Here is a 70,788-nt window from a genome sequence, read left to right on the forward strand (position 1 = left end):
ATTTTTAAAGAATTAGCAAAGCACTCGAGATTCTTTTATAATCAAGAAAACATATGCATGGAATGAAAAAAAAAACTATTAAAGAAATGAGTGCTTTCAGTAAAGGAAAAATAACTCAAAAATCATGATCATGTCTTATCATGATTTTTTTTAAAATTTTCATTCCCCTAATTTTCCGTTTGGTTAATGTTTTTTTCTAATTTTTTGGTTGTAGGTTTAGTAAGAACAAATAACATTGGATATTAAGTCGTTCATTTTACTTTGAAGTGTAACCATAGTGTTTCTAATTAAGATTTGCAGATTGTTTAGCACAGCTTTAAGGTACTCCGATCCTCAGGTTCTGAAAATCAAGCATTGACTAATTGAAAATGCTCACAAAAATGTCTCTGAATTTTCAAAGTAACGTGTTTTTACCCATAATAATTCTTCAATTATCTTTCAAGTTAATCATAATATATAGAGAAAATTAGTAAATCTCAAATATATTTTCAGGAATTGCGAATAAAAACACCTGCTATGCATTTTCCAATTCAAATTTGATCAATTAACACATTTCAAAAATAAAAATCATAGGTATCCAGTCTTTTGAAGAAATTTCACAATTTTTATACATATAATGCACTTTAATCTCTTTTATTTACTTCTATCATTTTACAATTCAAAGTGTATAAAGATTCCCCTGTAATTGCAAAGCTCCATAAATCATTTCTAATTTCATTGGTATCTATGGTAAGATTAAAATGAACATTAATTTCTTGATATATGTAATTCTAAAATGCTTTTACGGGGTAAAAATTTCAACTTTTAATTAGACCTTTCTGAGAACTTCAAAGAACCTTGAAACACATTGAGAGGTATATAATGAAAATTGCTGCATGAAAAGATTTAAATTTCAAGCTTCATTTTGAGACTTTTTGAATTAAATTATAAATTTAAGAGTTGTCCTTCCTAGTTGACTGAGGATCGGAGTCCCTTAAAACCGAATCGTTTTCCCACATAGGATGGTAAATCATAGTAAACGCGTCATTTTCATCCAATGTAAAAGCACGTGGTAGTACAAATAAAAAGCAAAAAAACTGCTATGAAACAAAGAATACTGTGAAATCACAAATTTTCGTGGAGGTTAATTTTGCTGTTTTCGAGGTATGAAGAGACCTACGAATTCATGTCCACTATGTATTTTTCCGCAAACCACGAAAATTTGAACCCAAGAAAAAAATGTGATTTTGCAGTATATTTTATTAGAAATGATAAATTAACGATTCTTTCCTCACTTGCAATATTAATTGATAAATATTCACAAACATAAACTGATAAATATTCACAAACATAAACTGATAAATATTCACAAACATTCACAATCATAAACTGATAAATATTCACAAACATAAACTGATATAAACATTTACAACATGAAATGCTAAAAATTCACAAACAAATAATTTATTTCTCAACGTTTTGAACAAAGACATGCCTTTAAATAACTTCTCAACTGGACTTCATCTTACTCACGACTCATACATATAGCAATAAAAAGCAAAGTACATGTACATACTAATGCTTAACAATTATAATAATTATATTATAATAAATTATGATAAAAAAAGGAAGGTAAAAGACATTTTACATGTATTCTTTTTTTCTTTCTCTGCCTTTTTCTTGGGAATATGAAGTGTACTGAAGATTATTGAATCACACCAATTACTTGAGAGCCTCTTCATCAAAAGACACGTCCACAGACTGAAAGAAAAGAAGATAAGTAAAAGAGATCAACGTCATCTTCAGTAAATGAACACATGTACAATATACCTTCAGAACCTCCGACTTCCACTATTTTTTAATGATTACATTATGATATTTTCCATGGATCAAGGAAAGGTAACATTTAAGCAAAGCGAGTACAGCTCAACGCACTTTTTAAACTCATATGGTTTTTCGCACAAATTAAGGTCACTTTGTTATAAATGCAAAATTGTGTAACGTGACAACAAAATATAATAAATGATTTATAACTTAATTTTGATCATATTCCATTACTTTAAACATAATTCACATATAATAATTGGTAGGACTTTTATATGCTCTTGGATGATATATTATGAGAGTTTCCAAATGGTTTTTTCATGGTTTCTCGTCAATTGCAACCGTCTTTGTATCTATTCATTTTAAAGCAAACTTTTGCCTTGTCTTAATACAGAAACAGTGCAGTTTATGTAACTTCTGTATTTTCTTTACATTAATATGACACTAAGGCACAAGAAGAAAGAAGTATTTCTCATCTGTTCGACTGCTTTCCATGTTAAAAAGATGGCATTTTTCAGGTTAACCTCCTGAAATATAGCATCACGAAAGATACCCACTAACGCAAAATTTCAAAGTTTCTGGCCATAAATGTAAAAAAAAATTCTTTTCAATATTTACAATTTACTACGTTGAAAGATAAACAATTCTTTATTATCCTATCCTTTCACATGATTTCTTTATGCAGTTTTGTCATTTTTCGGCGCTGCATTTCGACAAAACCAAGACAAGTATGGAAAATATGCAAAGTACCTAGAAAAATACTCATTTGTAAGAAGTCAGTTTGAACATTTCAACCAAATAGTATCAAAGACAGTTCGATTAATTAATTTGTAAATACCTACATGTATCACAATATAAAATCATACACATTTAACATCAAACAATTTAAAAACAAATTCCCTTTTAGAACATTGACTTTTAAAACTTTAGATAATGATTTTAGAGAATATGCACCCTAACATGACATATTTAATAATAGAAGAGTTATGTCTCCTACTGAAACTCGATGATTTTAAGTTTTATTGCAAGAAAATTGTTACTTTAATTTGTGCGAAAAACCAAGTGAGTTTAAAACGTGCGTTGAGCTGTATATGTCTGGTGACATATTCACGATTCAGTGGTGAGGATAAGCTTATTTATTTATTTATGGAGCATAGTACCAGGTATTTCATCATTTTTATAATATTATGAGGAAAGCATAGGGTACTGTTTCTTATCTTCATAGCACTATCATAATGATGGGTCGACATAGGATTTTTACTCCTCCATGACACCCGATCCTACCTCTGATGTTTCAAAGGTCCGAAGTATCTCTATTCCCTTTTAGTATTTTTTTCTTTGAACTTGATTGTTTGATTATTGTTTGTTAACTCCATATCATGATGAAAACTAGAGGTACTGTGAGCAATGAGCTCACTAAATGATACCCCCCGCCTCCCATATGAATATAACGGCAGCGTCCATGTTTTGCTCTGGAAAATCCAAAATATCTGTCAGATCAAAAAGTAAAATAGGAGGTGCACAATGGCAACATGTAATGAAGATTCTGTGAAAGTTTCATTAAATTTCCTTCAGTGGTATGAGAGGAGTTGCGGATAAGAGATGGGTACCCCAAAGCGTAACAGACGGACGGACGTACAGACGGACGGACGGACGGAAATACCGATTACTATATACCCTCCCACTTTTCAAGCGGGGGGTATAATAAACATTAATCACAGAAACTCGGAAATAACAGATTGAGTACTTGGATACTATATAACAACTATAAACATACGTCATATTGCAGTGTACTGTTCCTCTCCATTTTTCTCCGCCATTCATCCTCACCCCTCTGTCTCATCAAGGCGTGGTGCCTCCAAATTCTGTCGTACGTAGAGCCCTGAACAACCGCTTTTCTTCTCTGATTAAAATATAACACATACTCAATTTTATAATTGTTTTGAAACAAAAGAGGCCAGCGTTTTGAATGAATACTATACATATGCACTATACATATTTATAAATATTTCTCCTTTAAAGGGACATGGACACAGTTTCAACTGAATTTTTTAAACCAATTTTAATGCTTACAATTCCTAACTAAGGCATCATCTAATGATCAGCAAATATTTGAACATCATTTATTGATTAACAAACGAGATACAGAACTTAAAGTTCTTCATAATGTAAACTAGGCTCGTACCTTGTTTTTGTTTACATATAGAAAATATCATATTTATAACAAAATGAAATTCAGCAAATCTATAGAAACTGTCTAATTGTGTTTAGAATTAACTTCTTTATTGCAATTATCTGCTTTGAACAAACAAATATAAGTCTATCAATCTATGTAAACAAAACATGACATGGACCCTGTTTACAAAACATAGGTTTGGAGCTCTAAATCTGTCTAGAATCTCGACAAATGAAGTTCACATTTTTGATGATGATAAGAAAGATCTCAGTTTAAATATTTGTAAAAATGAAAAAATAAATTTGAAAATTTTAAGCTGAAACTGTGTCTATGCCCCTTTAAATTACTAAGAGATTTCTAACTTCTAGAATACATGTACTTAGCAGTTTTGCTTATTTTTCTTTAGAATAAGAGTACATTTTTTTCTATATTAAAATCTCTTTCCTAAATATGTCTGTAATTCTACCTTTTCCTCCTCCAGCCAGAGTTTGTTGTACAGTTGATGGGAGTTTCTATCGTTTTCTGCCCGTGTGGCTTCATTGTGTGACACTAGCTGTGTATAATAATGATCAAACTGTTCCATCTTTTCCCTTACAATATTTTCTACTTTCAACCATCTGGCCTTAAGGAACAATGAAAATAAAAATAGACAAACATTAAAGTATTAACGTATTAACAGGAAAGCCGAATACTAATACGTTTCCATTATCGTACCCAATGTACCAACCACAAAATTAGATAAAGTGGAAGTCCTATATGAATGCAGATGCTAATGATTTTATTTAATGAAGCTCAAACCACTAATAAAAAGTGCTTTTTGGACTTGGATAAAAAATATATCATGTAAGGGGTGCATATTGGGACTATTTGGTTAATTTTTAACATAGGGTACCTGCCTTATTGCTACAGGAAAAATGTTCAAAGACAATATCACTGTTGTTTACTTGCATAAGGAAAATAAACGGAAAAAAATGAATTTCTTTATTTATTTTTGGTCTAATAAAATGCGAAGAATAATTTAATTATTACAAATAGTGTAATTTAGTGTAAATAACCATTTTTTTTATCTTAATTGTAAGGGCAGATCACTCTAGACTGCATAAAACTACCCTATAAATAGAATTCTTTAGTGTTCAGTGCTTAAAGCCTCCTTAAAATCATTAGATGGTATTTTCTGGGGTTTATTTTAAACAAGTACCTCGTTTCTTCTCCATGGTTCCTCGGATGAGGGATCCCTCGTTCTGGCTTTTGATGAATCTCTCGGTGTCTTTTGTGACGTGGAACCCGAGATCTATTATAATGGAAAGGGTAAAGATAAAGGTGAACAATTTCCTTTTTTTATGTTTAACTGGCTCAGAAAACACAAGAGGAGGGGTCAGGTGTCTGAAATGGGTAAGCAATTTACATGATACCCCTGGAATTGGGATTTTTATTCAAGAGCAACATTTTAACTTATTTTTTCAACCTTAATTTTTTTTTACACAACAGTAATAATGTATGCTTGTATTTCTTTGTACACATCTTTGCGTTCAAAATTTTTGATTGTGTTAAAAAAGAAATGGATTCTTTGGATAAATTTAATCTTCTCGAAATTTTGGATTTGACCTTTGGGAAAAATCTATTCTGCATTGGGACTGGATCCTCTTAATGGACCTCCTGTACTAGATGCCCTTGAAATGGGTTATGAAAGACTTAGAGAGACCATTTGAACAATATTTTATGGTTGCAGCAGATAATACTTATACATGTAATAATATCTTCTTTGTGTGCAAGTCTCATTGTTATATCTGTATTTTGGAAGAACTTGATGATAATTCTTCGTCCGGAAATCCAGCATATACATGTACTCACAGTTCACTTTCCAAGAAACTCACGATACTCTTTTACAATTTATACAATCATTTCGCACAATAAATCTAAAACTATATTATTTTTGCATAGTAGACAACTGCTTCTCCATGGAAATGTTCACAACTTGTGATAGGTCATCAGCAAAATTAATTCGTTAAAAACCATTCTAATTAAGTAATTATACAAACAAATTCTCTGAAGGTAATAATATTATAAGGATGCTGGAGTTTCTTATTGACAACATTTACTAGTATGTTGTCTTTGGAGACCAAGTATTCCAACAAACTGTTGGAATTCCAATTCCAAGAATAAACTAAGGTCATCATTTAATGATATATACCGGTAATTAATATTTAAACACTTCTACGTGGAGTACCTCAAGGCATAACTCAAATTATGCATGACTTTGAGCCTCCATTGGGTCACTCCCAAATGCATGGTCAAAGTTTTGCGCTAGTAAAATAAGGAAAAATCTTTGGAAATCTCAAAAGCAAAATGACTCTCGGTGGATATAATATTTCATTTTTTTAATACAGTAGATTATAAATATCACTAAATAATAAATTAAACCTGTCTCTTCAATGGCGGCCGGATTCTTCTAACTTTCGGAAGTTTGGCCTCCACCCCAAGACTGCTGAGCAGACTCGGGAAATTAGAGTCCCAGTACTGAGAACCGGGCTGCTGACTCTGATGTGAAATAGTGCCGCTAGGTGTCACTGTTTGCTGTCCACTGCTGTCGTCATAAAATTCAAAATTGTCTGAGTATTCAGTTCCTAGTGACTGTAAGAAAAAGAAGAACTTCACAGAGGGAAATCGGAATGTTCTAAAAAAAAAAGCATTGCTTATCTGCATAGCGTGGTTTTATGTACACTTTGACTTTCTCAATAATTATTTTCATAGGTCTAGCGTGAATAAAAGCTTTAATGTTGAATTAAATAGATATTTTTTATTTCTCCTTATAAGTCTCCACTTAAACTTCATACATTACAAAGAGTTATTCCATTTAAAACAAATTAAAAAAACTCGGGTTTACATATAACCAATTGGAATGTGAATGATTTAATGTGTACTAAAATTTGCTCAATAAATGCATAAAATAAATAATTAATAAATAATAGCTAAATAATAACTAACTAAATCAATACAACTAGACAAAAAAATTATTTTTCTGCTTACCATGACCGATGATATTTATTTCAGTGACATTAGTGCCCACATACCATTATATTTGATTAGTACTGCGTCATTACGCTAGCTTTCATATTCACAATGAACTGAATGCCGCCAAAGTTAGATTACCCAAAATAAACACCACAGTGACTGCATAGATAAGTAAGTTTGCTTACCGTCAAAAAGTTTCATACTATGAGCACTTATCTAACTTTACAGTGATATTGATTTGAAAATGTACTTTCTAATTCTATTTTTTGTTTGTTTGCTGAGAGAGAGAGAGAGAGAGAGAGGGGGGGGTTTGATATCAGAATGAAGGTGATTTAAAACTTAAACAAAATACAAATACATGTATATACTAAATTATGGTTTCAAAATTAAATTGCCTGTGTATTTTCGGAAAAGTTAATTCTACAGTTGACGATTAGGACAAAATTACCCCCCCCCCCCAAAAAAAAACTATACAAAGTTTACCTTTTCCTTCAGTGTTTTGAAGGTAAGTTTTATAAATTCAGCTGCATATGAGTTCCTGGCCTCTTTTAACTTAAAGTCTATTTCTAGAGATTAATTATAACCAGTTAAATTTTATTTTCAAGCTTTTGATCATACCTATATGTTTAAGTTAGTCATTACAATAAAAGGATTTTTGTTTTCCAGTATGTTTGTTATCACTCTCAATAGCCAATGAACTCCAAAAATTAAACTTTATTTTTCTATTTAAAAAAATAAAAGTTTCCCTTAATGAAGTGACACTCTATTTTTTTTTTAATATTTCTGTGTCTTTTTCTTTTAAGAAAGTCAAAAATTAATACCACTGAAAAAGAAATTGAAAAAAATATATATGTAATTTTTTATTCGACTCTACAGACTCTCTAAAGAAAAAAATGAAATGAAACTTAATATATTTTAATGAAAAAGGCTTTACAGAATTTAGTGGATGGTCAAAAGCCATTGGAATGACTTAATTTCACTTGGGGTGGTGTAAGGGGGAGGGGGTCTCAATGTAGAATGGTAAATCAAAAGGGGACATCGGGTTGAATGTACTTTAAGCTTAAGTTCCTGTAGTTTACTGTATTTTCAACTGGAAGTGAAAAATTCAACTTTTTAGAGATCGGTAGAATTGATCAGCATCTAGACTAATTAAACAAAACATATTCTCAAGTGGAAATGATTAGTAGCAATTGCTTCTTTTCAGATTTTTCGAATAAGCTCGGAAAACTTCTCTGAAGTTACCAATGATTTCCGAGCTTGTTTGAAAGATCCTGGAAGGTACCTTAATAAGCTAGTGTTTTTTATCATAATTTTAGAAACTGGTTACTACAGTCTTGAAAATAAAGGACCTGAGTTACTGTTACTTTTTGTATTATGGAGGTTAGGCAACAAAACACGAAACTTAAGAATATACATGTGTACATTCATAAAACAAATACAAAGGTACAGTATATTTCTCGTAGTGTTCCCAGAATACCATACAATACAGCTATGAAATCAACATCCGCATTCCAGTAAGAGACACGTACTTTGCTAGTACTCGAGAGCACCAGAAGTCATGACAAAAAATTCAATAAACAATAGATTAGAAAATATGTTCACGACAAAATTTTAACATTTCTAACTAAAATGGAATTTCAAACGGAAGACGGACGCATTTTGATAATGACTCTTGACATGTCCAGATAATACAAAAATGTGTAGTTACATGTATTCATGCAAGAGACATAGATTACCTGCTCGTCTGTGCACCTGATAAATTTTTTTGTTTATCTTTATACCGGTATATTGCGTTATGTAAAATGATATGGAAAGAAAAGGTAGGTCTTCTATTATAATTGATTTTTATTTATGAAAATGAATTTTGTCCACGGAGAAGCATTTTTTTCTTCCAGGAAAAAGGAAATTGACACGATTTTGTAAACAAGAGGCGTTGTTCATTCTTCGCAGCCATTTAGTCAACGCTTCGAATTTTGAGAAAATTCTTGTGGACGTTAAAGCCAATCTGGAACTGTTTGATCCGGAAGTGAGAGAATTATACGAGATAGAGAGTAACGTCACTCTGCTAAACCGGATTCAATGGAAACTGGATAAGATGAAGGAAAATGTAGAACAGGAAAAAGACGCGGATATCAGGTAACCAAGTCATATAAGCTGAAAGTTATTTTGGGATATCTGGAGATGGGGATAGTAATTAAAATAAATACGGTAGCAATGGAAAACGCACCAGCTAAAATTAGGGGTTATGTATACCTCATCCGACATAGAGCGTGAGCGAATACAGCATGCAAGGGATGTCTGTCAGTGAGCAGCAAGATTATGAAAGGTGGATGAAAATCAAGTGTCCCTAAACCCCACCAAAAGGGATAAGGGAGTCCCTGTGGTTTGGTACTACGTACGTGCACTTCAAACCCAACCATTTCCTACTCAAACAAACTTAAATAATCTGTTCTCTCCGGAATAAAGTACATTAGAAATGTGATTTTTTTTATCTCATCTCAAATATATTACATATGCGACAACAAAAATATGCTAGTGATCTTCTTCGTGATCTTCTTAATGCACTAGTATTGAACACTTCATTTTTCCCTTTAAATGCAGAAGGTACGTGGAGGAAGCTATTGATCTCGACATGAGGCGAAACTTCCTTCGAAAAGGATCTTCTAAAGAACCGGAGACCGATCCTGGCACTTCCGGTTTCTGTCAGCCCGAGGTCAGGTTGTCAGACAATTCAGAAGATGACGAAGAAAAGGAAGATGAAAACAACAGTGGTGAATCTGGTTTCTTTTGGTCAAGGACAAATGCAGAGGGAAGCCATACGAGCCAGAAGAGAAAGAAAAATTCGAAAAAGACAGTGAAAAAATCAAGCAAAGATATGATGCGCAAGTGTGAGAAAGACCATAATAAATTCTGGAATTATCTATACAAGACCGGAAAACGGATTATTGGTGCAGATACTTCGAGCTCTTCTAGCAGTGACTGCAATTAAATTGAGCCAGTTCTAATCAAAATTTCTTTCCATCATAAGTCTAATACCAGTTAATTTCTTCAACATAGATTATACCACTCTCCTATGAAAATGTTCAATTACTTTATCAGACGTGAAAAATATGAGCGGAGTAACTGCGAGTAATCAAGAACTGAATTTCCATCTAAAGTATCAATTAAAAACTAAAAATTTATACAATACAACAAAATTTAGAGATTACGAAGAATATTCAACCTTAAAAGTCTTTAGAAACAATACAAATTGACAGGAGAGCAAACACAGATCTCTTATAAATCAGAGTTGGGAATAGGTGCTTTGGGGGAGTATAAACTTCTCTAGTAACATTCGTCATGTGCTCCTTGTCATGAGAGAACAAACATGAAATCTGTGGACAATGCAGTGTGTTCATAATGACATAACAATGTTTGAAAATTGTCAGTCAGCATTCAACTTTATGTAAGTTTATTATGATTACATATACTTTATAAAGAGACTGTTGATATCCCTGTTTCATCAACTTGTTTGTCAATAACTTGCCTTGGTCTAGAAATTGTTTGTACGTTGAGTATGTTCATAATCAACTAGGAAACATAAACCCAATTTGCAGATAATAACTAAAGGATATATTGCTACTTGTTCATTGTATTCGGCATTATAAATGAATTTGGATAAGGTTGCAATTTTTTTTTTTTTTTGCAGAATTATAAGATAGCGGAACATTAACTGGCAAAATTGGAAACATACAGCTTATGTCATTTCTATCTGTTACAATCAAAACCTTCATGGTAGACAATGAAATGGGCGGGTACAATTCGACGCGGACGTGGGGAAAACATCGGATTGAAATTTGCAGATCGAAATTCATTTTCAATCCTCTTCAGCTACGCTAGAAGGCACATTATTACTGATTGACCCAGAAGACAAATAATTTCAATTTTGGTACAGTTTGAATTTTTTGTGTCCAGTGTTTTAAATAAATTAACATTTACGGGACAAATATTTCATTTCTGTTTGGTAACTATAATACGTATATCTTTGTGTTGGGGGGCTGAACGATTTTTAAATAAAGTTGTCCAACAGTTTTCAGTGAGAATAAGTATAAAACTCATGCACTCTTATAATCCTAGAAATAAAATATATTGTCATGTTAAGCCATGACCTGACTCAACAATTTTACACCCCCCTCCTCTAGAATCAAATATCTCCTGAAAAATAATCTATATCTTCTATGATCTTTCGCGTTCTTAAAATTATAATCGAAAACTCATATTAATGTGAACTTCAAACAGTATGTATTTGGGAGTTGAAATTAGTTGATTTTTGGATCATACATTCCCTCTTTGCTTTGAAAACAGCTCAGGTGAATTGAAAATGAATTTCGATCTGCAGTTTCAATCCGATGTTTACCCCACGTCCACGTCGAATATCCCCGCCCATCTCATTGTCTATCACTGAAGGTTTTGATTGTAGCAGATAGAAATGACGTAAGCTGTATATTTCCAATTTTGCCAGTTAATGTTCCGCGGTCTTTTAAAGTTTACCTCAATAAATAAAATGCTGAATTTGCTTTGGAGCGTTTATAAGTACAATAAATGATTAATGGTAAGAAGAAGATAGATCTGATTTTCTTTACACAGTGACACTGTATAACTCTTATTTTACGTTTTTATCATACAAATATTATTTAGGGATTCACATAAAGCAAAACATTGGCATTGCCATTCTTTCTATTATTCCCCATTTTCAAAAGGTGAGTTTTTTCCCCTGAAGGGAACTCTTTTACTGTGTTTAATACGCATGCGCTATAAATAAAGTCACTTCCGCGGACGTTCTTGATGTAAACATGTTTATGGTGTAATGCATCTGTCATATGGAAAAATGTTATTGTGCTTGTGAATAAAAAGAAATCTTAACTGATTCGTATTTTTTTTAAATTGCCCACTCATAGTCTCTTTCTGGATTTGTATTAATCTGTGTAGTACTATAATAAGGTGCTGTGTGCCCCCCCCCCTTACAAAATAAAAGAAAGAAACAAATTACTGATAAAATGCTGATACGTATTCGAATAGGCCTATTAAAAAAAAAGCTAATAAGCTAATTTTCGGTAGTGGATATTCTGCAGACGGCTCATCATTATTTACAAAATGTGCGGAACAAATTTTTAGTTATAAAGTTTTTTTTTCTATTATACGTCTCTGTTTTTAAGAATTAATCTAGCCTGCTGCTGCCATATTTTCTTTGTATCTCTAGGAATTTTTTGGAGACTGATGATTACCTCTGAAATTGCTGCATATACAGCAGTACTTCGTCTTCCGCGACCGATACCAAGAAACTGCGTTTTTGCTCGATTGTATGTCATAACATAGAACTTTTACTTTTACAAGAACACATTTGGTGACAATTAAAGGCCTATTTCATTTGAATTAACAGTGTTTCTAGAATTTTTTATTTGTAAAATAATTGATTCACCATATGTAGTATTAAAACTTTGAATAGAATTCTAAATGAATAATTTAATCTCATGTCCTCATGTAACGAAGAAAGACTAATTAAAATAGCATTGACCTGAATTCGTGTTACATATGTCGTATAAAGTCTGAGCTGCATTTAATCAAAGTTTTAGTGTAGGATCTAAGCATATGTACATGTATATTCCCGAATAAAATACACATTTTGTTTTAGATCAGAGAATTGAGAGCAGAACTACGAAATTGATACAATAATTTCCTAGCGTATTTCTCGTTAATTAACGGAAAACATTCTTTTCTCAACTGTTATTTATTTGTTAAAAATCCTTTCAGTGTAAGTACATGTATTTATTTTTATAAGTTATTCTTTTTTGCAAAGTGTGTAAAAAACAATATGTGAGAGAGAGAGAGAGAGAGAGAGAGAGAGAGAGAGAGAGAGAGAGAGACTCATGTAGCCCCGTGTAACTGACATACATGTACATCTGTGAAAAAATATATGTACCGTAATTTTATTGAAATCACAATTATAGTAATTCTAATAATTTTCAATTTTCACAACTATGGTTCATATTCAACTGTTCAACCCATTTACATATTCGTTCTATGTACCTGTACGCACGGGGGGGGGGGGGGTCAAGGACCTTAGCCCCACCCCCACTTTTTTCCCAATATTACTTGTTTCTATTGAAAATGTTCATTGATAGACAGGTTGCCAACCCCCCCCCCCCACACACACACACACAGTTAATACTACGGTAAAGTTATATAAGAGAAATGTAGTATTGTATGCCAAGGAACTGGTACTGAAATAAGTAGCTTTTTCAACTTTGGGCAAGGTTTTTCTTTGCTTGTCAACTTTTCAAGGTAAGAAAAAAATATTTCTTTGGCTACCCCCCCCCCCCACTTTTAAAGATGATGCTTCGTGTCTGGCTAATTCGTATAGCTTTCTAGAAAGGGGGGGGCTAACAGACCTTTTATAAAATAATTCATTATCTAAAAAAATGCAAACCGTTTCCTTCTTTTAAAATTTTTAAATACAGTGTGTAAGTTGATCACTATTTTGTTGGATTATCGTAATGTGTAGTCCGCGGAAGTTAGGCTAGTGTAGAAGAGTTCCGATTTTGAGGGGAGATAACTCACTTTTGAAAATGGGGAATAATGGGTATCCATATCTTATCTGCAACTTTTCCTTTGAGACTTTCACGTAATCTTTCTTTCTTAGTGTCACTTAGCACCTTTTATTTTACGTATGGATCATCATATACCCTATACACAGGTACATTTACTTGTACTATGTACAGGGTATAGAATTAAAAGGAAAAGTGTTAATTTTTCAAACTTCTGAGCAAATTATATAAATGGTACAATACACTTGTAATCATAATTTAGCACAAAATATGAAGTTAACGAAAAGTATTCAAGCAAAAAGACCATTTTCACAATACAAGCAAGCCAGGCAAATACAGACCTCTAAAAATCATCAGAGGCAGGACCAGGTGTCATGAAGGAGTAACATCCCATCGACCAGTCCCACATACCATGTGCCCTTTGCTTATTTGGGTAAAGGGAAAAATCTGTAGAATTTCAGTGTATTTATAATGGCATAAAATGCAGTAAGTATGAAAAATGTCAGTCAGCATTTGACCTACTGATAGATTGTATTTGCTGACAAGGTCAATGTATCAACAATAGTACTTGCAAAATGATGACCAAGCAAGACGTTTTATATTCTTGTTTTGTCAACTTGTTGGTCAATAGCTTGCCTCGTTTTAAAAAGTAGTGATAACAAATATCACAGAGAGAGAGAGAGAGAGAGAGAGAGAGAGAGATCATCAGAAAGCTTGGCTTGAATGCTCTTGAGATGACCCTCTATCTCACACTTACGAGGGGTTATCAAAAAGTTCGTGGACTGAGGCTATAAAATTAGTACTATGTAGTCTGTGCTTTCAAAATTTATATGTAACATAAAAAAAAACAAAAAATAAAGAAATGTTGAAAAATTTAGCCTGATACGTTCATTATTTGCCAAAAATTATAAAATGAAAACGATATTATATGATCACCCGGCGCTGTCGTCGTTTATTTTCATGACGTCCGATAACGTCATTGTTTTTTCAATGTCCGCTTCTTCTACCTCATACACGTTTTTGATGAGATTCCCTGGAGCTGAGTAAGGACTTAAACCCGTCTTGTTTATTTGATTTACAATGCCATGAACAGTGGTCTTCAATGAATATAATACTGTATTCCAAATTGATTAATACATTGGGAGAGATCCGCGCTTGATTGTGCCGGGATATTTTGCTTTTGGGAGTTCAATATCTACAACAGATGATCAACGTCAGTTTTTGACGTGATTGATTTTTCACACCTTGATTGCAAATTGACTTTAACTGTGTATCCCTTTTCTCTCTGAATCTATTTTGACATTAAAAGACAAGTACTCTGGATGCATACTATTTCGCTGTAGCCAATATCAACATATTTTAGGTCTATACCAGTTTTTTTCAGGGGCAAATCTTTATAGAATGTTGGAAACGGAAACCCCTGCCCCCTTTTGACGTCATTTTCAAGGCCTCATTTGTTTGGACATTCCGTGTAAAATTTACAATAAAATTTCATAGAACTTCCAGAATGAAGTGAAAATTTCATATTTTATGGAACAATTGTTTTCCGGCACATACCTGAATTAACGGGAATTTTGGATGTCAAATGATCATATCAAAAGAGCTTTTTAGCTCACCTGAGCCGAAGGCTCAAGTGAGCTTTTCTGATCACATTTTGTCCGTCGTCCGTCCGTCTGTCCGTCCGTCTGTCTGTCCGTCTGTAAACTTTTCACATTTTCGACTTCTTCTCAAGAACCACTGGGCCAATTTTGACCAAACTTAGTACAAATCATCCTTGGGTGAAGGGGAATTTAAATTGTTAAAATGAAGGGACATATCCCCTCGCAAGGGGAGATAATCAAGAAAAGACAAAAATAGGGTGGGGTCATTAAAAAATCTTCTTCTCAAGAACCACTGGGCCAGAAAAGCTGAAACTTATGTGGAAGCATAATTGGATAGTGTAGATTCTAAATTGTTCAAATCATGACCCTTGGGGGTAGGGCGGGGCCACAATGGGGAATCAAAGTTTTATATAGAAATATATAGGAAAAATCTTTGAAAATCTTCTTCTCAAGAACCACTGGGCCAGAAAAGCTGAAACTTATATGGAAGCATCCTGGTATAGTGTAAATTCTAAATTGTTCAAATCATGACCCCCCGGTGAAGGGCGGGGCCACAATGGGGAATCAAAGTTTTACATAGAAATATATAGGAAAAATCTTTGAAAATCTTCTTCTCAAGAACCACTGGGCCAGAAAAGCTAAAACTTGTGTGAAAGCATCCTTGGGAAGTGTAGATTCTAAATTGTTCAAACCATGACCCCCCGGGATTGGGCGGGGCCAAAATGGGGAATCAAAGTTTTACATAGAAATTATATAGGGAAAATCTTTGAAAATCTTCTTCTTAATAACCACTGGGCCAGAAAAGCTGAAACTTATATGGAAGCATCCTGGTATAGTGTAAATTCTAAATTGTTCAAATCATGACCCCCCGGGGAAGGGCGGGGCCACAATGGGGAATCAAAGTTTTACATAGAAATATGTAGGAAAAATCTTTGAAAATCTTCTTCCCAAGAACCACTGGGCCAGAAAAGCTGAAACTTATGTGGAAGCATCCTGGTATAATGTAGATTCTAAATGATTCAAATAATGACCCCCGGGGGAAGGGTGGGGCCACAATGGGGAATCAAAGTTTTACATAGAAATATATAGGAAAAATCTTTGAAAATCTTCTTCTCAAGAACCACTGGGCCAGAAAAGCTGAAACTTATATGGAAGCATCCTGGTATAGTGTAGAATCTAAATTGTTCAAATCATGACCCCCAGGGGAAGGGCGGGCCCACAATGGGGTATCAAAGTTTTATATAGAAACATATAGGAAAAATCTTTGAAAATTTTCTTCTCAAGAACCACTGGGCCAGAAAAAGTGAAGCTTATGTGGAAGCATTCTGGGGTAGTATAAATTCTAAATTGTAGGAATCATGACCCCCGGGGGAAGGGCGGGGCCATTATAGGGAATCAAAGTTTTACATAGAAATATATAGGAAAAATCTTTGAAAATCTTCTTCTCAGGAACCACTGGGCCAAAAAAGCTGAAACATATGTGCCCATGGAAGGATCATGGGGTAGTGTAGATTTCAAAATGTCTAAATTATGATCAGTGGGGTAGGGTGGGGATGCATTATGTATAACAAGGGTGAAATCTGGTAAAGAACAGAATGGTCAAAGCTTCTCAGGTGAGCGATGTGGCCCATGGGCCTCTTGTTATCTCTTCTGAGCCAAAGGCTCAAAGAGCTAATGCTATGGCCATTTGTGCGGTGTGCGTTAACTTTTTAGAATATGGGCCATAACTCAAGAACCCCTTGGCCAATCATTATCAAATTTGTTACAGGGTGTCCTTGGCCCAAGGGCTACCATTTATACTAAAACTAGGGTTGGGACCCTAAAACAAGGGGAGACAATCAGGAAAATAGAACCAAAAGTACTGGTTGCTAAAAAATCTTCTTCTCCAGAACCACCAGGCAGATTTTCACCAAACTTACATACAAGGTTCAGGATATGTTGAAGATTAAAAATTGTTCAAGGCATGACCCTGGGGCAAAGGGTGTGGTCTCAAGGTCACTTCAAAATTAACCAAAATTTACACTTTATAAAAATGTTGATATTTTGCTTACTATAAAGACTAGGATCATCAAATCTTGTTAGTTGATGCATCTAAGGACTTCACATCATGTTAACACAAAAGTAGGTCACGGTGACCTACTTTTTAAATTTTACGGGCTTTTGTTTTCAAATTGATTTGGATGCATATTTTGGACACTTTAAGGCCTATGATCATCAAACTTTGTCAGTTGATGCATCTTGGGTCCTTAAACAAGGTCAACTTAAAAATAGGTCACCTTGACCTACTTTTTGAATTTTATGGCTCATCTTTTCTACAACATTTCATCCCATTATTTCAGATACTGAGAGGTTTAGATACACCAAACCTTGTAAGTTTATGCATCTTGGGGCCTTAAAACATATTTATGAAAAAGTAGGTCACTGTGACCTACTTTTTGAATTTTGCAGGCATTTGTTTTCAGATTGTTTAAAAGGCATATTTTGAATACTTTCAGACCTATCATCATCAAACTTTGTCAGTTGATGCATCTTGGGTCTTCGGAAAATGTCGACCAAAGAGTAGGTCACGGTGACCTACTTTTGACATTTTATGGCTATATTTCAGTATCTTAGGTACTTTTTGGCTTATAATCATCAAACTTTGTCAGTTGATACAACTTGGGTTTTCGGAGAATGTCGACCATAAAGTAGGTCACGGTGACCTACTTTTGACATTTTATGGCTATATTTCAATGTCTTAGGTACTTTTTGGCTTAGAATCATCAAACTTTGTCAGTTGATGCAACTTAGGTTTTCGGAGAATGTCGACCAAAAATCATCAAACATTGTCAGTTGATGCATCTTGGGTCCTCGGAAAATGTTGACCAAAAAGTAGGTCATGGTGACCTACTTTTGACATTTTATAGCTATATTTAAGTATTTTTAGGTATTTTTTGGCTTAGAACTATCAAAACTTTGTCATTTGATGCAACTTGGTTTTTCGAAGAATGTCGACCAAAAAGTAGGTCAGTGTGACCTAGTTTTGACATTTTATCGCTATATCTTAGGTACTTTTTGGCTAAGAATTATCAAACATTGTCAGTTGAGGCATCTTGGGTTTTCAGAGAATGTCGACCAAAAAGTAGGTCACAATGACCTACTTTTAATTAGATACTTATTGGCTTAGAATCATCAAACATTGTCAGTTGATGCATTTGGGTCCTCGGAAAATGTTGACCAAAAAAGAAGTCACGGTGACTTATTTTTGACATTTTATGGCTTTATTTAAATATCTCTGGTACTAATTGGCTTAGAATCATCAAACTCCGATAGTTGATGCATCTTTGGTCCTCGGGGAATGTCAACCATGAGAAGGTCACAGTGACCTACTTTAATATGTGAGGTACTTATTCAATAGAACCATCAATCTTTGTCAATTAATGCATCTTGAGTCCTCAGAAAGTTTCAAATCAAAAAGTAGGTCACCATGTGCTACTTATGGTATTTTATAGCTATACTGAAATATTTTTAGTCCTAACAGGCAAAGAATCATCAAACTTTGTCAGTTCATGCATCTTAGGATACTTAGAGTAAGAGACTTCAAATAGAAGTGATAGATTGTACAATTTATCAGAAGAGCGATTCAAGGCCCTTGGGCCTCTTGTTTTAGTTACACATAGGTCGCAAAAACGTCGTGTACGAGGTTGCACCGCCTGGACATACCTTTGCTTATAAAAACATTACTAATTTATTAAAAAATAAAATTTATGATTTATGGTTTATTCTTTAGATAGAAAAGATGATGCTAACTGGATATTTTAAAATTCATTGATGTGCCTAAAGCGGTTTTAATTTTATGACGCTAGTCCACGAACTTTTTGATAACCCCTCGTACACACATTATTTATTGGGTATGATTACTTTAACTTTCAATCCATGAATATCAGGTATGTTTCCAAAAATAATGAAGCTAGATTGCCAATAAGTGAAAAGTTTATTGTGTTTTTTCTTCCATTAAAACCATCTAATTAATGTTATTTATTCTTTATTATATTTCCCACTATGACTGCGAGTACTGTGTTAAAGGCAGAGAACTCATGTCATAAACTGCATATAAAAAGGGTCTTTCATGAAGACAAGAGTAGCAGCCCTTTGGTAATAGATCTCGAACTTGACTCAAGAGGTCCTGCATGTCATCATAGTCTTGCTGTCGTGGCAACTGTCTGGCCATCCTCACTGCTTCTGACTGCAGAAAAAAGTAAACTGAGTTTTAATAACTAACAACTAAAGAGGCATTTTCCTTAAATTTGGAATGTTCTCATTTGCTTGAAAATTCATTTTAATGATAAATTATGGAATACTCATATTTTATAAAAGTTACCTTTATTCTCAAGTGGAACCTATATTTTTTTAGGAGGTGGGATGGTGTTGATTCACTAATATCTTGTGATATTGATCTTTAACATAGCATAAAAAACCATGAATACCTTGAGATAATTGATGACCTTGAGGGGTCGTGACCTCAGGATGGAATCTGCCCCTGTGTTGTGTATCAGTTCCAGAATCTCCTTAAGGTCGTCTATCCCATACGTAGGAATACATGGAGACAAGGAAGATAACTCAGCCTGTACATCATCATTGGCATCTGCAAAATCAACAAAGATAAATATCAAATCAATGGCTTATTCTTTGTTCAGGAGTCAGGACTCACACCTTTTTCAATGATTTCACTGAAATCCATTTATAATTTTGCAGAGAAAAAAATGAGTGAAAACATATAGCTTTCTTCTCAACTAACATGTGTATGGGGAAAAAATTACCCTGTAACAACTTTAAGACAAGAGGCCCATGGGCCACATCGCTCACCTGAGCACTGTGGCGAGGAAAAATTAAAAATTGGTTTATTATTGAAAAGTTTAAATCCAAACGTAGTCCCATGACCAATCATGGCTTCGCTATTCTTGAGAAGAAATTTTTAACAATTTTCCTATATATTTCTATGCAAAAAATTTGGTTGGCCATTGTGGCCCCGCCCTACCCCCAGGGTTATGATTTGAACAAACTTGAATCTACACTACATGAGGATGCTCCCATATAAACATGATCAATTATGGCATTGCAATTTTTGAGAAGAAGATTTTTTAAAAAATTCCTATATATTTCTATGTAAAACTTTGGCTGGCCATTTTTGCCCTGCCCCGCCCCTACCCCCGGGGGTCATGATTTGAACAAATTTGAATCTACACTACCTGAGGATGCTTCCATATAAATGTGGTCAATTATGGCTTTACTATTCTTGAGAAGAAGATTTTTAAAGAATTTTCCTATATATTTTTATGTAAAACTTTGGTCGTCCACTGTGGCCCCGCCCTACCCCCTGGGGTCATGATCTGAACAAAAATGAATTTACACAACCTGAGGAAACTTCCATATAAGATTCATCTTTCCTGGCACAGTGGTTCGTGAGAAGAAGATTTTTAAAAAAATTTCCTATATCTTTCTTTGTAAAACTTTGGTCGGCCATTGTGGCCCCGCCCTACCCCAGGGGGTCATGATTTGAACAAACTTGAATCTACACTACCTGAGGATGCTTCCATATAAGTTTCAGCTTTCCTGGCACAGTGGTTCTTGAGAAGAAGACTTTTAAAGAATTTTCCTATATATTTCTATGTAAAACTTAAGGATGCTTCCATATAAGTTTCAGCTTCCCTGGCACAGTGGTTCTTGAGAAGAAGATTTTTCAAACATGTCACCAAACTTTTATTAATTCCCAATTATCTCCCCTTGAATGAGGGCGTGGCCCTTCATTTGAACAAAATTGAATCCCCTTCACCCAAGGATGCTTTCTGGCAAGTTTGGTTGAAACTGGCCCAGCGGTTCTTGAGAAGAAGTGGAAAATGTGAAAAGTTTTACAGACAGACAGACAGACGGACTACAGACAAAATGTGATCAGAAAAGCTCACTTGAGCCTTCGGCTCAGGTGAGCTAAAAATGTTCAAAGCAAATTCTTAACCCAGCTTTTAATATTAATGTTTGACCAGACTCACATAAATCATAATTTATAGATAATTTTGCTCATACCAAAGAAGAGTTTGATGTTGATTCCATTACTTGTGAACCTGTTATCCCTGAGGACTGGGTACATCTCTGATGTTCTGTACTGAACAGCTAGCTCCCTAAAGGTTTCCCAGAGACTGCCTAACAATCTGGAAGTTAAAAAAAATATAATAAAGATGGATTCTTATATGAACTAGCATTTATTAACATAAATGTGTTTTTGGCCATCATTGTAACCAGTTATCTCCTTTTAAAAGAACAATTAAGAAGAGTTATCCAATCTTGGAGCATTAATTGCAAACACAAATCCCATCAAGGTGAGCTTAAAATTAATTTATAATTCACAATATTCTTGAAATTCTGCATTTTTCGACTGCAGTAGCCCATTAACAACTCGATCTTCACTACGTTTTACTTACTCTGGAGTGATTTTGATTGGTCGTTCCAGTGGTTCTGTGGGTAAAACATGGTCCCTCATTAGTCGGTGGTATAAAACTGTCTCATGCACACGATGTGGATTTAAGATGTGGATTTTGTAGTCATGGTAACATGTCCAAATACCACATGACTTCAGAGGACCAATCAGTTCCCAGCATTGTGTGTCTGCCATTTGACTGAATAAAAAAATGATGAAAGTAAACATCCTGCATGTTGTATTGTGTATGACACTATTGTGCAGTGTCAACAAAAATTATCTTCCTCTCTGATTTATGAACTTATATTTGCCAAATAGACCTTCAGATTTTTTTTAAATGATCATGCATTACAGATTATAAAATATAACTATCAATTATAAAAGAGATAAATCACAACTCCTTTGGTGAATTTAAATTTCAAAGATATATGCAGAAAGAAACAGTTTTCCTAAAATTCAAATTAAATTTTGACACATGCGTAAGACCAAAATTTAGTCACAGGCCACATTTCGGTGCCTAGATTTAGGTTTCTATGCTATTTATGGTTGGAAATTAACAGAAAATTATGTTAATCACTAAAGTACATACAGTCACTATGATTATAGACGAATTTCACATTCCTGAGAGTTATCTCCCGTTGTCGGCGTAACGCTCATTTTACCCTCTTTGTCCTTTGTAACTTACCAGTTAATATTTTTAAAATTCAAACGTTATATGACAATTTTGATTTGTACCTGTATTGCCAGAGTATGGGGCAACATGAAAAACATAATGATCATATTCATAAAGATTTTATTTCTAGGATTCTGACCCATAAAGTTGGTAAGGTTATTGAAGGAAAACAGCGTCTTACGCTGGTTGACCCCGGATTGACCCCGCGAAGGGGAATAACTTTTGTAAATGTGAAAGTCGTCTATTATGTCAAATTGAACTGCTCTGCATACAATAAGTGATTTACAAATGACGTCATAATACTGTAGGTTTACTGAATAGCCTTATTTAGAAATAAAATTTTTATTCACATTAGTTTACTTCGCTTCAGTTGTTAAAAGTGAACACAATTTAATTCGCATTATTTCAATTAGCATTAGTTTACTTTGCATAAATTTACTGCGAATAAAACTCTCCGTGTGAATAGGGCGTTAGATTATCTGTTTTGCTAAAGATTTACAAAATCTTGTTTGCAATAACCTGGCTGTAAGACATGATGAGAACGTCTCTTTAAGCTTCTGGAGGCTGAAAGGTAATGCCTTCTCCTTCCTTGGAATCAGACTTTCTGGGGAGGTACCATGTTTACGAGCTGTCTTCAATAACTGCTCTTTTATTGTCGGAGTTCTCTGAAGCTTGCTGTTCTGAACTTTGTGCTTCAAGCTCTGGTTTAACAATGGCTTTGTTCCACTAAAATTATAATGTGATATCTTACATGTAACTAAATTATGAATCAATGATTTAAGCATATTGTTTTGATTGCACATAATATGCACATGTATTAAATTATTCCAAACATATTGTAAGATTTTGCAAAATTAGTTATTCTGTTAAAAATTCCTATTGTAAACATAACTAAATCCCTTTAAAAAAAATTAAAACCATTGTCAATATATTACTGTCAATAAGCAAGTTTTATTCAGAATTGAATTTTGGTCTTAGTCATGCGTTCTTGTAAAAAATGGCCCAGATCAGTAAGATTTAGAATAGAGAATTTTCCATCTTGTAAACAGCTCACCCTTTCTCTGCGGCTTGTGCGCCAGCTCTGAGCTCATAGGTTGTTCTCTCAGAAACAGTAAGATTGTCCCAGGCTTCTCTGATCAATTCTGTTATTCTGTTTCCAGAGCAGTTTGGGTTAGCTGTGATAACTAGAGAAAAATTGAATTAGCATATAATACTGTTCATATTTAAAACTTGTAATGTGCTAAATTTCTCTATTTAAGGATAGAAAGCATTTAAAAACAACAACACTGCATACATGTATATCATATGTGTCAGATCTTCTAAATAGATACAATGTCATGAGTGAATTTTATATGAAGCACTCAAGATGAACAACAAGATAAGCAATTATAAAATAGGTATAAATTAATATACATGTATAAAATAAATATTATATACCTTTTGGAGTCATCTTTTTCGCAAAAAGTTTAAAGGCATTTCCTTTCTGGGGAGTTGAAAATGAATTCTTGTCATCAAAAATAATCTGAAAAAGAAGAAATCGAAATGACACTTAACTAATATATCTGTCTGTTAAAAGAAATCTTAGTTATTTAATGAAAGTTTCAAGTTTTTCATTTAAACAGTCATTTTGTTTCACTGTATGGATACTGCATGTGCCCAATAAAATATACATGTACCCGGTATATATATAGAGACTTGTTTCATTATCAGGTTTTATTAATGTAATTCAATGTCACAATCTTGTCACAGTTCATTTCCTTGTTTATAGTCACAATATCATTATTTTTTTTAATATAAACAGTAAAGTTAATTAAGAAACTACACATATACCCTTAATGAATGTAAATAGAATTACATTTATCTTTCATATACCTCTAAAGATCTCCTCTTCTTTGGGGGCGAATTTCCACTCTCAGGGGAAAGGGGGCGTTTCCCACAATTTAGAATCTTCACAGGCTAAAAAAAAGAAAAAAAAAATTCTTTAAGGACAATTTTATATATTAAGGATGGGTTTTGTCAAAATTTCATATCGAGATATATCATAATTTTCCCTCGCAAATATCATGATAATATCATGTTTTTGCAAGCAAGTTTACAATGAATTTCAATGAATGCATGAAAAAAGCCTGCATCGAAAACATAAAATATATCCAACTTACTATAATCACTATCAGTAAGAAATCATAAGAATATCATTCTAAAAATCATTTTAGACCTTGCAGTGAAATTTACCTCAATGACTTCTCCACTTGAGCTTTTTAACCCTTGACCTTTGCTCCATTGCTCTCCACTGGGTGCAGTAGGTTCTTTACTGTGGTTTTCCATAACACCCATATCTGGTTCACTTCCTGTCTGCTCTTTAGTTTCTGGCCAAGATGACAAAAGTTCTGATAAGGAATCATCAGTTAATTCATTGTTTTGTGAAATGACATTTGACCTCTCCTTGGTGTCATCTGGGGTCACCACATCAAATGATATCACAGGCACATCTAAGCCATCTGTCACAACTGAAGTCTGTTCATTGAATCTATCACCTGAGGTTTCCATTGTGTCAACTTCTCCAAAAGAATGGGATTCTGGAGCTGGTCCCTCAGTTTGTAGTTCCTGAGCGCTTGACAGGTTTGGACTTTCAGATCTTTTGGCTTGACCTGGTTCATTTTCATTAGTCACATTAGCAACTTTATCAAGCTGACTTTCATCATTTTTTCCTCCTCCTGGTAGAGTAACTCTAATCACAGGAAGGGACTCATCAAGTACACTAATGTCTTCCATGGATATGACCTTGACCTGGGGATTTGTGGTTACCATGGGAGTACTTCTGGCCTTGTTTTCAAGGTCTTGTTTCTTAGAAATTGTGACAGAAGGTTCATCAAGTTGTCCATTTTCTACAAAAAACCTTTTATTTTCTTTATTGCACTGCTTTGCTGGATCGTATGTGTTTTTCAGATATTCCTCCAAGAGTTCCAAAACAGCTTCCTAGAATTGGGGAAAAAACCCTCAAAAATCACCCTTTTATCTCAAACAGGTATGTTGACAAGAGGTTTATGGCTAACCTTCCAATCAACAAAGTGACTGTATAAGTGTATATCACCAAATTTTGTCAAAATGTGAAAGTTAATACTATTATGAGTGTTATAAAAACAATTTAATGCAGCTAACTGCTTTGATATATTTAGGTAATAATCTCATTATTTGATGAATTGAATTTGGTTAAATATATATACATGACAAAATATCTGTCCTACACAACTTCAGGTAAATAATGATTTTTTTTAACAACAAAAATGCCCCTCCCTCCTGCACACTCAGTTTTAAGGATTACCAGCAATGTCCTACCTGTTTGTGTAGGAAGACCCTAGTTTTGTTAGGTTCTACATTGACATCTAGATCAGAGGGTGGAATCACTACAGAAATGATAAACACTGGGTATCTACCCTTCTCCAAGCCAAGGTAACTTCTGATCATCTTACAGAAAAAAAGAAAAACTCTAAATTAAACAAGAATTTTCCTAGAAGAAAACATTAATCATTCCTCATTTCAGTGTTGTGTTATCACCTTTTCAATCTCTTTATGGTGGACTGGTCTCTGGTTTATAAACACGAAGCTTCTGTCGTTAACACTGCGTGACACTGACGCCCACTCACATCCCACAGAGGGTAAATACAGCTCCATTTCCACCTATGAAGTTTTCAAATAAATTAATATGTTATTACTGTAACAGTATTTTATCTAGGGATGGGTATCGCCACACATTTCGTATCGCGATATATCACGATTTTCCCCACAATATCACGATTATATCATGATATTTTTAAAAGCAGTTTTTACAATGATTTCATATGAAAAGTCATTATTTTTCTAAACCAGAAGTCTCTGTCGAGACTGTAGCTCTACTGGTTTATACTTAAAACAAAGGAAGAGAAAAGTAGCAGTTGGGACTTGAGACTTTAAATCAGCAATAAATAGAAAAATGATCCTTGCCACTCATCAAAATAAAAACCAATGCACAGAATTATGTATCTTAGTATAGTCTACTTGTGTGCCAAGTTATATTGAAATCAGACCAAAACTGCAGGAGGAGTAGCAATTTGAAAGAATTTCACAAAAATTTCTATTTTTAGTAACCATGGCAACACCGTTTATTGAAATAAAAACCGATGCACAGAATTATGTATCTTAGTGTAGTCTACTTGTGTGCCAAGTTATACTGAAATCAGACCAAACTGTAGGAGGAGTAGCATTTTGAAAGAATTTCACAAAAATTTCTATTTTTAGTAACCACGGCAAAACTGTTTATCGAAATCAAAAACCGATGCACAGAATTATGTATCTTAGTGTACTCTACTTGTGTGCCAAGTCATACTGAAATTGGACCAAAACTGTAGGAGGAGTAGCATTTTGAAAGAATTTCATAGAAATTTCTATTTTTAGTAACCACGGCAACACCGTTCATCGAAAATCAAAAACCCATGCACAGAATTATGTATCTTAATGTAGTCTACTTGTTTGCCAAGTTATATTGAAATCGGACCAAAACTGTAGGAGGAGTAGCATTTTAAAAGTATTTCACACAAATTTCTATTTTTAGTAACCATGGCAACACCGTTCATCGAAATCAAAAACCGATGCACAGAATTATGTATCTTAGTGTAGTCTACTTGTGTGCCAAGTTATATTGAAATCGGACCAAAACTGTAGGAGGAGTAGCATTTTGAAAGAATTTCACAGAAATTTCTATTTTTAGTAACCACGGCAACACCGTTCATTGAAATCAAAAACCGATGCACAGAATTATGTATCTTAGTGTAGTCTATTTGTATGCCAAGTTATATTGAAATCGGACCAAAACTGTAGGAGGAGTAGCATTTTGAAAAATTGTTTACAGACAGACAGACAGCTAGACGGACGGACGACGGACGCATTACTATCGCATAAGCTCTTCTGGTCTCTGACCAGTAGAGCTAAAAATATGCTAGAAAAACAAAATTTTACTTTCTTGAAATTTTTATGCATATAAAATCAATTATGTTGGACGGTAAGATGCTGTTCTTTTCACTTTTTACTACATTTTTTATACTTTCTGTAATTGTAATTTGAAAGATTGAACAAATAAATGAATAATCTCTGGACTTTATAATATGTGCCTTAAGACCGGTATTTAGGTCTCCGTATCACCATACGTATCACGCAACAAAAAATCGCGATATACCTGTATACCGATAAAATCGCACATCTCTAATTTTTTCACTGCCTCATGCGTCCTCCAGGGCACGAAGAGGATAAGTAAGTAAGTACAGTATTTTTAGAAAAGAATGAAAATAAGTAATCAATGCGTGCCATGGAGGTTTTAAATTTTGAAGCTTGTTCAGAAAATTTGTTCAAATATTTTTTATGATATAAGATAGAATTCACTCTTATTTAAGTCACATTGGTGTATAGTTTTAAGAGAATTCCATACATGTAACAGCAAGGCCTTATTTGTATTAATTCATGACTACCCACCGAAAGAAAGTAACATCCAACACCTTTACATATATACCTTTGGAAATTCCAGAACAAGCTCCTTTTTCTGAAGGTTATTCCCAACAACATTTCCAAGAGTTTCAAATATGGCGGTCTTGAGATCTGACACAGGATTTTTCTGCCAGACGACATCTTTGTTGTGTCGTATATTGATCCGCACTGAGGGGAATATAATTCCGTAAGACAGAAGAAGGTCCTCAATGCGTTTTAACTCATCTTTCTTTTTCTTGTTTGTGTTGTAAAACTGTCTCCTAACTGGTAGATTCTTAAACAAGTTAAAGGCAGTGATAGTTGTACCTGTAAAATATATCTTTGAAAATTGAATTTGATTCCATGTTTTGCTACCGCTATACGGTATATCTTAAACATTCCAGATATCAACTCATGCCCTGTTCACACGACGAGTTTAATTCGCAGTAAATTAATGCAAAGTAAACTAATGCGAATCAAAATAATGCGAATTAAATTGCGTTCACACGACAGCGAATGCGAAGTAAAGTAATGCGAATTAAATTCTACTTCTACGGCCAGGCGTCAGTAAGGCTATTATGATGTCATTTGCAAATCACGTCACCTTATGCAGGAGCAGATGCATTTGACATAATGTTACAGTGTCTGTACATACATTTTTGGGATTAACACAATTTACCTTAGTTTTTCACTCAAAAATAGCACAAATACTTCAAGCTGACCACGGACATGTGGATTTGACCTAATTTTGTTATTACGCATGCCTCAAAATTTAATTCGAATTAGCTTCGCTTAGCGTTCATACGGAGCTAATGCGAAGTAATGTAATGCGCAGTAAACTAATTCGAATTAAACTAATTTGCATTAAATTCTCCGTGTGAACGCTAAGCGAAGCTAATTCGCAGTAACTTTACGTTTAATTCGAATTAAACTCTCCGTGTGAACAGGGCATCAGTCTCAGTTGTAAATTTGCCCTCAAACAAAACAATACACACACCTTTTCCAAGATGGGTTGGTCGAGATGAAGTTATCTGCCCTTGGTAATTATAACTGTAGGTGGTGCTGATTTCCTCGTCCTTTGTCCTAGTGGTGATTGACAGGTTGGATACGGTACAGAGTGACCCCAGGGCCTCACCTCTAAAGCCGTAGGTCACTAGATCCTCCAGGTCTGAGAAGCTGCTGATTTTAGAGGTGTGGTACTTCTTGGCTACCAATGGGACATCTGCGGTTGGTATTCCTGAACCATTGTCTCTAAGTTCAATTTTATCCAAACCATAGTTTTCCTAAAGTAAATTCAAAACAAAAGACTTTTATCACAATCACATCTCAGTTGCTGTTGAGTTTTAAGATGTTGTACTATTTTATTTTCTCCTTCCTCTGCCTCAATACAATTTTTATGAGATTCCCTAGACCCTCTCAGTTTAACACATCCAAGACTCCTCTGCTTTTTATATTTTTGTGACACATGTCAAGGGGTTAGAGTCAGAGGAATCTCAGATTAAATTAACACGTTATTTGGTCATTAAGAAAATGACAAATTGAGTTTTTTGACAAACACGAGATTCATAATTAGATTAGAACTCTTTACTTTGCAGTGTATAATTCGAAATCCGATCATTAGACATTACCTGATTACAATGTCAATGACTGTCATGCTTACCAAACGCAGCTCTAAAGACGTGGCACCTGCGTCAAGTGAATTCTCTACAAGCTCTTTCACGACGCTATATACTGATGTTATCACTTGTGAGCTTCCAAGGAGACGAATCGTCTCTCTGGGAAGTTCATGCATCGATCCTCTCAAATCAGTCATATCGAAAGTAGAAAACGCGCGTTTCAAAAAACCGAAAGTAAAACAAGCCGATCCTCAAAAATATTTATTTGCTGTTTACTATTTGTAAGTCATGTTTTTGTTTGATTTTGGGGGTACAATTTTGTAGAATAAAATATTTGGACACACTTGCATAAATAAATTATTAGGCCTTGACGTCGATCAGGAATCTAAGAATATAGATCGGGTTCGACATTTTACTACTAGGCCTACCGCCTGACGATTTGGCCTGAGCTGACCCTCTGGCTCTGTGAAAGCTAACAGCCTAAACAGGTGTCCATGTGGTAAAGGTATTGTAAGTTTATATTTGTCAACAGGTTTCTCATTGTAAATACCTGTAGTAACTCTATATTTTCACTGAAGTGTTTTTTTTAACAACACAATGCTGGGAACTGGTGAAAGGAAATGTCACATCATATGGCATCGAGACACTTGCTCCTGGCGATAAAAATATATTTTAAAAACTATATACGATCTACATGTACTTTGTATAGGACGTGATTGGGATATTCTCTTCTATAGAGAAGTGAACCAGGCTTTTGCCTACATCTAGTGCGAATGGGGGGGGGGGGGTCATGAAAAAAGTTTTCCATGATAAAAAGTCAGGGATACTCAAGCTGTAAAAAGTCAGCTTAAAAGTGTCATAAACATCCTTAGATGACATAAATTGTAGACTTCTGAGTTAGATGAAATTCCTTTGAATATAATAAGATAAGATAAGATTAAGATTTATTAATTCCAATCGGGGCCCTTCAGGGCATACAAGTAATGATTTATGACGATAGGAAACAAATGCATACCTACATTAATGATTAATGTAAAATTTTTATTCAGCTCTAAAATTCATATACAGTGAAGTCGCCAATTGAATTCCGGGTCATGTCAGGGTGTTTCGTTGATATTTTGCAAATCTGTTAAATTTATATTTTAATAATATGCAATATATGTATTGAAAGAACAAATAGTGAGTCATCCAAGCACCTCTTCGTTTTTCAAAGTAGCTACAAGGGAACAATATTTACAGGGGTATTTCAGCAAGGCCTAGCTTCCCCAGTTACAAATCATTTTCTCCATTTCAGGGTCATGTGACTTCACGGTCGTGTAATATTCATGGAATGCTTCGGAACGCGATTTTTCTGATGTTGAAACATAAAACAATTGATGCAGCTTGGAAAAAAAGTAAAACAATCACAGAAATATGTTTAAATTATTTTTAAAACAATTACAACAAAACATTTAATTGTAGTATGCAGAATGTAAAAAATGTATTAGGATTAGAAATAAATACAATTAAATTCATTTATTTAAAAGATGCATTTGAAGGGTTAACTCGATTTTAATTTTTAGAAAAAATATTTTCCAGTAAGAATACTTTTGAAAATCAAGGTAAATACATGGTTGTCGAATGGTTTTGTACATATAATTTTGAGATGTTCATGCCACGAGATTGAGTGACCCGCAATTGGAGAAACTACTACAAATTGATTAATAATCATTATAATTTTATTTGAGCAGCGATCATTATGATTGATTTCTGAGTTAAAACTAAATGCATTTGTCATACTTTCGAGCTCTTATTATTTATCTAGAACTTTTATATCAGCGCCTTTCTGCAGCTAACAAAAACGAAAGTAGCCCGACACCGCAGCAGAAACATCCAAGTCTTTAATGAGTGGTTTCAGAATTTCGATTGTCGGATGCTCTCTTAAAGTTGATATTCAAAATTTTGTAATTAATTAAACAGATCTTCACGACCAAATTCGTTAAGTTTTTTGTGCTTAAATTTTAACACTAGGCATAAAATACACGCGAGTTAATATAATACATTGTCCACTGTAACAGTTATAGAACTAAGAATTAATATAACAAATATTGTACAACTTTAATGTTTATATTTGTATATGGGTCATATTGTAAAAATGTGGGTTATGTAGTGTAATAGTTGGGCTGCAGGTATTGGCCTTCATATCTCAGAATACTATAGGTAGATCACCTGACTTGTGATGCAGGGGTTTGATTCACGATCCACCCAATGGCATGCACAAATTTCTCCCTTCCTGTTGATAAAGAATTAAAATAGTTTATATAAAAAAAAATATGAATTGGTGTTGTCAGATTCATCGGTAACAGAAAGATACATGTATTCAATTTGGTATTTATAATCTATAGTACTTGGGGCAAAACTCAGAAGGATGTTATGTATTGGAAGTTATATAACTGAAGGTAAATATATATAAACACCAGGGCATCATGGACAATGTTGATCAGTACTGCTAGTATTTAATTCACAGAGAGTACACAGTTATAATTGTCCACACAGTGTTGAAATATCTAATTGACAAGAATGTGAAAACACTCTTTTAAAACTTGCATGAACTAGTACATTGTACAAGTATCTGTCAAACATAAAATATAGTTTTTTGTTGATTTTGAAGAGTATTTACATTGTAAGGTCTTTATGACTGGAAATACATACATGTACATTCACTTATTTCTACCAAAACTTTTCCAGACACCTGAGGCAAGATGGGGTCGGCCACTGAAGAAGTCAACCAGAATAAAAACTCGGAGCCCAGCAGTGATGACGAAAAAACTCCCTTTACTGAGAAGGAGGTCAATGGGGATGATGTTCAGATTGTGAAGAATGGCATCGAAAATTGTCAGGACCACTCAACTTCTTCAAAAGATAAAAAAGGGGGCATAATGACCAAGCTCAAAAACAATGCCATTTACAGAGAAAAGTATCTGATATCACTTGGAATAATGTGGAGTTTCTTTGTTCTAGTAAGTAAAATTATTTATATTGTGGAAATTAAAAAAAAAAAAATTATTTATATTTTTTTTCTTTTTCTCAAAACTGTAGAGGGACTGGTGATATTTGAAGCATGGAATGTTAGTCATGTTACATTTTTTTTTGCATGAAGATGGTTATGTTTTATTATACCCCCTGCTCCAAAGGAGAGGGGGTTATACTATTTTACCCATGTGTGTCTGTCTATTTGTCTGTACTAAATTTCTTTTTGCACTTTTTCTCAGTAACTGATCTGATGACAGATGCTTGAAATTTTACACACGCCTTGATTAGACTTGCCATGTGATAGGATTAATTTTTTTTTATACAATGTCAACTTTCTGTGTATAATTTATGCATTTGTCTTTCTGACTGAATTTCAGAATATTCACATGAGAGTGCATTATTCCATATAATAGCAGGGGTATTACTAGTGAGCATTGGGTCATAGATTTTTGTTGATTATGAATGTAATCTTTACTCCACAGGGTTGGACCATTGGTCAGTTTGGTCCATCTTTATTGGACCTAAGGATCATCACAAATGCATCATTGAAAAAAGCCTCTGGATTCATGACTGGTCATTCGGTGGGGTACCTTGTGGGTTCCATTATATCAGGAATAATTTTTGACAAAATGAAAGGAGAGAAGACCTATTGTGTGTCTAGTTTTAGTTTGGCTTTGACTGTTATTGTTGCTTTCATACCATGGTGTTCTATTTATGAACTGATGGTTGGAATCCATGTGTTCAAAGGAATGGCAGGAGGAGGACTAGACACAAGTAAGTACTTATAATCATGCATGTCAAGATATATATATTATTTTTTACTTAGTAAAACTAACAGTTATTTCAAGTGCCAATAAAGTTATATTTTTAAGAAACATAATTTTCCAAGAGGGATTTAGTAGAAAACTATTTTCATAATTTAAGGTATGTCACTCGTGACATTGGCAAGGGATTTTTTTTTTTGATATTTTACATATCTATATATATATATATACTTTGTACTTATGCAGGATATGTAAACTCAAAGTGTGCACAATTTGTGCTAAAAATATCTCGGAAACATACATTGACGACCGATATATCTAACATATGAATACATGAAAATTTGTCAAAAAATATGTATGACCATAACCTATATGCCAAGTTTCTGACTTTCAGCATATATTGAATGAAACAAATCTGTACATTTTTGCCTATTTTCTTCACCATTATTTTTTGTAGCTGGTAATGCACTTCTTATAAGTCTATGGCGAGCTGATGGGAGATCATTCATGCAGAGTATCCATTTTGCCTTTGCTATTGGGGGAGCAATTTCGCCTTTCGTTACTGCCCCATTTCTGGCTCCAGATGAAAACCCTCAAAACAACTCAGTACCTAGCAGTGACATCATAGGAAATGCTAGTCTAACTACCACAACAGATCTAAGCAATGCAACACAGTGGGATGTTCCTCGGACAGAATCCAGATTATTTATTCCTTTTTCAATCGCGTCTTTTCTTGCAGTTACGGCAACCATCCCATTATTTGTTATGGCTTGCACATCAAAAAGACCAACTGAAAAAAAGACAGAAAAGTCTGAAGACGAAGAGGTCGATAAAGAAAGAAATGTGGAGAAATTATCAACCGGAATGAAGGTCCTAGTGTTAATAATTATGATGCTGTTAATGGGCCTCTATTGTGCCATGGAAGACGGATTTAATAATTTTCTTGCCACTTTTTGTGTCAGTGAGTTAAAATGGACCAAATACATAGCTTCTGTTGTCACTGCCGTGTTTTGGGCAAGTTTCACAGCTGGAAGATTTCTTGGCATATTCCTGGCTCGCAGTTTTAAGCCTGTGAGGATGATATTCATTCTTAGTGTTTTCCTACTCATAGGATTCTTGGGATTTTTTCTGACTGCCCAGTTCAAGTTTTATGAAGGAATTTGGATTTCTACAGGACTGATAGGATTTTCCATGTCCATCATTTTCCCTTCTATTTTCTCTTGGACGGAAGATTCCATTCTCCCTGTGACAGGGTTTATCGCTTCACTGTTTCTCATTGCATCTTCTGCAGGGTCGATGATAAATCCCATAATTCTAGGATTTTTGATGGAGAATTCCACTCCAATGTGGTTCACTTACATCATGTTAGGAGAATCTGTAATAATGTTAATGGTGTTTTTCTTGGTATGGACCATTGCTAATAGGATCAAACTTCCCAAGAACACATTCAAGGAAGTGAAAATTGAAATTCGTTCAGAAGATCCAGATGAGTACAGGAGTATTATTGCTGAAAGTGAAATAAATGAAGACCGTCTCTGAAAATTAATTTTTTTTTCTGGGTTTCCAAAAACAGCAAAGTTTTATTTTGAATTCCAAAATCAGCAAAGGAGTTATGTCTCTGATAGTGAAGTAAACAGAGACTATCTTTGAAAATGAAATATATCATTCTGGGATTTTCAAATTAATGAGTGCAGGTCAGAGTATTATAATTGCTGAAAGTGAAATAGGCAAAGATTGTGTCTGCTTTAAATTAAAATTCGTTCTGGATTTCAAAACTGAAGGAGTTTTATAATAGCAATAAAGTGATATAAATGAATTTTCATTCTTTGAAAGTATATAAACCTAGCATGATTTTCTAGCATTTCAAAATTGAGAGCAGATTTATTCCTTTTATGTTTTTAAAAATGATTAAAGACATTTTTTTGTGATTAAATTATTATTGATTTCAGGAGCCAGATTTATAAGCATGTTTAAATATCAAAAACTTAATATATTCCCTTTAGTTTTTAGAAATGTTGAAGACCAAAGTAATTTTTTGTTAAATGTTATCAATACATGTATATTTTTCAGTATCTGATAAACATTTAATTTGTATTAAATATTATTGCTATTTTATTCCAGTTACAGATATACCTTGATTTTATTATTTCTTGTGGATCAATAGTTATCCATGGCTTGGTCTGTCTCAGGTTGTATATTATGTTATTTTTTTTTAATTTTACTTCAAATAATTTTTTTTTAAGTTGAAGCAATTTAATGTACAAGTGTATTTTCAGTCTTGGGTACATTGTACAAAATGTTTACAGCTAGGGATATAACCTAAAGTTTCTGTGAAATTTTATTATAAAAAGTTTCTTTTTGGTAATGAAGTTGGTGAGCAGACTTTGTATATATTTTTGTCATGACAGTTTATGCCTTTTATCTAGTCAAGGTGACCTTCAATATTCAGAATGTTAGACCTATAAATACATAAGGTCATTACACCTATCCTTATAATGTGTAAAGATCAGATTGCGAACCATCTGTAGTATACTGTGCACTGGACCATGGATTTGGTTGTGAGGATGTTTTTTTAACATGATCAGAAGATTGTATTATTATCTTTTTGCTTTTTTTGCATCTCTGTGTACCTGGACACAAGGTTATTCTCATAAAAACAATCATGATGATAAAAGTAGAAAATGCATAAAATTAATGACATGTTTCTATCATTCCAGTAAATATGAATATACAAGTATAAACATCAAACATGAATATTTACATCCACTGAATATTTTCTCCTTTATTTCTTAAGAAAACCCATTGCGTTAATCACTGCATGAACTACAGTCGGCATGTCGCCTGTACAGATTTCTTGATCAGTGGCTGTTCCATCAATGAATCGTATAAAGACGTTCGCATCATTAATACAACAATTAATCTTTTTAATCCTACTTTAAATGATTATTTAAACAGATATAAATATAAACAATAAAATGTCTTTCTTTGTTTGTTATTACTGGAATGAAATTTATATAACCCGCTTACGCAGGTTATGTATTTTTTTCTGCAACAGCTGCTTCCATTAATTCCAGTAATAACAAACAAAGAAAACATCTTATTGTTTAAATAAACTTCAACTTGACCACAGCAATGTTTAAAATACATGTAAATACATGATCATTTTCAATTATTACTCTCATGCATGTTTTCTGCTTAGCAGAAATAGGATTACATTTTATCTTCATGCTCATGATCTTACAATGAAACTTGTCTTATCTGGCTAAATATTTTTCTTTGGAACTTACTATTGATGTCCAGATTAGACGAGATTTATTTCTCAATCTCTGCTCATCATATACATGTATAAAGTGGACCTTCAGATATCCGGACGCCAGATATCCGGGTGCTTCAGTATCCGGACGATGTTTCATCGGAATGGATTTTTAAAAGTTACTTTGTTCTTGCTTAACGGGTAATTCAGATATCCGGACGCTTCACATATCTGGACAAATTAATGGGAACCAAAGCGTCCCGATAAACGAGGCTCCACTGTTCATATGTAATGTACAGGTGGCTTCTGTGACAGATTTCATTGCTGTATAAATTAATTCACTTTCATCAATGAAAATGATTTGGCAATACTTAAAGTGAAGAGGTTCTTGTTCATTTAGTTATTGTTTGATTACTATTCAGTTCTTATACTAGTAATATGTTGTATAATACTGTGATATTTGGAGAATTTTATGAATATTATTATTATGTATAACAGAATGTGACCAAATAAGTTGAAATTACAAGTGCTTGTATTAAACAAATACCAGTAAGTTTATACATGTATACATATGCTATTTTAAATTGCATTTTAATCAAGGAGTGTTCAAAGACTTTTAATAAGTACTAGTACTGAAATAAACAGGTAAAATATATGATGAAATTTACTATTAAAATTTATTCTTTTTTCTTTTTGTTTTTTGTTTTGCTACTATAGTGTTTTCTACTTAAAAATAAATCCAGATATTAAACACTAGCTTACATGTCTCTTTCAGTAAGTGTGTTTGGTCATACCCATAAGACACAGATGTTGTATATTAAAATAAATGTGTTCTTACAAAACTAGTGATAAAAACAACGGTCTTTCACTTTCACATCATTGTAAAATAAAACCATTTTATTGTTCCAAGTTTAATTTTTTTAATTGTTCATTACAGTTGCTTATAGTTGTATTTTAAATGCATTTTGTTAAGTATGTTGCATTTGTTAATTATTATTATTACAGTGTATTTATTGTTTCAATGCCTTATGTAAGTGTAATTGCAGAATGAAAACTTTAGAATTAATTCATTTTATCAAAAACCTAAGTAAAACATTTCATTAGTGAGAAACTTTTGTGTCACAGTTATCTACTTGAAAAAATAATTTGTGAATTAAGGTATTTAATTATTCAAATGTACAAATGAAAATATACACAAACTTTACCATCTTAGTATATGTGTGTTGTATATCCTATTAATTATCAGATGAATACGCAAGAAATTTGGATTGGCTAATTTTGCATTAAAGAATTCAAGAAATTCCATTTTTTTGTTATTAATTCATTTAATCATTAATGAAAGAGGAATGTTCAAAAAAGTCTTGAATTATTTTTATTCAGAACTTTCACAAGTAAAAAGAAAAAAAAAGAAAGCCATTGATCTGAACAATCAGAATTCATTCAATCATGACAAAGATTGTTCCAAGTCGCTACAATTATGTACATTTATTTATTTGAAGTCCATAAAACAGTATAAAGAAAATTTCAAGACATTTTGATATAAGTATGAAGTAATTGTCTAAAACTTTTTGTTTAGAGCAGTGGAAATGAAGGATATCAAAGACAGGTGAAAGCTCCTTCCATCCCCATGACCCCTGCCGATTAAATGAACCGTTTCATTGACAACAAATAAGAACCCGATTTCACACAATCAGTTTAGAGATCACTTTTCATTTCCCTGTCCTTTAAAGTCTATATATGGCTCGCCAAATTCACAAAAATGAGCTAATCATAGTTTCACAATCGATAAACTAGGTTTATCGGTTGTAAACTATAGTTAACAACGTTAATCTATATTTTACATCTGTAAACCATAGTTAAAGCGATAATCTGTTTCACAACCGTAAACTCTTTAAATTTAACACCGAAAACGATCATTTGCGATTGCAAAACATAGATTATCTGATAAATACAGTTTCACGATTTGTAAACTATAGTTTACAACTTTTAACTATAGTTAACTGATAGTATGGCACGCCAAATTCACAAAAATGAGCTAATCATAGTTTCACAATCGATAAACTAGGTTTATCGGTTGTAAACTACAGTTTACGGACTGTAAACTATAGTTAACAACGTTAATCTATATTTTACATCTGTAAACCATAGTTAACGCGATAATCCATGTTTCACAACCGTAAACTATATTTAACACCGAAAACAATCATTTGCGATTGCAAAACATAGTTATCTGATAAATACAGTGTCACGATTTGTAAACTATAGTTTACAACTTTTAACTATAGTTAACTGTTAACTGATAAATATAGTTTCGATTTGTGAGACTATGATTAACAACTCTTAACTATAGTTAACTGTTAACTGATAAATATAGTTTTGATTTGTGAAACTATGATTAACAACTCTTAACTATAGTTTACGATTGTAAATTATAGTTTATAAACGTGAATCTATGTTTATCAACAAAATCTATTGTTAAAGCTTTATTACAGACAGATAAACTTAGATTAGCATTCGTAAACAACCGTTAAATATAGTTTTACAAATGAAAACTATAGTTAACGAATTGTTAACTATAGTTTACGGTTTGTAAACTATAGTTTACAGTCGATAAACCTAGTTTATCAACTGTGAAACTATGTTTAGCTCATTTTTGTGAATTTGGCGTGCCATAGACCTGCACCAATAACTTTTACGAGGTCCATTATCTGGAAAATGTATGTCGAATTCAGCATCTGAAGCAAGTCCATTAGTGTGCATCCTAAGATGTATCATCCATGCAAGTTTGCTCAACAGAGAGATCAAAGTTACTTGGAAATGAAACCAGTATAAAAAACTAACCTTTTCACTAATCCAGTAAATATAGGTCAGATTCAGCATCCGAAGCCAGCCTAGTAGAATGCACCCTTAGATGTATCATCCATGCAAGTTTGGTCATTATAGGACTCATAGTATCTTTGAAATGATACCTGTACCAAAAACTTTAACCTGTTCACTCAACCGGAAAATGTAGGTCAGATTCAGCATCCGAAGCAAGTCTGGAAGCATGCATCCTAAGATGTATCATCCATGCAAGTTTAGTCATCATAGGGCTCAAAGTATCTTTGAAATGAAACCTGCACCAAAAACTTTTACCTGCTCACTCAACCGGAAAATATAGGTCAGATTCAGCATCCGAAGCAAGTCTGGTAGTATGCATCCTACGATGTACAATCCATGCAAGTTTGGTCAACATAGGGCTCATAGTAACTTGGAAATGAAACCTGCACAAAAAACTTTAACCTGTTTACTCAACCGGAAAATGTAGGCCAGATTCAGCATCCGAAGCAAGTCTGGTAGTATGCATCCTTAGATGTACTATCCATGCAAGTTTGGTCAACATAGGGCTTATAGTTACTCGGAAATGAGACCTACACCAAAAACTGCACCAAAAATGTTAACCTGCTCCAAAAAAGAAACATCTTCCAAGCATGTCTAATCAATATAGGACATAGAAGTACTTAAAAAGAAAACTGCTCCAAAAAACTTAACCTTAACCCGAGACGCCGACGCCGAGGGTATTGCTATGGCACGCCAAATTCACAAAAATGAGCTAAACATAGTTTCACAATTGATAAACTAGGTTTATCGACTGTAAACTATAGTTTACAAACCGTAATAAACTATAGTTAACGATTCGTTAAGTATAGTTTTCATCTGTAAAACTATATTCAATGGTTGTTAACTATAGTTTACGAATGCTAATCTAAGTTTATCTGTCTGTAATAAAACGTTAACAAAGATTTTGTTGATAAACATAGATTCACGTCTGCAAACTATAATTTACGATCGTTAACTATAGTTAAGAATTGTAAACCATAGTTTACAAATCGTGAAACTGTATTTATCAGATAATATTTCCATTTCTATTTTTTTCTCTGTGATAACTCTTTGAAAGTTGTCGGAGTTTATTTCCTGATAATTCTGCCGGAATGTAAATTAGGCAGGTCGATAGGTCAGAAGCTAAGGAGGCCTAATATGCATGCAAATCTCGTGCGCATCTGTCTCTGACGTGTCTGACGCTAAGGAGGCCAAATATGCATGTAAATCTCGTGCGACTGCCTATGTGTTTGACGTCAGTGGGCGAGGACTATTGAAATAGGCATGGAAGTCCTCGTGTAATATGTCTATGTCTACATTTTTAAAGTCTAAATATACTGAGTACTAATTAGACAGTGATTCCTTAAACCTATGTTTTGCGATCGCAAATGATTGTTTTTGGTGTTAAGTATAGTTTACGGTTCTGAAACATAGATTATCGCGTTAACTATAATGGTTTATAAATGTAAAATATAGATTAACGTTGTTAACTATAGTTAACAGTCCGTAAACTATGGTTTCGTTAACTATAGTTTTCATCTGTAAAACTATATTTAACGGTTGTTAACTATAGCTAAGAGTTGTTAATCATAGTTTCACAAATCGAAACTATATTTATCAGTTAACAGTTAACTAAAGTTAAAAGTTGTAAACTATAGTTTACAAATCGTGAAACTGTATTTATCAGATAATCTATGTTTTGCAATCGCAAATGATTGTTTTCGGTGTTAAATATAGTTTACGGTTGTGAAACATAGATTATCGCGTTAACTACAATCGATAAACCTAGTTTATCGATTGTGAAACTATGTTTAGCTCATTTTTGTTAATTTGGCGTGCCATACAGGTCTATTACCGAGAAACTATAAGGCTTATATAAACCCAACTTGCACAAATGATGCATCAAGGGACGAAAACTCTCAAACTTGCTTCAGATGTTGGATTTTCGTTGAGGTGAGCTCTGTAATCTCTGATTACCTATGTTTTTATTATAATTTCAACTTGCTTCTAAAGCTATTTTAAAACAAGCTGTATGTGTCTATGTATACTAGTATTTTTAAACAATTTTTATTTTCAAAACATATTTTCTGGTTGTTGGTAAAGCCATGTTTAAAATCTCCCACAGGTTATCTGGTTCTTTGACTTAAAAAAAGTGAAAACGTTATATTCTTTTGCATCCAACCTTCTGTCTGTTCTTATTACATGCAATCGTTTTTGAGGGGGGCAAAGGTGAAGGTTGTTGGTATCCAAGGAAACGTCTTGTAACACGAACAGGTGAAATGCACTTTTGAAATATAATAGTCCTAGCTAGAATGTTTTAGAAGTAAGCCAAACTAGAAATTCACAGTAAAATAAAGTGTACCCAAAAAAATGTTATAATATTATTTTCATTATCATAAATGATTTCCTATCCTTGTGTGTGTTCAAATATCTTCAAATCATGATCCAATATAGCAATAGTTGCTGAAAGAAATAAGCAATGCTTAAATTTTATATGTCGTACTATTTTCAATTGAATGAAAATCTATTTTGGGAAGTTTAAAAAAAATTGGGAATTTAAGAACAGAGGACTTGCATCTTTAACTTTTGCCTCTCTCTCTCTCTCATGTAAAATTCTCTGTAATTAAAAGTACAATATGAATGTCTTGATAAGGAATCAATATTTATAGTGGTCGGGTTCGAAATTTTGCCTTCTGGTCTGTGGTTGCAAAGGTATGCTAGTAATTTTTTCTAATTTTGGAACAGCTGTCTCAATAATTTTCAACAATGTAGAGTTATTTTGAATAAATTCATGAAATTACTGCAAAGGAATGTCATATTGTTTCAAGATCAAAGTGAATAATGTCCTAGACCGCATTTAATAATTTATCTAGGACGCCACACAGCTGATTCAGGAACTAAATACAAAAACCGATAAATACTCTACTTAAATTTCCGGATATTGCAATACATTTCTTTTTTTTTTCTTTCTTTTTTCTAAAAAAGTAGATGTAATCAGTTAGAAGAGTGGATTGAAAGAGATTTCGAATCATACAATGGAATCATTTCATAAGTAGCCAACTAGCGTTTAATAAAAAGTTACCTAAATGGACTCATTTGCATTAATTAAATAAAAAAAAGATAACTTCAAAAGTACAATCCACCTGTTTTGATATACCGGTACATGAAATTATGTAGATAAATTCAACTTTCACCTGCATGTGATGTAAATTCTTCCTACTTAATTGGTTAACAAGATATTCTAATTAAATAACGATCAATATTTTAAACCGAAGTGGGCTAAACTTGCAAATAAAATGTTACATGGTTTTCGATTATTTATTTAAAGTCAGCATAATTGTTATATTCAACCTTCAAATGCGATGTTTCTTGACATAAAAAAGTTTCTCAGACCGGGGTCTTTCTTCCCTTTGTACGCCTTCATTCTTTTTTGCATTTCTGTCTTCTGTAGATTTGCAAAGACTTAAGAATTTCTGGGGTAATCGAGGGTCAAAAAATCTTTTCCTACGTAAAAACTTGATTCCGGAAATTCTCTTATATTTTCACAATCAATTCATAACTTGGAATATGACTGGAAGTGTTCTTTGGGTTTGCAATAAGGTTTGGTGCTTCATTTGATAAAAAATAAATCCCCTTAACACAAAGATGCTTTGTGACAAAACTGGATAGAATTGACCCAGTGGTTCACGAGACGACGTGTGGCAGACAGACACTACCCAACCCTCGATTGATCTGAAAAGCCCATCTGAACCTACATGTATAGCACTGGCTCAGGCGAGCTGCTGAGACCTAATTGCAAAGCAATATAAGAATAGGTCAAAGAAACAGGTGTTTTGTAGAAAAACGTCCTGAATGCATGGTGAAAACCAGGCGTTCCGATACTTTATTGCACTTCTACAAGACACCTCTAATCAGCTCTGTTAATTAATCGATAAAATAATATTTATCGCTTCATTCTTTAATAAAAAATCAAATAAAATAAATTTAACATTCCAGACACCTAAGACAACATGGGGTCACCTATCAGAGAAATAAAGCCAAATGAAAACTTACAGCACAACATTGATGATGAAAAAACTCCTTTTACCAAAGAAGAAGCCAATGGAAATAGTATTCAAGTAAAGAAGATTGACGTGGAAGATTGTGAAGACCTCTCTGATAACAAAGAAAGTATACTAACTAAACTAAAAAGTAATGCCATATACAGGGAAAAATATCTTATTTCAATAGGAATAACATGGAGTTTCTTTGTTTTGGTAAGTGATTTTTTTTTAATGTTTCTTGTTGGTCAAATTTTAACGAAGCCTGTAGATGCCAGGTAAAACATATTCTATCTGGCGGCCGCTACATTATTAACTGGCAGCCGATAAATAATACTCCGACAGCCGCTGGATAAAAAGATCTTACGACCGCTTGAAAGTTATCTGGCGGCCGCCGTTTAAAAAGATATATGGCTCCGACAGTCGCTAGCTAACATACTTGTAACTTGCGGTAGCCAATTGCTGCGTATTATTGTTTTTGTGGCCACCACCAGATAAAATATTTTTCAACCTGGCATCAACCGACTTCCGTAATATTTGGAGTTACATGTATAGGTGGTTAAATACTATAGGTGGTTAAATACTGTTATATTTACTTGTATTTTTTGTTCTAGTATCAATGGTAGGAATGTACTATTTTTTCAAAGGGTTGGGCTTATGGTCAGTTTGGTCCATCTATCCTGGACCTAAGGATCATCACACACACATCACTACAGGAGGCATCTGGTTTTATGACCAGTCATTCGGTGGGGTACCTTGTGGGTTCCATAATATCAGGAATAATTTTTGACAAAATGAAAGAAAAGACATATTGTGTGTCCTCTTCTACTTTAGCATTAGCTATCATTGTGGTTTTGATACCATGGTGTTCTTTTTATGAACTGATGATTGGCATCCATGTGTTCAAAGGAATGGCAGGAGGGGGACTAGACACAAGTAAGTATAACCTTAACTTATCAAAGAGAAATTAACAGGTCAAGTACAATTCATGATTTAGGCAGAACAGGTTTTTTAAAAAATATATAATAATTGCAATTATTGTACCAACCCAATCAATCATCAATGAGGAACTCGAACATCTTTTTAATATTAACCCTAGAATATTTTGGTTGTATAAATAGTTGAGATTATGTACGCTTTGATGCGATTGCATTTGATAAAAGTTTGCGATTTTATTTTTTAAAAAGTTCTTAAATTCACTTTGATTAATGCCACCTATCGATACTAGTATGGTGTTGTACAGTGTTCATGAAATATCTACGCATATACATGTAAGAATGTTTTCAATTTCAGCTGGAAATGCCCTTTTAATAAGTCTATGGAGAGCTGAGGGCAAGTCGTTTTTCCAGAGTATACATTTTGCCTATGCTATTGGTGGAGCAATTTCGCCTTTTGTGACTGCCCCATTTCTTGCCCCTGATAAAAATAATAATCAAACCGAGAGAGATGTCTTCCGAAATGCTAGTGTAACTGCCAATCCTGTTACCAGCAATTCGACGGGATGGAAGTTTTCAGACTTGTCCATGACAGAATCCAGACTGTTTATCCCCTTCTCGATTACAACTTTTCTTGCAGTTACAGCAGCTCTACCATTGTATATTCTGGCTTGCACATCAAAAAGACCAACAGATCTGGAAACGCAGAAACCTGAAAACGAAGAGATCGATAAAGAGAGAAATGTGGAGAAATTATCAAGAGGAATGAAGGTGCTAATATTAGCCATCATCATGTTATTTATGGGTCTCTATTGTGCCATGGAAGATGGCTTTAATAATTTTCTTGCCACTTTTTGTGTCACTGAATTAAAATGGACCAAATACATAGCTTCTGTGGCCACTGCAGTGTTTTGGGCGAGTTTCACGGCTGGACGATTTCTTGGAATATTCCTGGCTCCCATCTTTAAAACTGTAAAAATGCTTGTCGTTCTGAGCACATTTCTACTCGTAGGATTTTTGGGTTTCTTCTTGACTGCCCATTTCAAGATTTACGAAGGGATTTGGATTTTTACAGGATTTGTAGGATTTTCAATGTCAATTATTTTCCCCTCTATTTTCTCGTGGACGGAAGAATCCATTCTGCCAGTCACAGGGTTCATAGCTTCACTGTTTCTCATTGCTTCATCTGCAGGGTCAACAATTAATCCCATTATAATAGGATTTTTGATGGACAATTCCACTCCTATGTGGTTTACTTACATAATGTTAGGGGAATCTGCCATTATGTTGATGGTATTTTTCATGGCCTGGACATTTGCCAAAAGAATTAAAATTTCCAAGAACACATTCAAGGAAGTCGAAATTGATGTTCGTTCAGAAGATCACGAAGACACTGAATGCAAGAAGTTTATTGTTGAAAGTGAACTCAATTAGGACTGTTTTTGAAAATGAAAGCTATCATTCAAATAGTACAATTGCTACGCCTCGGGAAATAGTTGCTGTCTTGGGGGACGATAAAATTGATTTTAACCTCATAGCCAGTAAATAGGTTATATTATTTCATCCCCATCATACATTTTAGATTAAAAAAGCCAAATTCACGTATAATTTAAGCTATAATTTATTATCCTGTGGCCTAGGAAGGCTGTTATTTAGCTCAGTTGCACCAAAGGCTCAAGGAAGCTTTTCTGATGGAAAAGTTATGTTGTGAATTGTTGTTGTCATACATGTAATATCTCACAGTTTCATCTTCTTCAGAACAACTAGACCAAACCTTGCCATAAAGCATCCTTGTTCAAAAGGGATTCAAGTTTGTTCCAACAAAAGGCAACAAACTCTTCCAAGGGGACCTAATTCACAAATAGTTAAAATTGGGTAAAAGCGAAGATAAATTTTCTCTCAAGAACTTCTAGGCAAGAAAATACGAAGCTAATTTTAATTGTGAGATCACTAATGTTGGAGGGGATTTAATTTTCGTGGTTTTTGAGGTATGGAGAGACCCAAGAATTTATGATCATCACGAACTTTAAACTTTCATATACATTACATACATTACTACTAGTAGTATACATTTTCCTTTACGAAATTAAATCCCAACAAACATTTCTTTTTCTCAAATTTCGAAAAATTTAACTCCCTGAAAATGTGTGATTTTACAGTGCTGTAATGAAACATTTTGTTATATTAAGATTGAAACATTTTGTATCATATTCTGATTGATTTAAATATTAGTTCTAATGCATAATATTGAAGTTGTCTTGTTCTTTGATAAACAAAGCATAAATAAGTAAAGAAAATTTGTACCATACGTTTGTTGGGCTTTAAAAAGATATATTCTTTGATCATTTTAAAAAAAATATCAACGTTTATGAATGAACAAGGTCTTGTTTACATTTTACGATTTATATTATAAATTTTAGTTAATCTGTAGAAACCCCTAATATATGAAAAAAATCACACTTTAAGGTTTACTTTGATACACCTTCTGTTAATTTTCAGCGTAATACCCAAAAACTTTGCTAATGAGGCAATAAAACGAAAAACCGTTGAAAATGTTGTTTTATTTGTTTTGTCATACCAACAAGAAACGTCGTCTCATTTAAGATTTCCCTAAACTCACCATGCTCACATTGATAAACTGCGAGAATATTTTTCATCATGCAGATTTTTTCATTTCAAAATGTTGACCCTCCTTTGATATTTAAGACAATTTTTAACAAGAATTATTACACACTTACGCATATTGTAATTTGGGATATTGAAGTTCATAATCTATTTTTTCAATCATAATTATATATACAAAAAAAAAATGAACAATTAAGACTGATTGCAGGCTTTACGATAATTAGTAGTTGATATGTTTACCACTAACGGATCAATAATTTAGTTGGAATATTTAAAAATGTAGGTAAAAAAGTTAAAAGCAAATGTGTTTGATTACTAATATTTTGAAGAAAAAATGCAATTTACAATTATTGCTGTTTTTGAGGGCGATCCGATGATTTAGATACCTGAGGTGTACAATATTCACTGAGCCTAAAGAGCAAGGTGAATAATGCACTTCGAAGGTGATCAAATCCACGTATTAACTGAACACTCCCTCCCCCAGCCATTATTGTTTTATCATATGATTAAAAGATACATATGAAATATTTGGAGATAACTCCCAGTATTCAAGATCAAAAGTCCAAAAAACAATTATACAAAATAGGAGCAGAGCAAACACCGACCTCCAGAACATCAGAGGTGGCATCAGGTGCCATGGAGGAGTGAGCATCCCCCTGCCGACCTGTCACATCCGCAGTGTGATCCTTGTCATGATCGGGAAATACCGAGAAAATCCGTCGTCAATTCAGTGTATATATAGATAATGGACTAACATTTAGTATGAAAAAACGCCGATCAGCATTTGACTCAATGATAAATTGTATTTGTTGACTAGGTCATTGTATCGACCATAGAACTTACAAAATGATGACTTTAAAGGAGACTGCTGGTATTTTTATTTCATCAACTTGTTTGTCAATAATTTACCTCGTTTTAGAAATTGTTCATACAGTATGTAGAGTATGATCTTGCGTATCGAATCAACTGAAATATAGAGACTCAGAATGCAGGTGATGAAGGTACAAACTCAATATTAACTCCATGCCATCTTATTAATTGACATTTGATTTAGCCCTAGCCAAATGCAATGATCAGCGAAGAAGCGTTTAAAAAACAATTACCAGTCGTATAAATTTTGATTTCTTTAAAAAATCTATTTTACTTCAAATTCATGACATTTTGTTTTGGTGTTTGGATGGGATGAGGGTAGGGCGATTACGGTTCATTAGTGGGGGACCATGTAGTTTTTTAATGATATTTTTAGTCTATATTTAAATTTAAAAAAATGTTTTAAAAACACTAAATGATTTTTTTTAAATCAAATTTTAACCAAAGCATCATTTGAAAAGTAAAAATTTTCTACGTGTAAAGATATCTCTTGTTATATCTTTTAAAGCTAGATTTTCAAATGTATTTTCCTTGTACTTACCATAAACAATATAATGTACCGACACACCTTATTTTACTAATATATATTCACAAATTAAAACATCATCAGGGAATTTATTCTAAAAATTAAGCAATCCTTAAGTACCATTATTTTACTACATTTTAGCCTTAAGTTTATTGTTTTCTGACAATAAAAAAAATGGAAGCAAATATTGAATCAGTCGGGATCAAAAGCAGTAGGGTTTGAAATTTCAAGGATACAGTGTACTTCAAAATCCACCCCTTATCGGATGTCAGGTTTTTTTTTTTTGTTTGGTTGGTTTATTTATTGTATGTGAAAAAACAAAACTTATTCAATAAGAAGGTGAGTTTTTTTTATCGATTAGCATCATTTCTCTCGATTAAACTTGTCTGATTTTTAATCTTAAAAAAAAAAAGAGAGAGAAAACGGTCTTCGTATTCCTATATTTAAAAATTTGTTCCCAGCATTTTAGCTTAATCAAAATTTATATAAAGAGTGAAAAACTTATTTTTATCAAAATGAGTTTTAAAAAGAAATGTAAAATTGTAATATTATCTTCATAATAGAAAAATTCAAAACTCGTATTAAATAAAGTCATTAAAAAAATTAAAATGGAATCTAGATTGAAATAGAGTGAAAATTTATTTAAATCCTGAAACTGATTCAGAATTATTGAAATAAGTTTTGTCTAAAGTGAAACTATAACTTCGTTATTTAAAATCTTGAGTGATAAAACCGTACATATATCTGCATAGATATGTATTTTTTTTATCATTCGAAAATGCTGCACAATTATATGTTGTATTATAATAATCAGCTTGTTAGATTGTGTAATAACTACATGTACTTATCAACTTGTAGTAAACAATTTTTTATGTGATAACATCACAACTGATAAAAATTCAGAGATTAATAGAGCTCATATCTACACAGATGTAGTCCCATATGCATGAAGCTTATTTTTATCCGAGATTTTTTTTTTCATGTAACCTACATGGTACATGTATCTAACAATGAGTTAATTAAATGAAAATAAAGAAAAAGGGGCTTGAGGGAGAGTCACGCTGCAAAGCAATGATTAATTTGCCCTCTGTTTGTCCCTCTTGCCCTCTACAGTTGGGAATTCAAAACGGGACATATTCCACAGAAATCTCTCTTTAATTGGCTTTTCAATATGAGTGAACAATTCCTGAAGAGACATTTAAGTTTAACAAACAAAACATCACAATACAGAAAATACATAATTTTCGGAACTTCATGTATGTTGCCAAGGTTATTAAAGTTAAATGGTAATGCTACTAGTACTGACTAAAAGGAGAATATTCTGATTACTTTTTTAAATTGAATTAGATTTTAATTAATTAGTTCATTCAAGTAAATAAATTTTATTTTATTGAATCCTAATGATTTAATTTCAGTAAACTTTTGTCAATATTTCTTTACAAACTAAGAGATTAAACATAAGTAAAACCTTTAGCGTACATTTTAAATGATAAGTTAAAATCAGTTAGGCTCCAGTATTTCCCATTTGCTGAAAATATATTTAAATGAGCAGACTATTACAAATTGTTAATATTTAAAAACCCATAAGTAATTCAAAGCAAAATAATTCAAAACATGTGTAATTGTAGTTGAAAATCCCTTTTCACTTACATTTATGGTCACTGACATACAATGGAGCTAGCCATTCAAAAGGAAAACTGCCAACAAAGCCAAGAGGATGAAACATCTCCATTCACCAAAGAAGAAAAAGTTGATAGAAATGACTACAACAATGAAAATAAAGATGCATGTCGCCATCAAAATGAAGGATTTGGTGACTTTGATGATAAAGATGGAATTCTGTCAAAACTCAAGAATATCCCCAATTACAGAGAGAAGTATCTTATATCTCTAGGAATTGTGTGGAGTTTCTTTGTTTTAGTGAGTGGTATATTTATCTACATATCAACATAACTGAATTTCAGTCTTCAACAGGTGATGCTTTCTTCTTCAAGCTCTATGATAAACGTGATGACTTTAACTTTTCTATCGTCAAATTCCCCTACTTATGCAGTAAGGGAAGAACCAAGACAAAACCTGGAAATCCTTGAAATTGATTTTCCCGTTATTTCCCGATCAAGACAAGGAGCACACAGCGGGTGTGGTCGGTCAGCAGGGGATGCTCACTCCTCCATGGCACCTGATCCTACCTCTAATGTTTGCTCTGCTCCTGTTTTGTATTGTTTTATGGATATTTGATATTGAATACTGTTCGATATCTCCATATCCTTCATGCACCTCGCTGATCCCACCTCTGAAATTTTCAGGAGTCCGTGTTTTATGTTCACTTTACAGATTTGTATTGTTAATAGATGTTTTTTTTAGATCGATCACTTTCGATATTTTTTTTTTTACCTTTTTCACTATTGAACTCGCAGACAAATTGTATTGATGTTTTGTATAAGATTATTTTATTAACATTGATTTAAAAATTCAAATTTTAAAAATCTGGATTATCACATAATGCCCTAATTGGACTTATACCCCTTCCCCTTCGCAGGGTATCCAGAAGAAAGGACAAGCTTGAATTACTTACAAAGGACTCTTACATTTTACAGTTAAAAAATATGAATTCCCGTGCCTTAAACCAATCAAGCCGGACCCGCTAGTTGAAATGAAGTTGAAACACTTTTACTCATAAGCAACATTTGTGTCTAGTAGTATTAAAACCTGCCGTGGCAGAAAAATCGTGACCCAAAATTTCAATATCTGGGGTCGTATGATTTTGATCTTTAACAAAAAAGTAATAAAAAGATAATTTTAAATAGCTGATTACTTTTGAGCAATTTGACCTTTACCCATGTCAAACCTCATACCATAGGCGACCTTTGAATGAAATACATCCACGAATTTTTTAAAGATATTTTCAATTTCAAGGATTTCAAGGTTTTGTCTTGGTCATAACATAAAAAAATATAAATAATTCAAGAAATTTAAAAATGTAAAAGCTTTCTTTTAAACTTTTACAACTTTAAACTTTTAAACATTCGTCTGTAATTTGATGTTTATATCTATTTAATTCTTACAGGGTTGGACCATTGGACAGTTTGGTCCATCCTTCCTTGACCTGAGAATAATACCCGGTAACCAATGCATCATTGAAGAAAGCCTCGATCGGGCTTTATGACTGGTCATTCCGTGGGTTACCTTCTGGGCTCCGTTATCATAGGGCTAATTTTCGACAAGGTGAAGGAGGGAACATACTGTGTATCTTCATGTGTCCTAGCTCTGGCTCTGATCGTTTTTGCCATTCCTTGGTGCTCTGTTTATGAACTGATGATTGGCATCCATGTGTTGAAAGGAATGGCAGGAGGGGGATTAGACACAAGTAAGAACAAAAAGGAAAACAAATTACAGATAATTTCGTATATATTTTGACCACTTGTCCTTTGCTTTTCTTCTTCGTTACAAATCAGAGACATTGATTGCTAAAAAATGTCAATACATTAACTCTCTCTCTCTCTCTCTCTCTCTCTCTCTCTCTCTCCATAACTACATGTATATATCTAACAAAATTATTTTTGTAGCTGGCAATGCCCTTCTCATAGATCTATGGAGAGCTGATGGGAAATCTTTCTTACAGAGTATCTATTTTGCCTTTGCTATTGGAGGAGCAATTTCGCCTTTCGTAACTGCGCCATTTCTGGCCCCGGATGAAAATAACACACTATCCACACCAAACATCAGTAGAAATTATACTGTAAGTAATGACTCTATTGTGAGTAATCTTTCACGTTGGGATTCCTCCAACTTGTTTCCGAAAGAGTCCAAATTGTATATTCCCTTTTCGATAGCATCTTTTCTAGCACTTTCAGCCAGCATTCCATTATTCGTGCTAGCTTTCATATCTAAAAGACCAACTCATATCAAATCAGAGAGTCCGGAAAATACACACAATAATGAACAGAGTGATGACAAAAAGATGTCTACAAAAATGAAAGTGCTGATATTGATCATAATCATGCTGTTTTGGGGATTCTATTGTGCTATGGAAGATGGTTTTAATAACTTTTTGGCAACCTTTTGTGTAAATGAGATTAAGTGGACTAAATACACCGCTTCGGTCGTGACTTCTGTATTTTGGGCAAGTTTCACAGCTGGACGATTTTTGGGCATTTTCCTGGCTCGCATTTTCAAGCCTGTCAAGATGATTTTCATTCTTTGCTTATTGTTATTCATTGGATTCTTAGGATTTTTCCTTTCCGCGCGATTCGTGTTTTTTGAAGGAATTTGGATTTCGACAGGATTGATTGGACCAGCAATGTCTATGATATTCCCCTTAGTCTTCTCTTGGGCAGAGGAATCAATTCTTCCAGTCACAGGATTTATAGCTTCATTATTTATGGTAGCCGCCTCTGCCGGATCAACAATTAATCCCATTCTTTTAGGATTTCTGATGGACAATTTTACCCCGATGTGGTTTTCCTACATCATGTTAGGGGAGTCTTTCGTGTTGCTTGTAGTATTTGTATTGATATGGGCCAAAGGCAGCAGAATTAAACAACGCGAGAGCACTGTTGAGAAGTTTAAAACTGAGATCCAGTCCGATGATGACCATGATGTAGAGTCTAGAAGTATCATTGAAAGTGAGATTAGTGAGCATCTGCAAGAGAAAAAATCTACATCGTCGTGTATAAACAGAATTCATCACGTTTAGTCCCAAAATGTTCCGACAAACTACTTTACAATATTGTCTTTACATCAAATATGTTACTCATGTGGCCAAATTTTTACCATGTTTTTAGAGGAATTTATAGCAGTCTTTTATTTACAATAAGTGATATCTGTACATGTATATGAGAGCGTAACGATACCCCCACCCCCTGCCCCAATTTTAATCTTGGTAATATCGGATTCGTGGGAGACTTCAAAAATCATCATTCATCTTTATATATGAGCATCAAAAATCGAAAAACTGGTAAAATTCAGTTTAACCTGTAAAACAATAATAATAAGCAGTGGCGTATTTAAGGGGGGCGCACCCCCTAAAATTGTCAAAGTTAGCCTAAACATAGTTTTGTCGAGAAAATGTTTAATTGGTAGACCTCTTTTTTACCCTACAAAACCTCTAGAATCCATGAGCTTCCGGGGGCTTCGCCCCCATACCCCCACCAGGCCTCAAGGCGGCCCCCAGTCCCCCTGCCTAAATCTTGCGCCCCCTAACTTCAATTCCTGGATCCGGCCCTGATAAGGAATCCGTAACACTATCTTAAAACCAGTAGTATATTTTACATGTTTTTATAATTGTTGCAAAAAGTTTAAGATATACCAGATTTGTGAATATTTATGAACATTCATTTTAAAATGTATAAAATGTACATAGGTATTGTGCAAGAAAATGCGTTGAAAAGAATTCTTCTGTCTTTGTTATTTTCAATCTTTAGAGATGTATTTTTAATATTCATGTAAGCCTGACTATCAGTCAATTACGTGGTCTGTCTAAACCAGTCAACCACTCTAACCAACTACCGTATGTTACCATACGTATTTTGTCGAGCTTCAAGTCTAAAATTGTTTTAGTGGGTTCGCTTTTGGACAGATCTTTTCTCACTTTTAAGTGACTTTCCGCTTTTTATACAAGGAAAGAACAGACCTTAAATGTGGCTGCATAACAAACAGAAAAAGTGTAAGAAAATGCTTTCAGAAGGGTCAAACATGCACATCGAAATCGTCGAAAATTCACCAACCCCACCAGGGCTTTGCCCTGGACCCATTGGGGGCCTTAAGGCGACCCCTAATCCCCCTGCCTATCCAGGCGTCCACATCAAATGTACCCTGGCTACGCCCCTGCAATTCTATATCAAAATTGGTTTTGAGTCTTTTGAAAAAAGTCTTTTTAGGCCTACATAATTTCTTAATGGCATGTGATTTCTTGATTCAATTGTACCGTACGAACTTCATATGTCAACTAGTCATTCTAAGAAATAATTATATAATAGGGCCCTATATGATCTTTGTTAATTATGATGGACGCAGCATGGATTCCAACTTAGAGAAAGGGCTGGGATCATAATGTTACCTTTCAAGGAAAAATACGATAACACGACCCGGGGAGTGCTGCTTCTAAATTACTTAATTGATATTATGCCACTCACATCTAATTCGTCTCATATTTTTTTGTTTCGAACATATTTTATTGAACGAATCAAATGGATTGGAAACAAGTTCTTACATCTTACTAGTTCCTCTCCATAAATATAACAATATGTCGAGCAAATAATACATTAAAATATAATATTTATAATATTTTTATAATATTTTCAGGTGATGCAAATTAATTACAATTCAATTTAAAATCTACATGTTTCAGTAATAAATGTATGGATAGCAGCAAAAATATTAATATTAGTTGATACAGGCAAATCTCTATCACTTCATAATAACAGGTTAGTGTCAATTGTAACCAATTCTTCAATCAAAAAATATTTTTTTAACATTCAAAATATTTAATCTTTAAAAAGATTCCAAGACAAGAAATGAGGTGCTTCAGACCCTTGTTTTTTTTTTCAAATAATAATATACAGGTAAAAAAGAAGCTCTAGATCTGTGTGGAAAATAAATTGAAAGTTCCATCGCACATTTTTAATTATATAATACAAGTAACAGTTAACAAATCTGGATCTTCGAAGACATTTAAGTATCTTTGTTTAATTTTTAAGGTCTTTAAGTAAAATTAATTTCAATATTGAAGCAGAGAATTTATTAATTGAGAAAAATGCAATGATTAGTCATGAAAGAAACAGAAATAATTCATCAAGTAATTGGTTTTTAGAGGGACAAAGAGAGTACAAAAGTGAGATAAAGGATTGCACAAATCGGTTGATTGATTTTGCGTTCGATCACACATGCACAAATCATCAAACTTTCTGGAAAGTGTTGGCATAAAACAAACTCGGCGAAATAAACCGAAACTACATGGATAATTGTTCGAGGTTGTAATATTATAAGGTAAGAAAATATAATTTCTTTTGAGTCGATTTATTTCACTTCATTTACTGTTCGTCATATTCAGATTACTTGTGTTTAGAAATTGCATGAAAAGTGGAATTTTTTCATGAAATCAAAAAGGAAATACAAAATTAACAAAACAAAAAATGATTCAGCAATGCATTTACTGATGTAGTTTACAATTATATACGCCATAACTGATATTTCTATCTAGCATGTATGTAAGTCATTAAAGGATTTAAATCTAAATTTCAAAATATCAAATTTTGAAATAAATTTGAAATAGTTTTATTGCATCCTTAAAGAACATTTCTTTTTACTGAAAATTAGTGTAACTTCATAAGTTTAACAAATCGGTGAAACTTCACTTTACGTACTTGTAAATAGGTTGATGTTCATGAAAGTTTTTGAGAGCGAAATAACAAAGTGTATAAAGACCACCAACTTTTCAGGCCCTGGGGGCACGTGTTCACATCCAGTCATTGAACTGCAATCGACGTTAATCAATGTAATTAATACATCAAGGGCACGTCCAAACATAAATAATGTGATAAATTAGAAAAACTTAAAATATAGACATTAATATATGTCAGACCTATATTATTGTTATGCAATCTATTTTAATAATGCATAGGTTTGAAAAATTCTCGACAATATACTTTCAGAGCTACATTAGATGTTCATTTCTTTACTCAAGTCCCTTTGCAATGTACTGTTCTTCGTGTGTGGAAAAATAATGATATACAAAATATGTGCTTTTATATTTATTTTTGCCAATCACTAAATGGATAATTAATTATATAAATGAGGATTTAACCAATTCATTTCGCCATGATTCAGTTTGATAGCGTGATTCCAGGTTCGTAATTTCACTTTAAGTCTTTAAACATTTTATTTTATCAACAAAAAAATTTAGAACAGAGTCAGCCCTTTTAAGATAAAAATTGATGTAAAAATAAATGATAAAGGTTTATAATTTATCTAAATAGTTTGAATTACTAGAATAATCATACTGAATAAAATGATAGTTTTGGTTTATGCCGTGAGAATCAATACCGGTATTAATTTCAAAATTAAGTATATTATATTTTATTGCGACATTTCTCGTATTCTAGGATACTAAATTCAAATATCTAAAATTAAGATCCTCTGTTTGTTTTCTAGGGCTGCAGCATTTATATGCACCCAAAATGGAGGAGGACAGTGACCTAGCGACCGTAGATAGGTTCCGTTTGACCTACGATGGCCCTGACCTTGAAATCATAGAGCGAATCCGGCGGATGTATGAAAGAGTCCCGTTCGGAAAAAGCAAAAACGATGACGAAGAAGGACGAAAAAAGAAGAAAAGGAGACCAAAATTTTTAACCAGGCTAAAAAATGATTTGGATTTTAGAAGAAAATTCATCTTAACCATCGGATTGCTTTGGTCTTTTATGATCCTGGTAAGCTATGGCCGTTTTGTTTCTTGCAGATTGAATGGAATCTTAAATTCACAAGTTAAAGTGAGAAACACATTGATAATAACTTCAAAAACAAACTTTAAAAAAACAGTTATTACATGTATATATAATATATTTTGTATACTTAAAAGTATAGTTAGTATATTGAAAGATCACAGATCACTGCTGTGCATACAAAAAGGGTTGGAACACAGTGAGAGTGTGCAAATAAGCCAGATTCGTACTGACCAATTACTTGGTGAAAATAATTAAAGCGGAGTGCAAATCTGAAAACTTAAACCATGAAAAATTTGATCAAAACAATAGATTTGCCATAGTAGGTGTATATGACATTCTTTATGTTACAGACATAATGTTCATATTCTTTCACTCAATTCTGCTTTTTTCTAACAGGGATGGATCATTGGACAATTCGGTCCCTCCTTCCTTGACTTACAAATCATTACTTCCACCACCATAAAGAAAGGATCCGCCTTTATGACGGCTAATTCTGTGGGGTACCTCACGGGGTCCCTACTCTGTGGAGTTCTATTTGACAGCTATAACAAACTCTTGCTGCTGTTCATTGCTGTCCTAGGTAACGCCATCACAGCCGCCATTATTCCATGGTGCTTTGTGTATGAAATAATGGTCATCATGCATGTCGCCAAAGGGACCTTCTGTGGAGCTCTGGACGCCAGTAAGTTTATAAAATCGTTATTTCATAAGAACATAGATCAAGTAATTTAAAATTTGTCCACTAAGACTTGTTTCAGCTCTATAATTGTAAATTTATCTTACATGTAAGCTTCAAGTCCTTGACTTGCCCGGAGTCGATTCATGACCTAACATACTCAAATCATGGAACTTTTGCTCCTGTAGCCCGACTTTTAACCTCTACAGTTGGTTCAGACCTTTATTTTTAAATGCGGATAGAGACCCGTTTGTAATACAACCTTGTCAGATATCAAATCAAATTACATGTGTCAATTCTACATGTAACTGTAGTGATTCATAACATAGGTCTTAATGTGATTCATAACCTTGAATTTTATTTTTACAGTTTGTAATGCCGAAATAGTTTACACATGGGGCGAAGAGGGACGAGTCTACATGCAGGCTTTGCATTTTTGTTTTGCTTTAGGAGGAATTGTATCACCAATGGCAACCGCTCCTTTCTTGGCTCCGAAACATAAAACTTTCTTCCTCAGTAAAACTCCCGTGGATTATTACATACCGGAAGCAGATTTTGACACAGTGACAGTTGCCTTAAATGGAACAAAATCTGCTACAGGAGTGAATTTTACAGTCAATACCGTCACAAATGTCTCATTTACCAAAAATATCACGTATATTACTAAACTGGTTCCCCACCCTCCTCCAAAGTCTAGAATTTACATTGCCTATCTACTCTCGGCCTTGTTGGCCTCCACGGCAGCCATCTTCTTTTTCGTTTTATACAGAAAATCCATAAAGCAGACGAAGAAGAAAATTAAAAAACGAGCAAAAACCACCGAAGAAAGCCAGCCAAAAGTGCTTCCTTTAAAATCCAAAATAATTGCTATAGCAAACATGATGTGTATAATGGGGTGCTACAGCGCTATAGAAGATACGTTTGCTGGTTTTCTTGCAACGTTTTGTGTCAAACAAATGGATTGGTCTAAATCTGCTGGTTCCTTTGCAACATCGTTTTACTGGGCAGCATTCGGCGGGGGTCGTTTCTGTGGAATATTTCTGGTACGGTTTTTAACTCCGGTGCGAATGATATGCATGTACAGCGGCCTGCTGATTGTAGCATTCACCGGATTATTCCTAACTTCCAACGAAGGTTATGACGCAGGAGTTTGGATTTGTGCGACGTTAGCGGGATTTGCGCTTTCTATCATTTTCCCCACCATGTTTATTTGGACAGAGGAGGAACTTCTTACAATAACGGGGAAGGTTGCGTCACTGTTTCTGATTGCGTCATCATCAGGCACCATGGTTAACCCAATCGTACTTGGGACTCTGATGGACAAACTCACACCTATGTGGTTCTGTTATTTACTGTTCACAGAGAGTGTTCTTTTATTGGTCTTCTATCTTATAGCTCAACACGTCGCTTCCGTCATACATACTCCAAATACCGAAAAAACGAGTAAATTTGATGACGTGCGCCCCGTATTTTATGACGATTTTGATCCACGAAGCTTCTTAACTGACAAGTCAAAAGAGCAGAAATCCAAAGTGAATCCCGATCTGACTCTCAGTATCATTCCATTAAATGACGAGGATCCAAAAATTACAGAAATGGACGTTAAGGAGAACTCGCTGCCATTCAGCGGAAGTGACGAAGAATCGGAGACGGAGTCTTTATTGACAAGCGAAGATCGAGTCCAGAGTTAAGCAGGATTGGCCAAAAAAATATATCATATCTGTTTTAATTTGCATGCTGAAGAGCTCTAGATCTGTGGATAACTTTGTCATTTTAAATCAGTTTAAAACTGTTCAATTATAATGTGTCATTTTAAGGGAAAACAGTCGACTTCAATGAGTTAACTTTTAAAAAAAGTTTTTTGTAATTGTTTTTTTAATATGTTTATGGAATTTACTTGTATCAAAAGTTTTTTTCTAAAATAGAATTCTAGACACAGAATAACAAGTAATTTTTGAAGTAGGTAACTCTACATCTACATGTATGGTGAGAACCTAGTAAGTTGTTAGAACTTGTGTTCAAACCATTTGTATAGTAAAGTACTTGAATGGCGTTGTTTGAATTCTAAGATCTGCGTAGCAAGTCATATTAATTCAATGAAATTCATCAAAAGATGCAGATGTCAATTTGAAAGCGTTTTGACGATGAAAGCTGAGTACTGATAAGATGTTTGAACATATTTTATTGTATAAGAAACGTAGCACAGATACGTTGACATTAATTCGATTCACAGAAGCATGTTCTGAGTATGATCAATTTTTAAGTGAGGCAGACTCGTGACAGATAAGTTGATGTTACGGGAATTTCTTTTTTTTTCTTCTTCATATTTTTCATTTCAATAATTTTATAATGAAATATAAATAAGATTTTATTTCTAACCAACTAAATTTTGAAAATGTTGCAATCCTACTGAGTGTTTTAATTTCGAAGACATGGCTTTTGGAAGTAAAAAAGCTTTCGTGCATCGTGCTCAATAATCATCGATACTGTAATTGAAATCGCTACCAATTGTTAAGGATGCATTAATCAAACATGGAATTCTTCATGGCTTTTGCAAGCTTTGTTCAATATTTGAAAGTACTTGAATTTTGTTAAATTAAACTGATTTAATATACTAGGCAATTATCTTGTATATATCCTTTCTGTCAATAAATACAGTATCTAGATCCAGTATGACAAATGCATTTTGTTATTTTGGTCTTCTTTTTAAATCTAGAGCAAAACTGAGGAAAAATAAGCAAGATCATGTTATCTTCAAAATGGTTTTAATAAATAAAATTTCAGAGTAATATTGTGGAAAGTCAAGTTCTCCAATGACAATTGTAGACAACGTCTGTGACTCAAAGCTTTCCACATCTCAGGCAAACCTAAGAATTAAAATGACATGTGTACAAATATTAACATAATGTTACAGATTAATTGGTCGGAACATCTTGCGATTAACCGATCTGTATTCTATTCCTTGCATTTATAAACTGTTAATACATGTAGTACACAACTTTAACAAAATTATTTGAAAATGATATTTTCAAGTTAAGGATATCCGATCCTCAGCAAGGAAGGATAACTCCAAAAATTGATATTTAATTTGAAAAGCATCGAAATGAAGCTTGAAAATGAAATTTTTTCATGCAACAATTATCATTTTATTCATCTTAATAAGATTCAGTCATCGGAAGTCTTGGAAAAGGTCTTATAAAAGTTGACATTTGTACCCTATAAAAGGAGAAAAAATTAATACAGTTTTAGAAAAATAAGATTTTCTTGAATCCAGTCTTAGATACCAATGATTATTAGCATGATATTAAATAAGAAGTGATTTGTGGTGTCTTGCATGATAGCAAAAGCCTTTTACACTATGTATTACAGAATACATGAAGGAAATAGAAGACAAAAAATACCAAATAAGTATGAAAATCATGACAATTTCTCTGAATGCTGGATACCTATCGTTTTTTAAGCTAAAATATATTTGCTGATCAATTTGTAATTAGAAAATGCATTGCTGATATTCCAATTCACTTTTTCTGCAAAAATATTGGAGATTTGACCATTTTCCCTATATAATATGATTAACTTTAATCTATAACTTTAAAGAAATATTGTGGATAAATTTACATAACTTTGTGGATTCAGAGATACTTTTATGATTATTTTTGATTACTTAACTGCTAATTTTATACCTGAGGATCGGACTACTTTAAACTATAATAATAATATACGTAACCACTATTTTTAAATATGAGAATTTTTACCTTGGTCTGGAGAATCGTTGGCGGAGAAAGTACTTGTAAATGTAGAGTTGGCGCACATACTTGTAGACTTCTGCTGCACTCTCAAACCTGATAATTTTCAATGGGGTTTCGTAAATGACTTGACCTTGAAGTGACATACTCATTAGGCAGAACAGCACCATCGTGAACAGGAAAAAGCGAGGAAGCCTTAAAAAAAGCGGACATCATTAAGGACCATGCATATTTCTAGGCAATCAGAGTGATCTGCCCTTAGATCACGGCGTAATATAAGGGATAGAAAGCTAACTCCTCCTGGGTACCTGATCCCACTTCCGGAATGTCCGCGGGCCCGTGTTTATGCCCTGTTTACTATGGAATCCGAATAGGGCCATGCAGTTTACTATCGCACCATCGAGCATCAACTGAAAGGTCGATGGCGCGATAATGCGATGGCGCGATAACGATGAAGCGATGGTGCGATAACGATGAAGCGATGGTACGATAGCGCGATGACGATGATGCTATGGCGCGATAATGCGATGACGATGGTGCGATAGCACGATTGAGCGATAGTGAATATCGCTTCATCGTCATCGTATCGCGCCATCGTCTCGCACCATCGTGTCACTATCGCACCATCGCGTCATCGCACTATCGCTCCATCGTGCTATCGCACCATCGTCATCGCATTATCGCGCCATCGCTTCATCGTTATCGCACCATCGCTTCATCGTTATCGCACCATCGCTTTATCGTCATTGCATTATCGTGTCATCGCATTATCAACCCAAACCTCGATGGTGCGATGATGCGATAATGAACTGCGTGGCCCTATCCGGATTCCATAGTTTACACATTTTTATTGTTTGCAGTTTTCTATAAAATCGATCATTGATCATTATCTTAATTCAGCTTTTTTATTTAAATAGAAACAAATTAATTGAAAGGCATCATGATAAAATATTATTCTATATATCTAATCAATTCAAACATTTCTAGATCTAACAATTTATCACCGTATAAGCAGAATTTTTAGCGAGGATTTAATTTTGATATTATTAGCGGGGGTACTTAATATCGTTAAATATTAATTGCGCGTTTTATTAGGCCCTAGTTTCTTTAGTGACCATTTTAAAATCGATAAAATTGCATCTTGCTTAAAATAAAATACCAATTTTTAAAGACAAGATGCTAAAAGGAAAAGTGTAGAACACTGTTTTATTTTTGATTTTTTTTTATCTTTCAATGAATCTAAAAGTTTAAAATATTTTACAATTCAATTTATATTAAAAATTGCTTTTAAAAAGTAACTTTTCTAAAAATAAACGTGCCCAACACATAACCATTTACGACACAATTTTTAAAAATACTCACATTTTAGTTCTGACTACCACTGATCGCGTGTCTTTGTTTTTCTAGTAACAAGAGAAGACTTTTGTATAATATATATATCTAGGTGATTCACTTAAAATTGACTAACAGAACTCGATATTAATTTTACACCATAACGTATATAAATAGAGACAAATCATATCAGTTTTCAAGAAATTAACACATTTGATCATGATTTATGTGCGGGTGTTGAGAGAACATCAGTGGGCGATCATAACACAGAAAAACAGACTGTTGTGTCAATCCCCTACAAAACTTAAGATTTTGAATCACCCAGCTAATATGGATTGGTGATAAATGAAATGAATCAATGAATATTAGATACCTTATACTTATTGTAAAACAAGAGACCCATGGGCCAGATCGCTCACCTGAAAGTTTAAACCCAAAAGTAGTCCCATGACCGATCATGGATTTGCTATTTTTTAGAAAATGATTTCTAAAGAATTTTCCAATATATATCTTTAAAAACTTTGGTCGGCCATTTTGGCCCCGCCTTACCCCCGGGGGTCATGATTTGAACAAACTTGAATCTACACTACCTGAGCATGCTTCCATATAAATATGATGAATTATGGCTTTGTCATTCTTGAGAAGATTTTTAAAGAATTTTCCTATATATTAATTTCTATTTTGGACCCACCTTACCCCCGGGGGTCATGATTTGAACAAACTTGAATCTGCACTACCTGAGCATGCTTCCATATAAATATGATGAATTATGGCTTTGTCATTCTTGAGAAGAAGATTTTTAAAGAATTTTCCTATATATTAATTTCTATGTAAAACTTTGGTCGGCCATTTTGGCTCGTCCTACCCCCGGTGGTCATGATTTGAACAAACTTAAAACTACACTACCAGAGCATGCTTCCATATATATATATATATGATGAATTATGGCTTTGTCATTCTTGAGAAGAAGATTTTTAAAGAATTTTCCTATATATTTCAATGTAAAACTTTGGTCGGCCATTTTGGCCCCGCCCTACCCCCCAGGGGTCATGATTTGAATAAACTTGAATCTACACTACCTGAGCATGCTTCTATATAAATATGATGAATTACGGCTTTGTCATTCTTGAGAAGAAGATTTTTAAAGAATTTTCCTATATATTTCTATGTAAAACTTTGGTCGGCCATTTTGGCCCCGTCCTACCCCCGGGGGTCATGATTTGAACAAACTTGAATCTACACTACCTGAGCATGCTTTCATATAAATATGATGAATTATGGCCTTGTCATTCTTGAGAAGAAGATTTTTAAAGAATTTTCCTATATATTTCAATGTAAAATTTTGGTCGGCCATTTTGGCCCCGCCCTACCCCCGGGGGTCATGATTTGAACAAATTTGAATCTACACTACTTGAGCATGCTTCCGTATAAATATGATGAATTATGGCCTTCTCATTCTTGAGAAGAAGATTTTTATAGAAATTTCCTATATATTTCTATGTAAAACTTTGGTCGGCCATTTTGGCACCGCCCTACCCCCGGGGGTCATGATTTGAACAAATTTGAATCTACACTACCTGAGCATGCTTCCATATAAATATGATGAATTATGGCTTTGTCATTCTTGAGAAGATTTTTAAAGAATTTTCCTATATATTTCTATGTAAAACTTTGGTCGGCCATTTTGGCCCCGCCCTACCCCCAGGGGTCATGACTTGAACAAACTTGAATCTACACTACCTGAGGATGTTTTTCCATAAGTTTCATCTTTCCTGGCACAGTGGTTCTTGAGAAGAAGATTTTTAAAATATGCCACCAAATTTTCATTTATTCCCAATTACCTCCCCTTGAATGAGGGCGTGGCCCTTCACTTGAACAAACTTGAATCCCCTTTACCCAAGGATACTTTGTGGCAAGTTTGTTTGAAATTGGCCCAGCGGTTCTTGAGAAGAAGTCGAAAATGTGAAAAATTTACAGACACACAGACAGACGGACAGCTAGACAGACAGACAGACGGACGCCGGACAAAATGTGATCAGAAAAGGTCACTTGAGCTTTCAGCTCAGGTGAGCTAAAAACCCGTAAAAATAACAGATTTTATGTACATGTATTAATTAAAAAGTTTCCTTAATCAACTTGTACTCACATTTCAGCTGTAGCTACCACAGGTACTTGTGGACAGAAACCCCCCCCCCCCCTTCCATTATACATCCCGCGGGTCAAATAAAAATTTTTTGATGTTTTTTTTGCATAAAATATATTCTTCTAGTACATATTTACAATGTATTCAATGCGCCCCCCCCCTTAAAAAAACGAAGAATTCACGTTTTATCAAATAACCATACCCGCGGTATTTATAATCAAGACATCCAAAAGTCCTTTTGCCCCGGGGTGTAAATTCGGGGGTGCTGGTGTCCTGTCCACAATACCTGTGGGGTCACCTTATGGGGTAGAATGCAGTCATTTGTCAGCTCTAGTACCCAGGGGCGGGTACATGTATCTTGGTGGCAATGCCTGTAATCTAATTATTTAGAGAGAAAATTTAAGTCGGAGAAAGTTCGGGATTATTCGTAAAAAATTCTAAATTTTGTAGACTTTTTGACCAATACATGTATACATTTTTATAATATATTTAATTTCATATAATCTTATAATGAGTAGGTGGATAAGTGGTATTTCGTGATGGGAGTGATAGCCTCTACACTTTCCAGTGCTTTTATCGAAAACTTACTTTTGTAAATGTGGAAAGACGGCGACATACATGTATTAAAGGAACGTGGGAATGGAACTGGCACAGTAAAAATAAAAACAGCTTCAAAAAATTGCCTGAAAAAAAACCCAACAATGTCTATAGAAAATATAAGCATAAATAATGTATAAATATTTTTTTTTGGGGGGGGGGGGCAAAATATTTCCTTTCAGTGCATTTTGAAGAGTTTGTAAGGAAAAAAACATAATTCTTTTAATTTTGACTTGTTCTCAACTCATCAAGATTGGAAACTGAAGAAAATTGTAGACATACTAGTATATATGATTATCCTTTTTAACAGTTGATCCTTACATCACGGCTTCGAATCCCACTGTGGGACGTGGAAAAAAAATTGACAAGCAAAAAAAAAAAAAAAAAAAAAAAAAAGGAGAGTTGCCCAAAGTCGAAAATCCTATTTCTGGGCTTTTTCAATTGCCAAGACCTTTCAATACCATTTTTTTTTACTTAAAATACTACATTTTTCTTTTACCGCAATAAGTGGGGGGGGGGGGAACCAGCCTTTCATTGAACATTTACTATAGTATAAGTACTGTAATGTTGGGAAAACAAGGGCCCGGGCAGGGGGCAGCCCCCCCCCCCCCCGTTGCAACGTGCCTGCCGTGTCGCAGTAGGTGCTGGCACGAAAAAGATCCCTTACTGCTCAGTAGCCCTGATTGCCGAACACAGAACAAAATTTGTAGCTGTCCATCGGCAAGTGGTGATGTCTCCATATGAGTGCAAAATTTTAGAGAGGGATGTTAAACAACATACAATCAATCAATCATCTCAAATACATGTAACGGAATACAAAGAATACTAATCGCACGTTTTAAAAAATTACTATTCCACATATTCTCTTCTGAAAACTCTGTAACAAAGGCAAAAAGATTGTGTGTATTTAGACATAGCTAGGATCAGGTATAGTATTCTCAGAAGTATTTAGACTCTATGTTTGTATAGTATTCACTCAGTTTTACTTAGACATCCACAAGTTTGGTCCAAGTAGGATTTGAAATTTTTGGTAGAATGAACCTGCTGTGTGGCCATCAAACTTAGATGAACTCACTTTCAATCTTAGTCTCACTTGTACATCCTTTCATAGAAGTGAAACTGAGATCTAAGAGTGAGGTGCCTAAGTTTTATTGCCATGGAATCAGATTTTAGTTGTATCCAAAGCAAGTCTTGTAATGTGCATCCATTCAAGTTTAAGGACTCAACGGCTTATTGTTTTCAAATAAAAAACCTGCTTAAAAAAGTAATCGGCTCATCCATCAAGTGAATGTAGGTCAGATCAAGCACCTGAATGAAGGTTGGTTGTTGCCATCCTTAAATGCATTGTCCATTCAAGTTTAAGTACTACAGAGCTAGCTTAAAAGTGTAATGAAGCTGCTCTTAATCTTTAATCTACATAACATCTGAAAAATGTAGCTTCGGAAGCATGTCTGGTAGTGTGCATCCTTAGATATACCATACACACAAAATGGTCACCATAAGGCTTATTATTTATAAAGACAAAACCTGCTCCAAAAGTGTTAACCTCGGGGTCATTCCTCTTGTAAATAGGTCAGGCTTGGAGGCCATTAGACTTAGAAGAGCTCACTTTTGATCTCAGTCTCACTTTTACCAAAGGAATATAGAGTGGAAAATTGAGACTGAGATCAAAAGAGAGCTGGTCCTAGTTTTATGGATCCAAGGCCAGATCATGCATATGAAACATGCTTGGTAGTATGCATCCTCAGATGCATTACCCATACAAGTTTGGTGACCAAAAAATTACCGTAAAAATAATGCTTTGGAATGAACCTGCTCATTAAACTTTAACCTGGTCATGCATACAGCATCTAAAAAAATACATACCATGAAAACAATGAAAATTAATCCCCCACAAAAATTTGTGATCTCATAGCACTTTCTTTTACCTGAATAAATAAAATTGTGATTTTTTTTTTTTTTTTTTAAATTCAACAATAACAAAGCAGTTTATTTACTGACATCAAGTGGTACAATGATTCGTGACTCCAGAATATATTTGTAATGATTTTCTTGTTTTTGTTGAAAAGTCACCAATGCTATTCACTGGACATTTGAAGATGAAACAGAATATGATAACAATAGATTTCTTATTTGTTTTGAGGCATCACCAATGCCATTCACTTGCTGTTTGAAGGTGTCCTAACCAGAACAGAGTACTAAATATTTCTTTTCTATCCTCTGGGTTCCAGTAATCATAAGGACGTGTGTACTGGATGGAGGCACCTTTAGCTCCCATTAGAGTTCCTTTCTGAATGAAGTTTATGTGGTCCTCTGTTAACTCCAGGTAGGTGAAAATGAGCTGAAAGACAGAGATAGAGAGTATTAATAAGAATCTCACTAGATGCTGTCATGAGACAGTAATACCCGCACTAAGGTGTTTGCCTCTAAAAACACTCCTTCATATTGGACTTTCCAAGGAAGAAGTCAAAATAATTCTATAATTATCTCCGTACATGTATTCGTCAAATTTTGTCACACCTCAGTCAAAAAAAAATCCAGCCCAAGATTTCCTGAGAAGCAAACAAAAAATAATAATAAAAACAATGATGGTGGGGTCCATGTTTTTTAAGGGGGAGGATGTCCAAAGTCATTTTTATTCTCTCCAGTAAATAGTCTTATTCAAATAACTGCAAATTCAAGGGGGGAGGGGGTGTCTGATCTCCCTAGCCACTGACTCCCTGTAACCTGAAATGACAATTGATCTTATGACTCCATAATAGTAGAAAATTTTTCCATTTGACTATATATACATGTTTTGTTTCCTGTGTTTATGTCTGTTTGTCTGTCCGCAGAAACTTTAACCTTGCCCATATTTTAGTTTTAAGTGGATTGGGCTATACACATGGCTTCCACATTTCATAGGTAAATTTATTTTGGCAAAACCTTTTAATGGGTACCACCAATTTTGACCTCTTGATCTCTTGACCATGGAGTTTGACCCTTTTTTACAAGAAAAATACCTTAAACTTGGCCTAATTTAAGTTTTGAACAGTTGGTGCTAGGACTTTCATGCTTAACATGTGTAATCATTGTGAACTTTCAACAGGTATAAATATTTTTGACCTTGACCCTAGAGTTGAACCCAATTTAACTTTAACCTTGGCAATAACTTTTGAACAGGTGAGGAAGTACTAGGGATTTCTCTCTTATTTCACATGTGTATTCCTTGTGACAAGATTTTCCCTTTGATACTAACAATTTTGACCCTTTGACCTTGACCTTTGAAATACATTTGAGAAACTTCAACCTTTGCCAAAAGCTGCCACAACAAACAAACAAATTACTAAAAAAAAACACAGTATACATGTACATATTTTATATTCAACAGATATACTTCTGGTCATATCTCTAGTTCTCCCTTGAATCAGACATGGTGATATAAATATTTTAAAAATAATTATTATAAGAGTTGAAAAGGTTGTGCATATTAAAATATACTAAGCTCTGCGGATGAATTAGATATACCAGTTTAGCTTTATTTTGCTACCCAAAGCACCTTGATTAACTATTTACAAGCATACTGTTTTCTGAAATGTACTGTTTTCTGTCGTCCATCTGTTTGTCTGCAAACTTTTCACATTCTTAACTTCTTAAGAACCACTGGGCCAATTTCAACCAATTTACATGTAAATATGCAGGGGACTTTTTCCAACATAAATCTTCTTCTCAAGAACAGCAAGGACATTTATTGTCCCCCATTTTTGCTAAAGGTAGGGGACATTAAATCTCATTTGTTTGTCAGTCTGTCCATCTGTCACAATAAATTTAACCTTGGTCATCATGGTCATATATTTTGAATGAGGAGACAGGACTTTTATATTAAACATGTGTATTAGTATTTAACTGGGACAATACCATTCTAAATACACTATGATTTTTATTACCCATGACCTTGAAGTTTGACCTACTGTCATAAACAAATTAATTGTTTTAAATTGATCATTTTGAAAGATAAATGAAAGGGCATTCATATTGTACATGCATATATATTACCTGTGATAAGACCTTTCCAAATGTATCATGACTTTTTGACTCTGTGACCTTGACCTTGAAGTTTAACTTACTTTTTAATAATGTTGTATTTCCTTTTGATTGAGAAGAGATACGACTTTCACATTTCAAGTGTACATTATCCATAACAAGATGTTTCCCAACATGCTATGATTTTTTACCCCTTGACCTTGATGTTTTACCAAAATTTCAAAAGAGTGAACTCTCCCAAAAGAGGATTAGGCCACTGTTTAAAATGAAATAGGAGTTTAGGGAAGACGGGGCTTTTTGCATAAAAAACATCATTTTTCGACCCCTATTTGACACCCCGGGGCAAAATCAAAATTCCACATGACCCCATTATCCATCTACCAAAAGATGATTAGGCTGCTGAATAAAATGTAAGAGGAGTTCAGGGAAGATGGGGCTTTTTGCATAAAAAATGTCATTTTTCGACCCCCATTTGACCCCCCGGGGCAAAATTAGAATTCAGAAACCTTACTACACATCTACATGACCCCACCAACCATCTCCCAAAAGATGATTAGGCTGCTGAATAAAATGTAAGATGAGTTCAGGGAAGATGGGGCTTTTTGCATAAAAAAAGTCATTTTTCGACCCCCATTTGACCCCCCGGGGCAAAATCTAAATTTTGAACCCTTACTGCACATCTACATGACCCCACCAACCATCTCCCAAAAGATGATTAAGCTACTGTATATACTGGGTATAAATACATCAAACAACAAGATAATTCAGAGAATCTGTGTCCCCCACTTCTAGAAAATAAAAGAGAACATGCAATTCTGGGAGGGGGGGGGAATTAAAATTAAATTTCATTGTAAAAGCTCAAAAGCTTCTTGAGATACTGCCTGGAAATGAAAGTTGAACACTCACAGAATGTATAAATTTATTCTTTGTTCTTTATCATTTCAAAATAAATAGGGGTCTTTCTTAGGTGATAGGGAGTTGTGGTATAAAATTTCACTGCAAAAACTCAAAGGCCTATCGAGTTATCGCACAGAGACAAAAGTGTTAAATCAGACAAAATTTTTGAATTTATGATCTCAAACTTTGACCTCCAAATCAATAGGAGTCTTTCTTACGCCATGTGTAAAATTTCATTGCATAATCGCAAAGGCTTCTTGAGATATCCCATGGATATGAAAGTGTTACAGACAGTCCAAACTACAGACAGAGGGATGGACAAATAGACATACAGATATTAATATCCTCCACTCTCAGTGGAAGCAGTGGACAATAAATTTCTAAAATTTAAGAGCATTTTCTTCAAGAAAGTCAATATGGGAGTTTAAAGCTTTGAGCAGTTGAGCTACAGTAAAACACACACTTTCAGGGTTGTGGTTAACTTTTGAAACCTTTGAAACCTTTTGAAACCTTTGATTGCAAATAATTAAGAAAAAACAATGTTTTTCAGTGAGCATGGCGTTATCAGCAGCAACTGCTTTGCCGGCATATTTCATGATGCATGCTAGTGCATCATGGAAAATATGCCAGCAGAACT

At 33.9% G+C, this 70,788-nt stretch overlaps 8 protein-coding genes and 1 long non-coding RNA gene across 9 annotated transcripts in view; 5 read left to right on the forward strand and 4 right to left on the reverse strand.

The window, feature by feature from the left end:
* Positions 1-1,701: 1,701 nt before the first annotated feature.
* Positions 1,702-7,123, reverse strand: LOC134265811 (uncharacterized). The gene is made up of 6 exons (XM_062748024.1): positions 7,007-7,123; positions 6,401-6,610; positions 5,178-5,270; positions 4,446-4,601; positions 3,581-3,706; positions 1,702-1,740 (listed from the first exon to the last, which is right to left on the reverse strand). The coding sequence occupies exons 1-6, from the start codon at positions 7,007-7,009 to the stop codon at positions 1,702-1,704; spliced, it is 627 nt and encodes a 208-aa protein (XP_062604008.1). The 5' UTR covers positions 7,010-7,123.
* A 1,656-nt stretch (positions 7,124-8,779) lies between these two features.
* On the forward strand, positions 8,780-10,667 carry LOC134265807 (uncharacterized). Its single transcript, XM_062748021.1, has 3 exons — positions 8,780-8,811; positions 8,887-9,127; positions 9,593-10,667. The coding sequence occupies exons 1-3, from the start codon at positions 8,799-8,801 to the stop codon at positions 9,978-9,980; spliced, it is 642 nt and encodes a 213-aa protein (XP_062604005.1). The 5' UTR covers positions 8,780-8,798; the 3' UTR covers positions 9,981-10,667.
* An 8,537-nt stretch (positions 10,668-19,204) lies between these two features.
* LOC134265817 (PMS1 protein homolog 1-like) lies at positions 19,205-29,628 on the reverse strand. The gene is made up of 14 exons (XM_062748030.1): positions 29,454-29,628; positions 28,791-29,076; positions 27,840-28,120; positions 25,856-25,978; positions 25,637-25,765; positions 24,533-25,276; positions 24,173-24,256; positions 23,738-23,822; positions 23,355-23,484; positions 22,820-23,026; positions 21,632-21,826; positions 21,237-21,361; positions 19,643-19,800; positions 19,205-19,401 (listed from the first exon to the last, which is right to left on the reverse strand). The coding sequence occupies exons 1-14, from the start codon at positions 29,604-29,606 to the stop codon at positions 19,216-19,218; spliced, it is 2,886 nt and encodes a 961-aa protein (XP_062604014.1). The 5' UTR covers positions 29,607-29,628; the 3' UTR covers positions 19,205-19,215.
* Positions 29,629-29,789: 161 nt separating this feature from the next.
* LOC134265818 (sodium-dependent glucose transporter 1C-like) lies at positions 29,790-34,963 on the forward strand. The gene is made up of 4 exons (XM_062748031.1): positions 29,790-29,914; positions 32,137-32,408; positions 32,904-33,195; positions 33,643-34,963. Exons 2-4 carry the CDS (start codon positions 32,151-32,153, stop codon positions 34,722-34,724), a joined length of 1,632 nt encoding a protein of 543 aa, XP_062604015.1. The 5' UTR covers positions 29,790-29,914; positions 32,137-32,150; the 3' UTR covers positions 34,725-34,963.
* An 8,320-nt stretch (positions 34,964-43,283) lies between these two features.
* On the forward strand, positions 43,284-46,803 carry LOC134265819 (sodium-dependent glucose transporter 1A-like). Its single transcript, XM_062748032.1, has 3 exons — positions 43,284-43,553; positions 43,985-44,273; positions 44,631-46,803. Exons 1-3 carry the CDS (start codon positions 43,308-43,310, stop codon positions 45,704-45,706), a joined length of 1,611 nt encoding a protein of 536 aa, XP_062604016.1. The 5' UTR covers positions 43,284-43,307; the 3' UTR covers positions 45,707-46,803.
* A 3,153-nt stretch (positions 46,804-49,956) lies between these two features.
* Positions 49,957-53,122, forward strand: LOC134265808 (sodium-dependent glucose transporter 1A-like). Its single transcript, XM_062748022.1, is given in 4 exon segments — positions 49,957-50,213; positions 51,361-51,426; positions 51,429-51,660; positions 51,860-53,122. Coding segments are annotated over 4 exon segments (1,677 nt in total). The 5' UTR covers positions 49,957-49,964; the 3' UTR covers positions 52,990-53,122.
* A 2,989-nt stretch (positions 53,123-56,111) lies between these two features.
* Positions 56,112-59,134, forward strand: LOC134265812 (sodium-dependent glucose transporter 1A-like). The gene is made up of 4 exons (XM_062748025.1): positions 56,112-56,139; positions 56,445-56,722; positions 57,134-57,419; positions 57,783-59,134. Exons 1-4 carry the CDS (start codon positions 56,112-56,114, stop codon positions 59,102-59,104), a joined length of 1,914 nt encoding a protein of 637 aa, XP_062604009.1. The 3' UTR covers positions 59,105-59,134.
* Positions 59,135-60,161: 1,027 nt separating this feature from the next.
* LOC134265810 (uncharacterized) lies at positions 60,162-62,593 on the reverse strand. Its single transcript, XR_009991837.1, has 3 exons — positions 62,522-62,593; positions 61,169-61,354; positions 60,162-60,280 (listed from the first exon to the last, which is right to left on the reverse strand). It is a non-coding gene; the product is annotated as an uncharacterized LOC134265810 (long non-coding RNA).
* Positions 62,594-67,208: 4,615 nt separating this feature from the next.
* The window catches only part of LOC134265821 (uncharacterized), an 11,766-nt gene continuing 8,186 nt past the window's right edge, over positions 67,209-70,788 (reverse strand). The window contains exon 5 of the mRNA XM_062748035.1: positions 67,209-67,572. Within this exon, the coding sequence (XP_062604019.1) occupies positions 67,378-67,572 (195 nt within the window). The 3' untranslated portion in view covers positions 67,209-67,377. The remainder of the gene's footprint in view (positions 67,573-70,788) is intronic.

Source organism: Saccostrea cucullata, unplaced genomic scaffold, assembly GCF_032062105.1.
Source record: "Saccostrea cucullata isolate Sc308-1 unplaced genomic scaffold, CSIRO_AGI_Scuc_v1 ctg299, whole genome shotgun sequence".
In the NCBI taxonomy this organism is placed as follows: Eukaryota; Metazoa; Mollusca; class Bivalvia; order Ostreida; family Ostreidae; genus Saccostrea; species Saccostrea cuccullata.

Excerpts from the sequence above, each read along its gene's own strand:
- LOC134265807 (XM_062748021.1), top strand. Across the intron at positions 9,128-9,592 it reads GAAAAAGACGCGGATATCAG|AAGGTACGTGGAGGAAGCTA; the intron begins GTAACCAAGTCA and ends CTTTAAATGCAG.
- LOC134265812 (XM_062748025.1), top strand. The coding sequence starts at position 56,112 with ATGATTCAGTTTGATAGCGTGATTCCAG. Across the intron at positions 56,723-57,133 it reads TTTGGTCTTTTATGATCCTG|GGATGGATCATTGGACAATT; the intron begins GTAAGCTATGGC and ends TTTTTCTAACAG. Across the intron at positions 57,420-57,782 it reads CTGTGGAGCTCTGGACGCCA|TTTGTAATGCCGAAATAGTT; the intron begins GTAAGTTTATAA and ends TTATTTTTACAG.
- LOC134265817 (XM_062748030.1), bottom strand. The coding sequence starts at position 29,606 with ATGACTGATTTGAGAGGATCGATGCATGAACTTCCCAGAGAGACGATT. Across the intron at positions 29,077-29,453 it reads CGTCTTTAGAGCTGCGTTTG|GAAAACTATGGTTTGGATAA; the intron begins GTAAGCATGACA and ends AATTTACTTTAG. Across the intron at positions 24,257-24,532 it reads CAAGTGGAGAAGTCATTGAG|CCTGTGAAGATTCTAAATTG; the intron begins GTAAATTTCACT and ends TCTTTTTTTTAG.
- LOC134265819 (XM_062748032.1), top strand. The coding sequence starts at position 43,308 with ATGGGGTCACCTATCAGAGAAATAAAGCCAAATGAAAACTTACAGCAC. Across the intron at positions 43,554-43,984 it reads CATGGAGTTTCTTTGTTTTG|GGTTGGGCTTATGGTCAGTT; the intron begins GTAAGTGATTTT and ends ATTTTTTCAAAG. Across the intron at positions 44,274-44,630 it reads AGGAGGGGGACTAGACACAA|CTGGAAATGCCCTTTTAATA; the intron begins GTAAGTATAACC and ends TTTCAATTTCAG.
- LOC134265818 (XM_062748031.1), top strand. The coding sequence starts at position 32,151 with ATGGGGTCGGCCACTGAAGAAGTCAACCAGAATAAAAACTCGGAGCCC. Across the intron at positions 32,409-32,903 it reads TGTGGAGTTTCTTTGTTCTA|GGTTGGACCATTGGTCAGTT; the intron begins GTAAGTAAAATT and ends TTTACTCCACAG. Across the intron at positions 33,196-33,642 it reads AGGAGGAGGACTAGACACAA|CTGGTAATGCACTTCTTATA; the intron begins GTAAGTACTTAT and ends TATTTTTTGTAG.
- LOC134265811 (XM_062748024.1), bottom strand. Across the intron at positions 5,271-6,400 it reads GGCCGCCATTGAAGAGACAG|ATCTCGGGTTCCACGTCACA; the intron begins GTTTAATTTATT and ends CCATTATAATAG. Across the intron at positions 3,707-4,445 it reads TCTGGCTGGAGGAGGAAAAG|AGAAGAAAAGCGGTTGTTCA; the intron begins GTAGAATTACAG and ends TATTTTAATCAG.